The 72,089-nt window shown below is 47.6% G+C and overlaps 1 protein-coding gene across 1 annotated transcript; it reads right to left on the reverse strand.

Moving 5' to 3' along the window:
- Positions 1–19,933: 19,933 nt before the first annotated feature.
- On the reverse strand, positions 19,934–50,638 carry IRS2 (insulin receptor substrate 2). Its single transcript, XM_059902505.1, has 2 exons — positions 46,082–50,638; positions 19,934–22,403 (listed from the first exon to the last, which is right to left on the reverse strand). Exons 1-2 carry the CDS (start codon positions 50,124–50,126, stop codon positions 22,399–22,401), a joined length of 4,050 nt encoding a protein of 1,349 aa, XP_059758488.1. The 5' UTR covers positions 50,127–50,638; the 3' UTR covers positions 19,934–22,398.
- Positions 50,639–72,089: the final 21,451 nt, after the last annotated feature.

Raw genomic sequence — 72,089 nt, forward strand, 5'->3', positions numbered from 1 at the left:
TTTCTTGATCTGTGAAAATGGCAGAACGTCTCCCCTCTACCATGATGGGCAGCCTCTGCCTTGAACAGCAAACTTGCAGATTAATGAAGGTAGTAAAATACAGCACATCCTCCTGCCTCCAGGTATAATATTTTATTCATAGAAGAGCTGTGTGAGCCTTGATGTATATGGACTTCCATTAACAGGCAAAATTCAATCTGAAGGTGTCACCTCCAGGCTCCCTTAAATTCAACTCTCAGTCAGATGTGCTGGGAGTCCCCCCCTCCTCAGGTAATTCTTCCCAAAAAAGAAAAAGAAAAAACAGGGGAAAAGGAAAGACAAGCTGGTTAGAAAGGTAGTCCGGCGAAACAACTTGAGCGCCAGTATAACTCATGCGGGTCCAGGTAGAGCCCTGAATCTCCCAGTCACAGAGAGGACAGATCTAGGTTACAGTAGAGCCATTTTATTTTATTCTCTAAATTTGTACTCCCAAGTTTATTTATTTATTTTATAAATCGAAGTATAGTTGACTTACAATGTTGTGTTAGTCTCTGGTGTACAGCACAGTGATTTATATATATATATAAATACATATATGTATGTATATATACATATGTATATATTCTTTTCCATTATGGTTTATTACAAGATATTGAATATGGTTCCCTGTGCTATACAGTAGGTCCTTGTTGTTTATCTATTTTTTATATAGTAGTGTGTATCCATTTATCCCAAATTTCTAATTTATCCCTCCGCCTCTTCCCCTTTGGTAACTGTAAGTTTTGTTTTCTATGTCTGAGAGTCTGTTTCTGTTTTGTAAATAAAATTCACTTGTATCATTTTTTTAGATTCTACATATAAGTGGTGTCATATGATATTTGTCTTTCTCTGTCTGACTTACTTCACTTAGTACGATAATCTTCAGGTCCATCCATGTTGCCACAAATGGCATTATTTCATTCCTTTTTATGGCTGAGTAATATTCCATTGTATATATGTACCACATCTTCTTTATCCATTCATCTGTTGATGGGCATTTAGGTTGCTTCCATGTCTTGGCTATTGTAAACAGCACTGCAATGAACATTGGGGCGCGTCTAACCTTTCAAACCATGTTTTTCTCCAGATATATGCCCAGGAGTGGGATTGCTGGATCATATGGTAGCTCTATTTTAGGTGTTTTAAGGAACCTCCATACTGTTCTCCATAGTGACTGCACCAATTTACATTCCCACCAGCAGTGTAGGAGGGTTCCCTTTTCAGAAGAGCAATTTAAAATCTTCTCAGATAGGTAAGGTGTGGTGTCAGATACACCAAAATGTGTGATTTATTTTCTCCATAAATTGTGAATGTTTTCCAATTAGCCCCAAACCTTTAAGAAGCTCTAATTGACCTTAAATAGAAATTCAATTACACATTTATCATCATTTCTATTCTCAAGTGTTTGATTTCTTTAGGTTCAGAGCCTTCATTCATCCACTCATTCATTCATTCACTTGGTTCCGAGCCTGACATCAGACAAAAGCAGAATTGCAGGAAGTGTATAAAACCATGTAGGCACCCCCAAATTGATTATTTTTAACTTTCTTAAACCATTAAAATGTAACTCAAGTACGTAAATCTATCTGCCAAGAAAGGAAGTGGGGTGTTAAATTTTCTGATATATAGGACAGGACAGTAGGACTCCTTGGGATTTGAAGCCCAGTATTTTAAGCTTCCGGCCATTCTAAGTCCTTGCAACTTGCCCATGACATTGGTGCAGGACCCTCGACCCACCCCAAAACGGCTCCACTCTGGGGCGAGGGCAGGGACAAAGGCAGAGCTGCCCGCCCCACAAGCTCACTGCTGGCTGCCACTCCCAGAGAAAACAGAAAGGTCAGCCCTTCCTTATGCAACTCCTAAAATTAATTTGGTGCTTAGCCTCAGAGGTGGATCAAAGGGTGGATTACCTGAGGTTGCCTCTGTACTAACAAAGGCATCTCTTCAGCATGGTAAATCGGTGTGATGGCCCTGGGCCCAGAGTAGCGATTTGAGAAAATCACCCCTGGCAACAATTAGGCCATGAGCCTTCAGTGACTGCCAGGAACCTCACTGAATATTGGAGGGAGAGAGAATTTATATGTGATCCAATTGAGAACAACAACATCAACTGAACATTCCCTGTTCCGCGAGGGCGAAACACAGCCCAGGTCTGGAGGGACCCGATGGCTGTGCCTCCAGTGAGACATTTATCTTACAAAGCCTTGGCTTCCTCGTCTGTAAAATGGGATATCAACCTCACAGGCTCTGTGAGGCTTCAAGGCCGGCACAGAAGTGCTCAGCAAACAAGTTATTATTATTATGATCCTTCAGGCTGCTGTGATAGAAGGAAGTCCACACCAAGAAGCAAAGGCCTCCCAAACAAGGGAGTACCCTAATTGCCCTAATATAAGCCTCACAGAGATGCTCTCCGTGTGGAAGCTCAGAGGAGGGACCTGCAAGAAAGAGGTACAGAGCTGACATCATCAGCTCCAACAGGAGGGAAAATTCAACCTCACAGCCTTCTTCCAGACCTGTGAATATCCAAAGTCTTGGAGAAAAACTTCAACAAGGAAGAAATAGCAAAGCCACACAAAAATGAACTTTAGCAGCAGGAAGGAGCCCCTTTGGGCCTCAGCATCTCTGACCAAATGGAAGCAGATCTTGAAGGGTGCTAATTAGGTGAGTGCTTCTTAAACATACGCTTCATTTTCCAGTGGAGACCCTCAGCCCTCACATGAATGGATGGAGGGCTGCGGTCACTGGTCAAGGAGTAAGAGATGGGTGAGGACGAATGATGGGGGAGGTTATCCTCAATGGGGCTGCACTCTGTCAGTTCCCAGACATCTAAGGAGTCACCTTTACTGGGAGAGGTAGGGGTCCAGGACGAAGCAATCGCCCCTAATAACTAACTATCTTTTATTCCACATACTTTATGTGGCAGGCAATGTGCTGGCTATTTTAAGCAGGTGATAATCCCCGCAATGATCCTGGAATGTAGTATTATTGAATCAGTTAGCTGGATAAGTGAAATGAGGCTCTGTGAGACTGAGTACGTTGCCCAGCTCAATACACATCGATACATACAACATTTCGTCCACCCTAACGTCCTTCCTTTCACTAGGATTCTGAAGGCGGGTGGGCAGGAGAGCTGGCACATAGGGCGGACTCTGCAGAATCAGGCTACCCCACAGGGTCCCCCAGTGACTGGTCTGGGACTGAGCATGCAAACCATACAGAACCAGAATCATCTGGAGGAAACTTTGTACGATGTTGGGAAAATCTCTTCTTGAAATTGCTAACTCTGAAGGGAATGTAGGCCTGGGACCGCCGGGAGCTTACTGTGTCAGGACTTCAACCCAGAAGTTGGAATACAACATGGAGAGGTGAGGAGAGGAAATAGACTCCTAGGAATTTCATCCCTGGGATCCAGCAGTGATGGGATCTCAGGGCCACTGGTTCTCAGAGTGGGATACCCAGGGCAGCAGCAGTAACATCCCTTTGGACCTTGTTGGAAGTGCAAATTTCAGCCACCCCAGACTCAGTGAATTGGGAAGTCTGGAGGTGGGGTCCTCCAGGTGAGGCTGATGCAAGTTCCCCTTGAAAACCACGGCTCTAGGTCAACCATGGAGTCTTTACTTTCATGAGCTAATAAATGCCCTTTCTCTGCCTAGACTTTGATTAAAATGAAAGAAACAAAACCAAGATAGTTTTGAATTATTTTCATGAAAAAGTTAAAGTCTTTCTGTACATCGCAAGCAAACAGTTATTTTCTAATGAGAAGCTTTTCCCTACAGAGGTGACTTGGGGGGTGTTTTAGTTTTGTTTTGTGTTTGTTAGTATCTCCCTGATGCTTACAAGAAAGAGGAAATTTGAAGCTCCACAGACAGAAGTCGTATTTGACGCCGTGAGTGCTGAACAGTGGAAAGCACTGCTGGAGATATGGAATCTGAGTGGCCGCCATTTACACAGGAAGCAGTTAGCCATAGGAGTCCAGGCCACAGAGAAAGGAGGGGGCTGGAAGCGTAGATGTGGCCACTGGAGAACACCGCAATGAAAACAACACAAAACTCTAGTAAAGAAGAGGAAAATGACAGACGATGAACTCTTTGAAGAAAAATTTGAAGACTTGGACATGTCATGCATCCTCACCTTTGCTAAATGCATGGAGAAAGAATGGCCGAAAAAGATATCACAGGAGATCAGAGTAAGGAGAACAGTGGATGAGGGGACAGTTCTCATGGGCAGTGGCCCACTGCATACGGTGTTCCTAGAGAAGCAGGATGTGGCCAGTGGTTGAAAACTCCTCCCAGGGGTCCAGGGCTGTGGGCTTAGGAGCGTCCTTTGGATCTGCCCATGGAGAAGACGGGTGAGTTGTTTCAGCAGGGGATGGAGACGGGAGGGAAACTAAGCTGGAAAAGGAATGAGTAGATGCTGCAGGCGGTTGTCCTGGGGGTGGGGTGTACACCCCCGGATACAGGGTGTGGATGTCAGGTGGCTGGCGTGGAGCCTGGAGGGGGGCGTGTTCTAGGAGGATGGGTCGCCGCATGCTTATACACTGAGTGGAGGAGTGAGTACGAAGCAATGGAAAAGTGAGGAGGTGTGAGGTACCCTATGAGGCAACCCTCCTGTAAAAGCGGGGAGGCTCATGGCTGCAGAGGTGTGAGAGAGAGAGAGAGAGAGAGAGAGAGAGGCTCTCGGGCAGAGCTGGGCTGGAACCCCCACCTTCTGGCTCCTGGGTTCCGTGCTTTCCACCCATAGGTCTGCACTCTGTCCCTCCAGAGTCACCCATCTATTCATCCAACAAATGTTCAACGAGCACCTTCCACGCCAGGCAATGTGACCGTGCACAGAGACATAGCAACTCCCAAGGCGAGAGTCGTGTGACCAAGGCTGTCGCCCCAGAATCATACCCCTGCCCCGCCCTTGAATAGAAAACAATTACTGTTATCCAAGTTTCAGGAGGAAGCTACAAAGAGAAAAAAACAAGAACTGGTTCAAACCACCGTGACCCAAGATGGCGGAAGATTCGACTTCCAGTGGACCTTGAGCCCCATTACAGGCTCATTGCGACGCATTAGCTAAATGACACACCCACCGGCTCCTCGCAGTTGCCAGTTGCCATGACAACAACCGGAAAAGCCAAAACAAGGACTGAAAAGGAGGGTTGCATCAATTCTGGGCCCAAGCCACAACCCTGTTTCCAGATAACTCATGTATTCCTCCCACTCTTTTCCAAATCCCTCCCTTTTACCTCGACCTTCTTATATATTTGGTGTCTCCACCCTAACTGCGTTGAGAAGTTGATTTGCAAACTAGGTTCCCACTTCCCCATTCTCTGGCCACTGAATAAACCTGGTGCTGTTCCAGTCTCAGCATTAGTTTTGTTATTGGCTGCGTGAATCTGATCGGAAAAAGAACCTCCCCAACCGAGACAGGGGGTCTCCACCCGGGCTAGGACCCCAGCATGGGTCTGGTCAACCAATCTGGTAACAGTTGCAGGGTAGGGGTATGGGGCCTTAGCTCCTGCCCCGTGTCATCTCCAAGCCCTCAAGCCCCCTCAAATAGATACTGGATATAAGTTAGAAAATCGCATTTGCCATGAAATTCAGCTTCACAACAAGTGCCCTCCTCAGATCGCCACCTTCCCACAGGTCCTCCCTGTAGAAATCCGGGGCTGCCCCTGCCCTGGGAGGTTTAGAGATGAGGACACAGACGACAGAAACTGTGACTGCAGAAGCCCAAGGTCAAGGTAAGGAGGTAGTGACAATGCTGAACCCTGTAGAGCACAGAGGTCGACCCGGGGTGCCCCTGGGAGGCTCACGAGTCCATCGGAGCATGGAATTCCCAGAGGGAGTGAGAAGGGCCTGCGCCTTAGACAAATAGGAGCTGCCCAGTTGGAGAAGGCAACTCACAAAGAGGCAACAGGCTGTAGCAGAAGGAGAAGCAGGAGGGCAGAATGACCAAGTGCAGGAAAACCCGGGGCATTTGGCATCCCCAGAGCAAGGGAGGAACTCCTGGGACCGTGAGGCCAAGCTGGTGCTTGGGCTTTATCGTGAAGGCCATCGGGAAGCCCCGGGGCACACGGCAAGACACCTGCCAGCATCGCGGATGGAAAAGAAACCAGTGCCAACGCTGGGGGGTTGAGAGTAACAATCCAGGCGAGAGGCAGGTGGCGGGCGGAGTGCCAATGGCAGCAGTAACAGAGGACATGGGACAGCGGGGCAGAATCTGCAGGAGACGGCGTAACTGGGTTAGAAGGGGGCATGTGAAAAAATGTAAAAATGTGGGCAGATTTTGCATACGTGTGCAAGTCTGCCTTTCTTCCTGGGGAGAGTTTTCATTCTTAAAGATGTCCGTGACCCAAGAAGACATCCTTGTCTGATTTTGGAGATGCATGCTGTCCATTGGGCAGGACTGGGTGTTTTACTGGGTAATGAGAGGTAGGAATAGGACGTCACTCTTAACACTTGTGGCTTCTCTCCAGGGAGCCTAGGAGGAGGGCAGCCTGCAGACACGCCAGGGAGAGGGCAGAGTCAGAGGGCACATGCGTTCACAGGTCGGCAAGTCTTAGCTGCACATGTCCTTTTGTGTGTTTTTTGATGTCTTTATTTATTTATTTATTTTTAAACATCTTTTTTGGAGTATAATTGCTTTACAATGCTGTAAACATTTAATTACTGCTATTCGTATACATATATCCCCATATCCCTTCCCTCCCACATCTCCCCCCACCCTCCCTATCCCACCCCTCTAGATGTGGCACATGTATACAATGGAATATTACTCAGCCATAAAAAGGAATGAAATTGGGTCATCTGTAGAGATGTGGATGGATCGAGAGACTGTCATAAAGAGTGAAGTCAGTCGGAAAGAGAAAAACAAATACCGTGTGCTAACACATATATATGGAATCTAAAGAAAAAAAAAATGGTTCTGATGAATCTAGGGGCAGGACAGGAATAAAGACGCAGATGTAGGGAATGGACTTGAGGACACGGGGAGGGGGAAGGGTAAGCTGGGACGAAGTGAGAGAGTGGCATGGACTTATATACACTACCAAACGTAAAACAGGTAGCCAGTGGGAAGCAGCCGCATAGCACAGGGAGATCAGCTCCGTGCTTTGCCCGTGTTCTTTAATTGGGTTAATCGGTCCAGCACGGAAGGAAGCTGTTTCAGTTCAACCCAGGGAAGTCTCGTCAGCTCTGCTTCTTCACGCACCTCACCTTGGAGGGACCACGTGACGCTCAGCACAGTGGGATGTGATACACTCTGCCCAGGGTTGGAGACCTCAGCCCAGGAAAGAAGCTACAGTCTCACCCCAGGCAAGTAGGGTTTCCTGAGCCCAGAAAGACGACCTGCTTCACACGTTCCAAAGGTAGCCAGCAGCAGCGAAAAGGAAGCAGCAGGAAAGAGAAAGAAAGGCAGCCGCTCTCCCCCCCATCAACGCTGCTTTCAGGCTGGTCCCAAACAATTGCCCGTAGCCACTGGGAGGCCCTCTGATGGCCTCACCAAGGGGAGGGTGCATTGCAGATTAAAAACAACAGCCTGCCAGTCAAAGGCAATGCTGTTAAGCATAAGAAGAGGAATGCCACGGTGGGGAGCAGATCAAAGGGCTCTGAGCACCTCAGAAGCGGCTCACAGACTCACAAAAGCACCTCTGTGCCTTTAACAGCAGGCCCTGTAAGGGTCCCCGGGTCGCACAACCAGAATGCCGCCCAGAGTGGTGTGGTTTGGAAATTAACCTGGCTTTTCTTCCCACTGCTGTTTTACATATTAATTAAAGTGTTTTCCCCGGATCTGGAATGCCTGCAGGCTGGCTGGGTTCTGCAAAGGCCCTTCATTCCTCCGGCTCCGCCCTGGCCCCAGGCGCCGTCGTGCAGGGTTCCAGGATTGAATCTCTCCCGAGTCTGCACCGGACCCTGTCCTCCCTGGCTGGTACTGTGCTAGAGAACACACACTCCAATGTGGCCTTTAAAAAGTCACCCGTCACTTCCCCCAAAGATGACTGTGCAGTGCAATTTAAGGGAGCTGGGCTGCAGGAGAAATTGCTGGAAGGGCCTCCATCTCTTTCCTCCCCGCCAGCCATCCCTTTCTTTTCTTTTCACGAGCCTATTCCTTTCTTTTTCTTGTTTCCTATTCCAGCAGTGTTTGGAAAAACACTGCCTATTCACGAGCCTATTCCTTTCTTTTTCTTGTTTCCTATTCCAGCAGTGTTTGGAAAAACACTGCCTATTCACGAGCCTATTCCTTTCTTTTTCTTGTTTCCTATTCCAGCAGTGTTTGGAAAAACGTGCAAACAACTCACATTTTAAGAATAAGCTGACTTGTTTTAGATCATATATTTTGAGGGAATCACAGTGGCTTAAAGTTTAAAACCACGGAAACCTGAGCCCTCAGTTTGCAAAATTGTTCCACAGAGCTCAGCTTCCATCCGCCTGCTCCAATCTCAGGCTCTGTGTCCCGATGTGCATCTTCGAATATCATTTTTTTTTTAAATTGAAGATTCATAATGCTGCTTCAGATATACAATAATGCCAGGATTTTCTAGTTAGATACGTGTGGTTCATATATCTGTCACCGTAGTACTGCCTTAGGTTTTGGATAGTTCAGCCTAATACATCCTTTTCAGTTCTGAATTATAATTTGGACTGTATCCATGAACTTCTTGGATTATGTTAAGTTTACGTATTTCTTTGTGATTTTAGAGAACTTTGTTCCCTATAAAATCAAGCGTCAGGTGATTTAAACTCAACAATGCAAAATGTAGGGCTACTTGGTCATCTGTAAAAGGCAACTCAGTTTCTATACCAAAGAGAAGATTATTCCAAAATGTATGTAACACGTGGAAGTAGATAGCAGTATAAATAAGGAAATCCAGTTGATTTACTGAAAATAAAATAAAGCTACTCTATTTCCCTACTTAGCGTTCATTTATAAAATTCAAAAGAGATCAATGAAGGTCAGGATTCATTGTAATGAGGGTTTAGGGGTGCCATGGAAAGGCGACCTCCACACCAAACGTGAGCTGTAGCAGCAGAAATTCCACCACCGTTGACTTATTCCTTGGAAGTGTGTCTACAGTGTATACCACGCGCTCACCTCCAGCCCCGCCCCTGCATAGTGAGAGGGCATCAGTTAGGGTGGCGGAAGTCCTGTACCAAACTAGTTTAATTAAGAAGGAAATATAGCGGCTCCTCTGACCATCAGTCCAGAGGCAGGGCCTGCTTCAGGCCTGGAGGGGCCAGGAGTCCTGTGTTTCCCCCTCGCCTGCCATCAGCCTCAGGTCTCCATTCTTCTGCTTGTTCATCCCGCATTAGCTCCGTCCCGGGCTGGCACCTCTTGGAGTCCTGGGCTGATTGCCTGAGGACTTACCTACATTCACTGAGTGAGCTGCTTCCAGAAGGTTCTCAGCGGTGCTGGGGAAACCCTTCCATGAGCCCTAAGCCTCCCTCACATGCCATCCGGGACCCCGAACCACCCAGCAACGAGAAGACAGCTCCCCTGGAGCTTCAGGGGGACCAGCCTCCTTCCCGCATAAGGTCCGTCTGGGCCTCAGCGTTCTCTTAGAAACGTCTGTGGAATGGAACAGGGGATCTCTAGCAGAGGAACAGCGGTGCGAAGTTGCAAGTCCCCATCCCAAGAATAACTCAAGGGGACGGAAGTGATGGATTACCAGTCGGGAAGTTCATCCCAGGATTTCCATACTGAGAAGTAGGGCTCAAGCCCATCTGAGGCTTCTTCCAGCTCCAAGAGCCTGTAACGTTACACCTGTTTGAAATGTCCCACTTTGTCAGGACAGAAGATTCACAAAGGATTTATTGAATGCCTACTGTGTGGAGGGTACTCTTCTTCTAGGGTCTGGATAGCAGAAGTGGGCCAAGCAGACCTCACCGCCCAGGTCACTTACGTTCTGGCAGGAAAGACGGACAACACACAAGGTCAGTAAATGGAACGACAGAGGGACAAGCGTGGAAAAGCAACAGATGGGACAGCGGATAGGAAGTATTGAGGCAAAGCTGGAGTTTTCATTTTAAATAGTAGCCAGGGAAGTACTGACTGAGAAAATAACCAGCCCCCGCAAGGATGTGGGTTCAATTCCTTTATCTGGGAGGCAACTCCAGGAAGCCCAGCGGGGAAGTAGGAGGTGAGCAGGGAGCTTGGAGAGTGAGCTGCACTGGGGCAGCTGGGACTCAGGGCGGCTGAGGACCAGAGGGACCGTGAAGGACACAGCTCAGCACGTCCCTCAGACGGAGGACCGGGCCGGAGCAGGAGGTCCTGGAGGCCAGGGAGCTGCCCTTCGAGGTGAGCAGTGGGGAAAATAGCTGGGTACCACACCCTGCCTGGTGACTTGGGGAGATGTGGTGTGGGGCGGCCTAGGGCAGCGGAGCCGGGAACAGAGCCAGGAAGGTTTTCAGGACACAGTGAGACTTTTCCCCTGAGTCAAGTGGGGACATATCTGACCTATTTTCTTAACAGGGTCACAGTGCTTCCTAATAAAGAATGAACTGAAAGGCAGCGAGAGCGAAGCGGGGGCGGGCGGGGGGCCAGTCCGGGAGGAAACCAGGGTCCAGGTCGGGGAGTGGGCTCTTCTGAGGACCACGTGGAGAGGTGTCGGCAGGGGAAGAGTTGGGTCAGGGGGTCCCAGGCAGCATTAGGTCAAGTCTGCATGATTGGAACGTCTACAGGAGGAGAGAGAGCTGGAAACTGGAGCAGGAGAGAGGGAGAGAGAGAGAGAGAGAGAGGAGAGAGATGGAGAGAAAGATGGAGAGAGAGAGAGATGGGGCAAAAGTACAAGGAAGTCGGAGGGAGAGGAAGTGTGAACTAAAACAAATCTCCTTCAGTCGCCTTGTTTGTGTGTTTGCCTTTCTGACGCCAAGTCAGGATTTCAAACCTTAAACATAGCATAAGAGTGTGAAACATGCAACTCACTGGAGTAAGGAAATCTTTGTATTTGCTGCTGATGGGGCAAGAAATGTGGGTTTGGGGGATGATGTCCTTTTCCATTAAGATACCTTGGCCTCAGGGAGGGAAAGCTGGACTCCGCTACCCGCCCCCTCACACCCCCGCCACCCGCCCCCTCACACCCCGCCACGACTCAAATTGTTATTTTATTCCTCGTCATGTCTCCACATCTTAAAAAAATGACTGTGCATATTATGGGGTTTAACATAATTTTCAATGAATGAAAGAATTCAGGGAGAGTGTTTCTCAAAATGCCAATACCAATTGGTTAGATCTTCTAAAGATACAGCTAGGATTCTTCTATGAATAGATTTATTTAATCCGAGAGTCCACATAAAAGAAGTGATACACACTTAACGATATGTTTGTCCGAGTTACACATAATCCTATCATTCAAGAACAGACCTGCCAAAATATAGAGAGCAGAGCATAGCTGGCTGAGCTGAGCTGGCCGCAAAAGTCATTCATCAAAATCCAAAGGTAGCTCCCTACAGAACGGCATTTTCACACCAACCCACAAGTCCACAAATGATTTTGAAGACCCAAACTTTGACATTCTTTGAGATCCAGCAGCGCTGGTGCAAACACCTTGACCAGGGAGAGGCCAGCCCCTTGCTAGGGTTAATCTCCCATCAAGCTGGTCGCTCCTCAGCGCCCGCAGAGCTTACCTCCCCCGTCCACTCTTCTGGAGTATGTTCACATCTCTAAAAGGACCATCTCTGAGTTATAAGACCACAGTTACCACCATACTCTTATTTTGAGCCAGTTTTCTAAACATTTACATCCGTGAAAGTCCAGGTTCAGGGTGGGCTGGACATTCGTCCATCCCTACCCTCGAAGAACGTACGCTTTAGTAGAGGGGTGACCAGGTACCCCAATTCAGGGGCAAACGTGAGCCGCCACCTCCACCCTCGTGCTATGGGTCCGTCGTATGTTTGAGGGAATCAGGGAAGTCTTCCGGGAGGAGGCAACAGTGGAGAAAGGCCTTCGAGGATGGGTACGCTTTTACCAGGCCGACTTAGGGGACAGAAGGAAGCAGCATCCACAAAGACAGGGGGGCGTTAATGTGCAGGGAGGGCCCCTGATCCCTCCCCGCCGCCCCTGGACCACTCGGCACCGGGGATGCCCGGATGAGTCGCTGGAGATGGGGCTGAGTCGTAAGGGCCCGGAATCCTGAAGACCAGAGTTTAGACCTTGCTGGGTAACAAGAGGGATCTGTCGAGGTCTCGTGCGCTGAGCAGTGATGTAATCTGAGCTGAGCATCGGAACGATGAATCGGTGACGCCGCAGAGGTGGGCTGGACGGGAGTCAGGCTGGAACAGGGAGTCCGGAGAAGCGGGCGCAAGAAGCAGCGTCCTGTCAGCGGGGATGGCGAAAAAGGGGTGGAGCTGAGTGAGGCCCCGACAACAGAAGCTGGCTGGAGGTGGGGAGGGCCCAGGGGGCGGTCAGAGGTAAGTTTCAGCCTCACTGACTCAGAGAAAATGGCCAGGACGTGGAACTGGTTTTCGGGGAAGACCCTGATCCATTTTTGGACCTGCTGGGTTGAAGATGCCATCAGGGAAACCAGACGAAGGCACCCTGCAGGCCACTGTCAATGCGAGATCGCGGCTTCTGGGACTGAGAGATGGGAGCAGACACCAAGAAGGAGGTCGCGGAGGAAGGAAACGCAGAGCCGGGAGGTTACGGAAGGCAAGCTGGGGTTGATGAGGGTCAGAGGGCAGAGGACGCAGGAAGGGCTGGAGGAGGAGGAGGAGGACAGCTCGGGGACCAGAGCCCCGGGGGGAGTGTGGGCGCCGCCGTGCGAAGGCGTGGAACCAGAAAGACTCCGCGTCAGCCCTGGGCCCAGGCTCCTGAGGTCACAGTACGCGAGGCCCCCCCTGCCAGCATCCCCTCGTGTTCCAAGGGGAGTTGCTCTGAGGATGAAATGAGACCACAGGGTCTGGCCCACGACAGCCCCGCAGAAAAGGGGCTGTGACTTCATCACACAGCTGGGACAAGGGAGGCCACTCGGTGGAGCCCTGACTGACGGCTCTGGTGGCCGGGAGGCTGTCAGCACCCGTGTCACCTGCTGGCAGGGGGCGCCGGAGCCACTGCGCGTCGTCCCTTCTGTACCTGGAAAAAATGGAGACTGTCTCCGTGCCTTCCTTCCAAGCTATAACTGACAGTTTCTCTCTCGAACGCCTTCCTCAACTCTTCAAAGCAGAACTGGGGGCTCAGCGACGGGCGTCTGCTGGTCTTTGTTCTTCATATGAGGCCCAAGGGGGGGGGGGGGTCACTGACTTTCTCACAAGCCTGTCTGGCACCAGCCCGCCCATCCCGATTAGACAGAGAGAGACTCAAACAGGAATGATGTCCATGTCCATGTCCATGTCCTGCAGGATCGGATCAAGTGCTGGTTGTACAGTTGACTGAGGAGGATGAGGCAGAAGGAGGGGAGGCAGGGGCTGTGACGCGGGGGGAGGATTTGAAGGAGGAGGAGGGAGGGGGGCTTTGCGTGGTAGACACCCCGTCGTCCCCCGCCCCATGCAGAACCAGGACCCCTGGGCGTGGCTGGACGGGGAAGGGGCGGGAGGAACCCAGGCGGCCAGCATCCTGGAGAGCGGGAGGGGCGGGGAGCTGTCAATTACAGACCCGAACTGGGATGGGAAAGTGCAGATCTGACGTGGGGTGTCCTCGTGGCCCGAGGTCGGGAAGGCCCTGACCATAGGGTCCTCTGGGGCCAGGGAGGTGAAATCTGTCAGGCCTTTCTGGGCTGACCTCCTGACTCTATTTATGCTTGCCCACCTTTTCAGGATAAACGTGCACCTGAGACCACGGGGTGGCAGGGAGGATGGGCTGGGGACATAGAAAAAAGTGAGGGGCAGTGTCATAGAGAAAAATGAGGGGCAGTGTCGTAACCATGGACGGCACGGGGGGAAGGGGGGCAAGTTCAAGAGGAGAACTTCCTGTCACCGAACAAGCAGGGAAGCCCAGTGGCAGACAGACCTTCCCCTTTGCTCCGAAGGGCAGGCTGGGAGTCGTTGAGTCAGCTGGGTGACTTCTCGTCTAGCCTGGGCTTTTAGAAGGCTTTGGGACCACCGGCCTGATGGGTATCTGCTGTGTGTGGTCCCCTGTCAGCCAACACCACGGCGAGCCCCAGGTTCCAGGGGGGCAAGCGGAAGTTGCCAGCCTTGGGGACGACCAGGTTCGGTCCCTGTCACTTGTGCCGGCATCCTCCTGGACACAGCAGGTCACGGCCGGCCTGACGCAAGAGTGGAGAAACAGAATCCTTTTCCTGATGAGACGGGGGTCACATCTCAGGGGGGAGATGCAGGGTGGGGCCGGAGAGGGACACACGTGGGACCATTTTTGCAGTAAATCTATGCAGGAAACTTGGGGAAGAGGAAGGGGACAAAGAAAAATGGTGCTACGGTGGTGTCTGTCGTCAGGCAGGGAACTTCGGAGTGTGAAGTCTTGGCAATGGGTCATTTTCAACTCCTGATAAGGCCGAATAAGTTGCCAGTTGATACGATGGCCTGTCATGTAGAATGCCGTTTAGGGAATTGGGGGAAGGATCTTCAGAGTTTCTTATATGATTTATTTTTGTGCTTGTCACTTATTAAAAAATTAATGAACTTTTATGAAAGACCTGTGCCTGACACAAGGTAGGTGATTAGTAGAGGTATTTGCTGAATGAATCTAATTCAATCCCCTTTGAGATAATTCACGTGTAAGGAAAATGAGGCCCAGAGAGGCAGGAGAGTTGGCTCAGTGTCACACAGAAGAATCTTTTTCCCCGAATCCTAGTTGATCCCACCTCCTTTTCATTCTCTGTTAATTATGGTTTTTTTATAAGTGATAAGAAAAGAGAAAATGATCGAAGACACTGTAACATTAAGTCATATAATATGTTTTATCATTTTAAATTTATTTAACCTAGCTTCGCTCAAAAGTTTTGCGGCTACGGTGGTGTATTACACGATATGAAATAGATTATCCTGTAATATAAGGAACCAGTTTCTCTGCCAACTACCTAACACCACGCCTTGGGACATCAAACCCAAGAATGTTGTTCAATTATTTTATCAAACGGTACTTATTTTAGCCTCCGATTTTTCCAGGACTGCTGATTCCATATTCACTCCAGATCCTCTCTTTAGGTCTGGAGAAGTCGTTTCTTGAATAACTCAACAAAGACTTCAGTACAAGAGGATCCTCGGCTTTTTATGCTCAATCTACTGGTCAGTGTTTCCCTTTGTCAAAAGCAAGTGGGGATTCCATCCTCAAACTGCAGGAGGGCCCTTGGCTAAGAGCAGCCCTGGACCACAGAGCAATGATACTACGGAAGAAAGCCCAGGGGAAGGAGTCACAGACGAGGTTCCAGAAGAAGCACGCGCCACGGGCGGTTACTGGTGGACACGTGGTTTGTCTGGGAAACATCTGTAGCAGCAAAAAAGACATGATTAGCAAAGGATAGCTGTGTGTCCTGGGAGTGGATTTATAGGCATCACATTATGAAGGAAATCATGGGATCCTAGTTTTCCTATAGAGGATTCTATCCTTATCCACTGATTATATAAATCAAAGAAAAGTGGGATTATTTAAAATAGATAACCAACAAGGACCTACTGTATAACACAGGGAACTCTGCTCAACACTCTGTAATAACCTAAATAGGAAAATAATTTGAAAAAGGATAGATACATGTATATGTATAACTGAATCACTTTGCTGTACACCTGAAACTAACACAACATTGTTAATCAACTATACTCCAGTATAAAAGAAAAATTTTAAAAATACAAAAACAAAGCAAAGCAGGGCAGATGGCTGGTGTCACAGGAGTGGCCCATGTGGCTTTAACACCTCCTGACACGAGGTTTCACTCACTCTCTGGAGAACCTTCATGCTTGTTCACCATGCTGAGGGCACAGCAGGGCTGGGAGGTCTCCCCTCTACCCATGGCTGCCGAAGGGCTCCAAGCCATTCGTCCAATGCCGAGTGAGACTCGGACCCAGGCTTTGGTCTCTATCCTGGGCCCCTAGACAGCTCCCTGTGGTGTCCAAGTGCCAGAGACTAAGAAAAGCAAGCACATCATTCTTTGCCGTCTCCTGGCTTTGACTTTGAATTGTATATCATCATTTTAGCCATTTTCACATCCTAGGTGGGTGGGTACTTTACAAAAGCCTCAGTCCGTTTGGGCTACTATAACAAAATTACCGTACACTGAGCAGCTTAAACACAGGAGAAATCTATTGCTCACGGTTCTGGAAGCCGGCATTCCAAGATCCACGTGCCAGCCTGGGCAGGGTCTGGTGAGGGCCTCTTCTGGGTTCCAGACTCCTCATTGTACCCATGTGGTGGAAGGGGGCCACCTCAGGCCTCTTTCATAAGGGCCCTAATCCCACCCATGACCCCCTCACCTCCCAAAGGCCCCGCTTCCCAACACCATCACCCAGGGACGTAGGTTTCAACAAAGGAATCTGGAAGAGACACACACATTCCGTCTATAGCAACAAATAAAGATGAGAAGTTATTTTCTAGAAAATGACACAAAAACCAGTTCAACCTATATTTTCAGTTTCCTTACATGTTCATTTTGGTGCCTTTCCATCACTAAAAGTCTCACCTTCCTACCAGATCTTGAATGCAAAGGAATGTAATGAAAAGTCTTATTTTCTTCCCCAAGATACGAGCTTAGCGAGCAGGGTAATGAAACCGTGAAGTCCAGAAAGAATGAGGACGTGTGAAACCCTCTTTCCAGAGAACTTAGGCCATCAGCACACTGGCATCCTTTGCAACAAGCCGGCCACCTGGCCCCTGAATCCCTCCCGAGTCACCAGGTAAATAGCTCAGGTTACTGTGAGCACCGGTGCCCTGCCCAGCTGTCTTGCACGGCTGTTCACTGCCCTCAGGTGTAGATATTTACTCCGGGATTGAGCATATTTTCAGCCACACCTGTATGCCTCCAGGTAGTCAGGAGAAAACGTTTAGTGGAAGGGAAGCAACATCCCTTTGGCTGATGGGAATCTGTGTGCCGAGGAAGGTTAAGCGGAGGGAGGGGTTTACTCGCTGTCCTTGCAACGGAACAGCTTTGCTTCCTACTGGAAAAGTATGTGATGAAAAGCTTCCTGCCGTGTTCAGTTACCCTTTGGAGGAGGCCAGAAAGGGGCCGTTAGCAGCGCGACTCCAGAATTCAGGCAAGCACTGGAGGACCACCCCGGGGCGCTGCCGTCTGGCAAAATCAAGGCGGCTGAGGGCATGGCTGAGCTGGAGACAGATGTGTTATCAACTCTACATCCCGTGGCCCAAGTTGGATACACTCCCCTTCACGTGCGTCTTCAAAAGTCAGCTTAGTAAGTAACTCGGAGGGGAGCGAGAAGAAGAGGGTGCCCGGGCCTCTGTGGTTTTGCAGGACCCGTGGTCCTGCCCTTGGAGGGCTGCTCTGGCCACTGGCCGGACGTCCTTGGTCCGGGCCCAGCAGATGAAAGCCGGAAGCGATGTCTGTGAGCCAAGAGCTGAGTGTTTTCAAAAAATAGACGGGACGGGAGGAAGGAGCGCGGGTTTGCTTTGAGAGCAGTAAACAAAACCGTGGCTGCCTGCCAGGGAGGAGCTGACATCTCCAGCAGATCCTGGAAAGCTTGGCGGCTGCTGGGGTCTCTTTAGGGCTGGGAATGGGCAGCAGGAGGGTTGCTGGGTGGGGGGGGGGGGGGCTGGGGGGGGTCGTCCCTTCTCCTCCCTCCTTTCCCAGGGAGGGCCACGGTCCAGAGGAAGAGGAAGAGCCCAGGCTGGCTTTGGTGTTTGGGATAAACTCCACCAGGGCTCAGCTCCCTGATGGGAAGAGGATGGAGGGAAATGGCCAGGCGGCATCTCCCGAACTCTGCCAGCAGGTGCTTCTGGCGGGAGAGGAGCTCGTTCACGAGAGGGTTCTGTCACCACGGGGTCCTGCAGGGAGGGCCCGGCTGGGTCTTAGCCCAGGGCTGCCCTTCCTCCCTCCCAAGGAGTCTGAGAGGGGCATGACCACATCCGCCAGGATAAAAGAACTTGGCAAAGACAGACGCTTCCCTGGGGTTTGTCGTCCGGTGCCCTCGCAAATGAACTGGCCTCTCTCGCTTTTTCAGGGGAAAACCTGTTTCTGCACACCCCGCAGGACACAGTTATAAACCGAATCTCTAATCTTGCAAAGTCGCTGTGGGCGTGACCACTTCTGGGCATCCTCTGGCCTCGCTGGGTGGTGAAGGTAGGTGGCCTGTGAAAACACTGCGAGAGAGACGGCAACTTTATTAAAACCTTGTCTTCGATTATTGTAACGGGAGGTGCCAATCTCCACTCCTCAGCACACCCGAAAGTGTTCATTCCGTGTGAGGACAAGGGCCGTGCCTCTTGTGTGTTTTGCTTATTTTGGACAGCGTGGACATGTGCAGCAGACGTCACTGATGGTCATACCAACCAAGATCACAATCATGTGCTAACAACAATGGTATCAGTGGATGAAGAAAATACACAGCCTGGCAATTCTGGATCACCCTGACCCATCACGTGCACTATCTTAAATGTAGGGCAATGGAAACGGCATCACCAAGATCTAAAGAAGCAACGACCCCCTTTGTCTTTCAACAGGCGGCACTGAAGAGTGGAAATGACAAATAAGTCAAATACTGGTAGAGCTCAGGGTTGGACACACAAAAGGGAATGAACCGCCTGCCCAAGTAGCCTGCAAACTTGCCAAGTGATCTTTACCCTGGGACTCAGGGGCTTCAAGAGGGACTAGCTATGATCCTGCTGGACCCTTGAAGATGGTAACAGCATCACGAGATCACCAGGAGCCAATGTGCATCTTCCAAGCTGACCACTAATGGGTCAGAATCAAACTCTCCCAAAATAGTGCAGGGGGGGCCTTGAGCCTTCAGCGTGGGATGCCTTGGAAACTAGCATTCTCCTCCAAGTTTATAAATTGGTTTCTGGTGAATAGTTCCAGCATCTACAGGACTTTGAAATAACTCCTCACTTCTTTATTTACAATCAACTTTTCTGGGTAAATACACTCGCCAATTCCTGCCTTGTACGACTCCCTTAGAATGACAGCCCTCTCGTCACTAAAGTAGCAGATTTCAGGGATTTTAAACCCTGCAGATCATGCCTTCGTCCCGGTGCCTAACATGAGCCCCCAGGAACAATCAGTCTGGGCACCCACGGGCCGCACATCACCGACAAGTTCCCAGATGCCACACAATGCACGCCAGTCTTGTGACTTAAACTCCATCATTTAAAAACCACCTTTTCCCCATCGCTCTGATTTTATTTGCTCAAAAGAGACGACACCCATGTTATTGCATTACTATAATGCCCAGGTAAAGCGCAGGTACAGAAAAACGATTTCTAACAAGGAGGTGAAACCGTCCTTGATGAAAACCAACAGACACCATTTTCGTATCTTCCGCCTCCTGAATTGCACCTCTTGGCTCTGCTGACTTGACTGCCACATGCTCTGGATGTTATCTGTCCCACGCCTGTGTCTCGGGAGCAGGATGGCAGCAAGCACACGGGCACAGGTTCCGGGGCTGTGCTTCTGCGTCCGAGTCCTGGTTCTGCTGCTAATGAGCTCCGTGCCCTCCGGCAGGTCCTTTAACCATTTTGTGCCTCAGTCTCCTCATCTACAAAATGGGATGATTGCCACCACCGAAGGGTGTGAGGGACGATGAAGGAATGAGTACCTGTACAGCACTGAGAACAGCATCCAGCACACAGGCAATGATTCTACGTTTGGTGAAGTGAATAAAATATTCTTTTTTTTATTAACACATCGACTTTTCATAAATGTTGTGATGTGTGGGGTATTTTCTGGTTTCCAGAATACAAATATTAAATGAAGAGGTCACACGGTCACAAAGCGTTTTTAAAGAACCAAGTTATTTACTTAATGACTACAAACACCAGAAGAGTGGCTTGATGTCAAATTCATTATCCACACAGGAAAAAGCATTCTCCAGGCTTTCTTCATTTCATAAATAATGTATTTTATTGTATTGCATATGGCTATTAAGGAGAGCATCCATGATCATTACAGACTAAATACAATGCACTAGTCTAGTTCCATTGAGTCTGGTTTCCAGCAGTGCCATATAGGCCCTTATATACAGCAAGGACAGTGGAAGACAGCAAGAGAAGGTCAGTCTTTTGTCATATCACAATAGCAAGAAATATATTTAACATCTTGATCTCCAGAAACAATACGTACCCCAAAAGAAAACACTGTTTAATAACTGTTAAAGTTTATATAGCAAAAAATATTTTAAATTTAAGGTAAGTCAGGCAAAATGTACAAAGACCCAATATACATTGTGAAGTTTTAACAAACATAACATTTATACATTTTGGTTCCATTCTGTAAACTAAATTAAAAATGTAAATATTGCATATGCCATTTTTTTTTTGAAATGTACAGGATAGAAGAAAATTTAGTATATTATCAACTTTTTACTTCGCTTGTTTAAAGTTGCAGGAGGAACATGAACCATGGGAAGGGTGGCAGGACCACGCGAAGGATGGGGAGCTACTTAAATACGAGTCAGACACTGCAATCAGCAGCGCCCATGTTCAGTCCTATCTACGGGGGGGTGGGGGGTGGTTTCCATAGCAACTCCATCCATCCCGAGTCCCGAAACTAAACCAAAACTTTAGGACATTCTATACATTTCAATAAAGTCTCTCTATATTACACACTGAAAATGACCATCAAACTAACATTGTATAGTTTATGCACTGTTGTGCTGTGTGATTCTCTAGAAAAGTGAAACTTGGAAAATGCTCAGGGCGATCACTTTACATTCAACTTTGTCTTGCGGTACAATCCTCTGTTCTAAAAGGTCAGCATGGCAGGAGAAAGACTTTTGCATTGCGATTAAATATATGTTTAAGACATTGAATTTTTTGGTCTTCCTCTAGAAAAGCCTCATTTTATGAATGCATTATTCTATAGTGATATCTATCTATATATTTATATATATTTTTCTCCCCCCCCCCCAACAACAACAACAAAAAAACCCAACTCGTATCTCCAATGAATTCGTGTAACATCTACAGGACTCTCAAAGAGGCACTGGGGACCCAGCCACGGGAGGGAGACTCTAGAGCTCCCCCAAGGTGTCAAGGCAGCAGAGAGATGACGTGACATCCTGCAGGTCAAGGGCAGCAGTTTTCCCTGACACCCGCGATAACTGCCACCACACTGATATTTTCAGCACACTGAAAACATGTAAAATAGGGGTAGCCTTGTCGGGAATTTTTTTCACAAGTGACATGTACTGTAAGATTGTTTTTCTTCTTCTTTGTCTATTAATAACACAGGGGCCAGAATGCCTCTTTTATCAGTTCCTTTCCTTTTTTTTTGTTTTTTTTTTGTGTCTGTGTGTGTGTGTGGTGTTGTTGTTCAGGCCAGCCTCATTGCCAGACACGATATCATCATAGTAAAGATAATACATTTTAAAAGAAATCTGCCAAACCCTTGACCAGTCTTGAACCGCTAGCATGCCTACGTGAATTTTTGGTTAGAGAAATGCAAGCTCAAGATTAAGGATAGCAGAGACGTTTGAGCTTGTACATAGGATCAAAGGCGTTTGCAATTTGAAGTACCTACATAAACATCTACAGAGAGAAGATTAAACAAGTCTGTTAAAGGTAAAAAGAGATACTCACCCCCTTCCCAGACCCTGCCCCTCCCACCCGCCATCCCCCAATACAGTTGATGGTTTTCCAAAGTAGGTTGCTTCAGTTACATATAATAATTATTATTTATCCATCCATCTTCAAAGTCCAATCTCCAATTTCATCTCCGTTGGGAAACGTCGGTCCCACACTGGGCTCTGTCTGTGAGTAAACACGCAGGTACCTGGGTTGGAATCTGGCAAGCAGCTGTGTACCGGGCCTGTTTGATAAGGCAGGTGACCGCGCTGGGGACCCAGGGCAGAGGTACCCAGGGGTCCTGCCGGCCCCTGACCACGCCGATCTGGCTTCACCTGGAACTGAGGTAGGACGGTGGTAGTTTCGAGAGGATGCCAGTAAATACCAGATTTTACCACTTTAATGCGAATTGGTAGAATCTCCTAGCATGCCGAGGGATATATCTGCTTTGCCAAAATGAAAGTTAAGGAGAAATTAAGACACTGGCCACAACGGAAAAGGCCGATGAAAACGTCCAATTTTCTTGTGAATCACTCCTTCCGCTAATTTTGTCGAAAAACAAAACACAACACAACCAGCACAAGGATGAATGCCCCCCTGTGGGAACGAGGGATAGAGAGGTGGTTCCACGTCTAATCCAGATGCGTCCACACACGGTAATCGCTCAGATTCAAAAGGAAATTGTGAGCAGCTTCAGATTTAAAAAAAATGCGGAGCATCTTCTTTTCGTGTTTTTCTCTGATGTGTGTCGTCACGGGGATAAAGCCAGACAGATCTTCACTCTGAAAGAGGAAGGAAAGAAGTCAGCGGGACTGCTGGGCTCACAGAGCCATCCTATTGCGGGAGACAAGGTCCCTCTTAACCCACCTTTACCATCTGTGTCACTTTCAGGCAATGATCCACTTTGGGAAGCAAACTTTTACTCATTCCGTTTTCCAGAGACAAGTGCAATGGGTAAACTCCCCTTCGGTTTCCCCAGAAGCAGGGCGACTGGGTTTACAGTGAGTTGTGAGATCCGTAAAGTGAGGTTCACATTTTCAATGCAAGAAAACCATTCACGATTCTACCCTTGGGAGAGAGGCTGAGCGACCTGGCAACGGCCCCTTAAATGCCCAGGTCTCAGTTCTGCGTGTGGACAGAGTGGGGAGAAACCACTGCCTTCCTCACAGGGCTGCGGAGAGGATGAAAACCACGCCACGTGTCACCGCGTGTTCTCAGCTACACGGATAATGCAAATGGGGGTCACGGTAAGAAAGTGGGAGAAGGAATACGTTCACACTTCTGCCCTCGGAAAACCCTTCTCACTGGGTGCTCTATCCTGTTGCTGAAACGACCCAAGATTCAAAAATAAGCCCCCGTTACACACCCCCTTCCTCTGCCCTTGGGCGGAGCCAGGAGGACCCTCAACAGCTTCAACTGCTCCCCTCCTTCTGGGCTGGAAGATCAAACCTCCCTAACTTTTTCCCAGTGCCCAGTGTTTTCAGCATATTTTTACTGGATGTGTTTGTCCCTTTAGAGGACACACCAACTGGAGAGCCTGACATTTCACAGCACACTGCCTTTTTTTTCCTTTTAAACCTCTTGGCTTTTAAACAAAAATGCCAAGTTGTTCATCACTCCCCATGCTGGTGACTACTCGGTCACATGCGTGCCCGGTGGGTCACGCCCCACCGTAAACACCACAGTGTCTTCCTTTGCAGCTGTAGTTCCTTAACCTGCACCTCTGAATATTCCTCTAAAATCACTCAGAATTCTGTGCTCGGCTCTCACCACACTCCTGGATTTGCTTTTTTTTGCGTGTCTACTTCTTTTCTGTTCATCCTGAGTTCAGAGGACTAATCCCAGCAGGAGAGAAATTTCCAGTATCCCACAGCCAAGCGTGAGCACCTGCCAGGCAGTACCCAAACAAGAGCCTGTGTAGACACGTGCTGTCTACACACAACGTAAACGCTGTAGCTTTTCATGACTTTCTCCAAAGTTCCCTACAATGTGACATTTTGAGGCAGTGCCACTTTATTATTTTTCAAAAAGCTTACGTCCTTTAAGAAATTTAACAATAAACTGTTCAGCACATGAAACTTAATGGAGAACAGGGTCCCAAAGTTCCTCCGAAGGGAAAATGTGTCTACAGCTATTTTATTCATTATTGTGATTTCTGGTCCTAAGAGACTCCGGTGACAGCCTGAAGGTTCGTGTCCCTTAAATACAGGCATTTGCTAAAATCCACCTGCACCTGACTCTCACCCTAAATGAGTCTGCATTTTGTCACTCAGGCCCTGACTGTGAGAAGAATCTGACGGCCCCCCTAGAGGTAGTACTACCCTGTGGGTCCACTTTCAGAAGGTTTCTATTCAGAGTTCACTGTATTTTTACACTAACGATTAGCTAAATGTACCTAATTGTCTCCTGTTAACGCTAAAACCCCATTACCTTGAAAACAGCTAAGCAAGTAAATTCTTTAATCCCTCAAACTCAAACACACAGAGTTAATTATTGCTGAAAAACTTACATTCCTTTACTGCAAACTCACAGGGCCATGGACATTTTTGCTCTGTTTTTAAGGATGCTTTATTGCTATGAAATAACTATCATTAGACCGTCATGAGCTCTAATCAAGTTGAACGTGTAACTTCATTTTTTTGAAGTACAAACAACACAATTGTCAAAACCTTAATTTCTAAGCATTAGCATTGTGAAAGGAAAGAGCTGCTAAGAAGCAAGGAAATAATTCATGCATTTTTTCACACAATGACCTTTCAACATTATTTCCAATTCTGCTCCGGTGCAGGGCCTCTGTGAGGCACATGGGAGAATGATGAGGAAGAGAATGGGAGGAGTCACATGACAGCTGTTTTCTGGGCAGGGAAGGAAGCAACTCTTTCAAAGGTGCGCTGCCCTCTGCAAACGCCTGCTTGTGAAGGATGCCCGACTGCAGTTACCAGCAAAGGGAGAAGAAAGCTCTTCCAAGGGCACAAGAGAGAGTCAGGCTGTCGGCCACCCAGTGATGCAACTCGATGTGGGGACAGTAAGGAACGTGGTTTCCTAAGACGCTGAGCCGTGGGCCGGGCAGCCCCAGGCTTCCACGGAAGGGAAGGGCCAGGGATGTGGTCCCACACGTGGCCAGGGAGAGCCACGGATGACTGGGGAGGGAGGTTGACCACACACGCGCGTGCACGCGCACTCACACACACAGGTGCCATCACAGGGAGAGGGATTCGTTCACGGCACGTGGGAAGGACGTGAGCAGCCTTAGGCCAAGGAGACCAGAAAGAGGACGGCCAGCAGCTCAGAGACAGACGTCTGGGCGAGAGCTGTGCGGTGCTTCAAACACATATCTAAGTGTATAGATGTGCCCTGGAGCCAACATATCGACCCAACGTGGATGCAATCTGTCTCCTACTGGGTCAGGTAACAGTGGCCTTGCACGGACGCCTCAAGGCAGAGCGCCTCCGCACGGCCCCGGGAACTTCAGTCCATGCCACCCAAGTCACCTGCCACTGAAACCTCTGGCATTCACCCCCAGCTCACGGGGAGATCCTCCCGCACGCACCCCAGCAAGAATCCTGACCTAGCGTCATCAGGAGGGCACCACTCGGGGAAGGTGCCTGGGATACAGGGCTCAAGGGCGCCAAGCAAGCAGGCTCTCTGAGGCCAGGCGAGCAGCCAGCCAGCAAAGCCAGGCCAGCCAGCCATGAACCGCCTCTCACTGCTGTCACTCCATCCTGCATCCCGCATCCCGGGAAGAAGGGGATGGAGGCAGGAGCGGGGGCCTAGGAATGTGAGCCTACTTTTGCCTTTTATTTAGTTACTTTTCAAGTAAGTTAAATTACCCCTCCCCCTGAAAATTAGTCTGGTTCAGCCAACTAGAAAAAAAAAATCTTCCAACACTACTAGCCCATCACCCTCAACTGTTAAATATGTATGCTTCGTAACGACGAGATTCCAGCAAAATTTTATTTATTTTATGACCTGTGGTAATTCTACTAGAGGCAAAGAACCAATGATTAATTTCACAATTCCTCCACAGTGAATATCATTAAGATGGGAGACATTCTCTGAACTGTGAGGGTACAGGGGCGACACAAAGAAGAAATAAAGGCCAGAAACACGTGTTGCTGGTGAACACAGTTACAGAGTAACATACACCAGTTCTGAATCTGTTCCTAGACGAAATGCTTCAAAAATAATTTAAATTTATTGATACACATTGCATTTGTGGTATAATTACACACTGTACTGTCTGTAGCTTAGACACTGCTTCGTAAAGAAGCTCATTCATGGAAAGCATCAATCTAGAGTTACTTGATTAAAAGAAGAAAAAAACCTTTCAGCACAAAGATCGACGTTGTTCCATATGGCATGTCAATCCTCTTCCTTTTCGCTCTGCGACAAACGACAGATGACGCTCATATGAGGGGTGCAGTCCCTTATGCAGTTATCGTAACTCCCTGGGGACCAGCGCTAATTCCGCCCTTTCCCTTCCATTTAAAAGACCAATCAGAATGCAAACGAGCACGGGTGTTGTCAGCAAAGGCCCCACCTCCAATTTGCTCTATTTTACAAAAAAAAAAAAAGGAAAGAAAGAAAAAGAAAACAATCGCTGAAAAACTCTGTCCTTGAGACCAGTGGGGAAGCTCCCTAGCCACGGAAGGCTCGGACGTCAGAACACGGCCACATCACACCACCGCCGAGCTGGCCTCCAAGATTGCAAACACTTCAGTGGAAAATGCAGGGAGCATCGGGTCAAGAAGGTTTTAGAAATAAATCGGGTAAATGTGCTCTGGCAAATAAACTCAAGCAGCATTCTGGGAGCATGTTCTGACTCACGGCTCTTTTTTTTAACGATTTCTTATGATTATTTGGGTTTGGATGTAGACAGAGTCACGTGGGGCAGGAGGAAACGGGGCCTCGTCTCATGGGCCTTTGGTGAGCAGCAACGGACAAAACAGACAGCAAACCCATGGAGCAGGTACAGGTGACTTAATATTTTCAGGCAGATCTGAATGAGAAGCAGTGCAGACACTTATTTGCATGACAAAAATGAAACATTATACTTCCTAAGATTAAAATTTATATTGCTAGTAGCAACTATGATTGAAAAAAAAAATAAACCCTCTGGCAAGCCCAAACATGTCCTTCAGGTCCATTGAGACTTTTTATGTTAAAACACAGAATGACGGGAGAAAATAAACTTTTCTGTTACATGAGAAATTCCTAGAAAAGTCAACCTGATAATTCAGTATCTCCTCACTTTACTAGAAGCAAAAACACTCTTAGAATATACAAAAAAAAAAAAGTAAGGTTGGGTGTGATAACAAACAAGCCAGGGATTCTAAGAAAAACGGTTACTTGAACTTTGCAAGTGGAAAAAAAAAAATAACTTAAAAGGAAAATATGGAAGCACAGGGTCCCCAGGACAAACGGGCTCAGTAAGTGAGTGACTTCACCAACCCGACTTGTGAAAGATTTAGAAGCTTCTTGGAGTTGAGCTCGTCATTTCCACTGACAATTAAAATCATTTCATCCTGAATGCTTGTTATTAAAGACATTTCCCAGCATCAAGTTGCAACTTGATGTTAATGACACAACGTGAAACAGGATGAGACAACCAAGTTTTCAGGTGAGGCTGGGGTTAATGAAAGGCTTCTCTCCTTCTTTAGCTCTTGTTTAATCCTTCACATAAGACCTTGTCTTAATCACCAAAGACTAGAGCAATCAGGTGTCCTAGACTGTTACCGCACTTCAAATTTCCCCCCATTGTCCAAGTTTCACCCACAGCAACCAGCAGAAACTTTATAGTGAATAGCCTACACCAACTTTATGTCGTAATACTTAAGTATTCATTCCTTTTCTGTTTGTTATTGAAAAGCCTGGTGTGTGGATCCTATAAGCTACCCTTTTACGGCAAGAGTTTTCTAGCATCATCGGAGAAATATTATCATGCCCTAACGCAAACACCCGAGAGGCAAAAATGTCCCTAAATTGCTGGTGAACCCTTCTCTTAAATTATGAAACATTAGACCTTTTCTAAGTAAAAACCAGATGAGGGAGCCTCGGTGACTTGCCCGCTGCTTTGGAGCTGATCAGCAGGAAAAGCGGATCCTTAACTTCTCCCAGAACTTTCCTCACTGCTGCACTGGGGGCCGACAATGCAGCCCCCATTTTTGCAAATAAAAGACGGGAGGACTCGGGAAGGAGTGAGAGGAGGTCTGGAACTTCCATTTGGGTCCTGGAGTTTAAACCTTTACACGGTACCATCAGCTGTTTTATAAACTCCCCAAAGACACCGAACCCTGCAAACTGTGCGTTTCTGCTTCGTGCACCTATCTCTCCTGCTGGTCAAGGGGCTGGACCACCTCGGTCCCCAGCATACAGCACATGCCTGTTAGGTCCTTCACGAAGCTCTGACGAGCTAACCAGAAATAAAAACCCATGTGGTTTATGCCATTTCTCATAGGCAGAAAAGCAGAATAAAATCTTCTAAAGGAGCACAGAACTTTAGGACTGTCTGAGGCCCAGGAGAAAAGAAAACCTTTGTCATCTCACATGAGAGTGGCCTTCTAAGAGAAAGGTCAGCAAAGTACAGCCAAATCGGGTCCTTGCCTGTTTCTGGAAATAAAGTTTTATTGGAACACAGCCACGTTCACTCATTTGGACACGGCTGTGTCTCACTTTAACAGTGGAGCTGAGTGATGGTGGCAGAGACATTGTGTCCCAGGACACGAGGAAGACAAGGAGGGGAAAGAAGGGTAAATTTGTGAAAGTTACAACATATATTTCCATCTGCGTGTTACACCTGGAGACTAATTGATACCCGCTCTGAAAATTATCGGCAGGCTTACGTGCTTCAGAGATGCAATCCCATTGACTTAAAAGCCTGCTATCCTGTTACAGACCCTACTGAGAAGGAGGAAGCAAGTCATAAAATCATTTATGAAGCTAGCACACACTTTAGGAATTAGTTTTCCTTACTCTTCCATTTGATATTCCACGCATAATACCACAGTACCGAATAAAACTGATTATTACTAAATATATCCTATAGTACTACTCCTTCAACTTGAACATAAATAAAGTTATATACGTTAGATCTGCAATTCAGAAAGGGCCCAAATCTCTCCTCTTGCTTGAGTCATTTGAGAATGTGACTATAAGCATTATGTTCCTACCCTCTGAAACAATATTTGGACCAAGTGATGGAACTTGCATTAAAATTGCAAATATCCTATGAACGGTGTAATTCTCCCTCAGGTGTATATTTTTGTACACTATAAAAATGTTTATATTGTGTCTATCTGAGGTTCTCAAGCCTAAATATTATAGTTTTGCTATAAATTTAAGGGAATGTAGAATAACAGTTTGTTCAAAATATATCCATCCCCAAATATCCTGTTATGTATCATTTCAAATGAACCATACTTTCCTTCGAATATTTAAATACTTAAGAGTTGCTACTGGGTTTTCTTCGTTTTATAATTTGATACCTTTTTTGTTTTTATTATTGAAACTGAAATAAGCATTTTCTGGAAGTCTGAAATTATGCCAACTATAACTCAAATCACCTCTAGAATATCACTAATAGGAAACGTACTTATGAGTATAGTTAAAAAGGTTCCTCCAGGAATCTGAAATTTACTCTGGTTTATACATAATGATAATGCAATAATTTGGAAATGTATTGAAAACGGGATTTGTGAAGTGCTTGTCTGTTATTACAGAAAAAAAAAGAAAAAAGAAAGGATTAGAAAAAACGGGGGGAAACATATTGTGACCCACCGCCTGCCCAGCCAGTGACCTGAGCTGCCTTGCTGGGCACAGACCCACAGGGCCTGAGCAGCCTCAACCTCCAGACTGCGAGTAAATTCTCTCCCATGGATGCCACCTCCCTAATACGGATGCCAGAGTCCTGGCTCGGGGGAAAGAACACACCTTGTGCAGACGGGCACCTGGCCTTTACATTGAGATGCAGGATCTCCCAGCAAAGAGGAGGCCGAGGGCCGTGTCCTTTGCCCTGGCACAGGTGGACACCCATTCCTACCACCGGCCACCTCAGGAGCCTTCCTGGGAGCTCAGGAAGGACTCAGGGCAACCGTCCCCACGGCTCAAGGACATGCGAGTGTGGAGAGCCGCTGGTCTCACCAGAGTCGGGGTCCCCAGGCCCAGCAGGCAGCACCCACCAGGATGTTCCCTGTTAGGAAAATGGGGACATTATTCTTCTGCCCTAGATTTCTCCCTGGGCATGGGGAAACTACCAAAAGAGATTTTATGCATACAATATATAACTCAGTAGTACAAACAGAAAATATATATATACATACACACAAATTGTTTTTTCCACAAACAGTGAAGCATGTGGTGCTGGCAGGATGTGCACCTTGGGGCCCATCCTTCTGCCTTCTTCCCGCACCTTTCAATGATGTACACGTGTAACCACACGCTGTGCTGTGAATGACAAAGCCCTAGGCCGGGCAGCCCTGCGCACTGGGAATCTCTGAGCACACCCATCTGCCATCACGGCTTCTCCTCCATTCAAAACTGCACCCATGAATGACATCACCAGCAATTGCAACTTCAAGCAGTAAGTAAACAAACCATGAATGCACAAACACGAGGGCGAAGAGCTCTCGGAAAAAAATGAATAAACTTGTTTTCATTGGCTAGAAGCAGAACAGAAGCAGAATTGTTTTTTTGGGGGGGGGGTAACTCAGAGCCATTTAAAGCTAACGGTTCTCAGACGCTGCCCAGAGCACCCTGCCTGGGGGCTTTCTGCACGCCTCGTGCACGGGCCGCGCGTGTCTCTGCATCACCGAAGAACGCACACACCCCTCTCCGTATGCACGGCCCGCGAGCAAGATGCCGGAAGCCGGCGGGGCCCCAACTAGGCGGGGCCACGGGGCACAGGACCTCTATTCTCTCGGGCGTCACACGCGGCCGTGCCCCAAAATGCAGAGAGACATTTAAATTCCTCTGTAAATTCCTCTGTGGCCGATGAGAGCGATTTACATCCAAATGGCGTGCCCCTGATTGAAATTTCAGGAATGAAAAGTGGAACGTGCGAAGTTACAGACCATCTTTATCAAGTGCATTTGCTAAAAAATAAGGTAAGACAGCAGCAGCCGACAGCCACGCCTTCCCAGGGAAGCGGGGCCAGGGGGACCGAGGCCCCGGTGCCCCAGGCTGCAGACCACCCCCAGCTTCCCCGGCAGGCAGTGCCCGGGCCAGCCAGGTGAAGCCGCCCTGCACACTCGTTCAGCCCAAATGCTGAAACATTTTTAATGTCCTTCACAACTTGAGCCTCAGCTGGGGACGCCTGCTGAAGAGAACTTGTGCAGACTTGTCAGAGCCTAACCTAGACATTGTACTTGCTCATTCGCTGGGAGGGACCCTGCACACCAGGGGCCTCGGACCCGGGACTTTCAAAGTGCCGTCGGGAGATCCGCAGAAGCCTGTGGTTGGAAACTTTGGCCCCCAGCCCCTCCTGGAGGGCCCAGGGCCACCAGCTGTCAGACACGGAGCAGGGAAGTGCCTGCCGCTGCCCCCAGGTGGGAAGCCTTCATGCCCGGGGCTGGAGGGCACCGAGTCCCGTCCAGACGGTGACACACAGGGGGACGCTGCTGGGACACCCCTGATCACAAACCCGTCCCATCCTTCCCTCGTCTCCAGGGAGAAGGCAGAGGGCAGGACCAAAATACCCAGAGACACAAAGACAGCTTCCTAAACTGCTGAAGGCTTGGAAAGGTGGGAAACGATCCACTGGGTGTAAAGACGGCATTTCTTACTGATTGACACGAAAACCTTCCCAGGCTCCAAAAGCTGGGCAGGGTTTCTCTACGACTTTTAAGAATGGATTTAAAGAAGACATGCCTTCCCAACCACCTCTTTAGGAATCAAAAACACCAACTCCAGACTGAGCAGACGACCACTTGATAGACCACAATGACGCCCAATACATCACACACACAGGCCCCTCCCCTCCAGAGGAGCACCACGCAGACGGGGATGTCCTGTCCGGAGAGATCATTTCCGCCTTTTCACATTTAGCAGCTTTATGATTTTGGGACACTCGGTCTATATGAATTAACATAAAACAACTTATTTTCTCCATTCTCCTTAGAGGGCAGCTGGCCGTTTTGCAAAATCTACTCGTTGTATCGAACTGACCATGAATGGGGCGTAGGCTTCAAAGTGACCTAAACAGCGAGTGAAGAAGCAGAGTAAACTAGCCCATTCATTGTAACTTTTACTATATTTACAAATTGGTTGTTTCAGTATGCTCACATAAAGAAATATTAATATTTAGCCATTGTCATTCTTTGGAGATAAGCTTGAATTGGATCCTTATTTGACAGTATTAGTATTTTTTGGATTTTGTGGGGGGTTTTTTTGGGCAGAAGAGGGCAAGTGCTATTCACTAGTATTTTTGTCATTGATTTTATTCTCTTTCAACAACCAAAAACTTGAGGGAAACAACTGTAAAACTCAAGTGAAAGAAATCAAGTCTAATTCTAAAGTATGAGTGTACAGTATTTCTATGATTTTATTACTTATAATAAAAAGATTTGGAATGTGTAAAAAAAATTGGTTGTTTCAATATGCTTACATAAAGAAATACTAATATTTAGCCATTGTCATTCTTTGGAGATAAGCTTGAATTGGATCCTTATTTGACTTGCCCATACTTCACACATTTTGCACAGATCTGACAAGACTACGCGAGAATCAAGTTATTTACAAGTCTACGCTAGCAATCTGCTTGTAGGGCGAGGGTGGCAGACACAGAGGGGGAAGCACAGCGCCCCGGCCATGTGTCCCCGCTGAGACCTTGGGTGTTGGTCACAAACCTCCCCCCAACGCGAACACGCAGCCTCCCGCCATCCGCCCCTTCCTGCCCTGATTCCTTGCACATCAAATTCTGAAGAATGACTTTAAGAGACCCACGAGCATAAGCGTGTTTCCTAAAATATACACTGGACAGAGAAAATGCAAATTTCACACTTCCCGTCTGGACAAAGTAATAGCAACCCCTATGGGAAGGAATAACTACTAATACAGTCGAAATAAATAATTAGGATGAGATCGTCGTTTTTCTCTTGTTCGAATGGATGAGCTTCTTTAAGACACTTCACGCAGGCCATCCCTTCTTTACGTATCTCAGAAAACTTAAGTAAAACCGAGCCTACATTCTAAACGTAGACCTAAACCCATGTCAAGTCCTTAAAGTGACATAAGCTACAAATAGCCACAAAATCCACGTACTAAGGGTGCGGTTTCTCCACAGACAGGCTAGAAGGAGGGGAGGGTCTTTATACCACACGCGGTACTAGCTTTTCTGGACGCCTTACACCCCTTAACTCCAAGCTCACCCCCATCGGTGCTTTCACGTTGAGGCCCAATCTCCATGAAATACATGGAATAATGACTTTTCTATCATTTTAGTTTCCCAATCAGCTGAAGAAGGAAATCAATTTGTTGCAGAGCCTGAATTTCGGGCTCCTTACGGGCAAGCACACAGTGCGGATGGATGCCCTGGGGAGGGGGAGTTGGGAGTAACTGACCCAGGTTTTCAAAGGAAGCCACTGGGGGTGCTGAGAAGACACAGCACCAGGCGGCAGCGAGCGGACCAGAGCATCGTTCCCTACAGCCCGGCAGAAGCTCCCCTGAGGTCCACTGCTAGACCCCTTCACCCTCGGGTGGTTCCTTTAAAAAATACGGGTAAGAGCAAGAACGTTCCCTCCTTGGAGGTTCTGAGGATGAAACACCACCTAAACATGTTATAAGGTGCTTTACAAATACGTCTGTGTAACTGAGCATGTAATTCCACGACTAAACACTTGTGCTTTGATGGCACTGTTTATCTTGTGACAATTTCCCTCTGCCTTCCCCAGTGCAATGACATCTCAGCATCTTCCTTCCCCCCAGAAACTTTTAGGTCTTTTCACCTTTTATATAATATTTTTGAGAAAGAAAGTCAGGAGTTGACATATACCACACTAAGTGAAAAAAGATGCTATGGCGAAATGATATGAAAAGTTTTTAAACACTGCACATGCTGTTCCAAAGAAACTGTATTTTCCGTCTTCGCTGTTGAACATGAACAAAGTCTTTACAGTGGTTGACCGGGCTCTACACGTCACGGTTCATTGTTAGCTCCTTCTCATCACCTACTAGTCTCTCCCTGCTCCCTCTTGGTCAGCTACACGGGTCTCCTTCTGATCCTGGGACACACCAGCAACTTTCTGCCCCAGGGCCTTTGCACAGTTAGTCATTCCCTTTGCTCATACGGACTCTCCCCCTAAATACCTACAGGACTTGCTTCCTCTCCACCTTCTCCCTCTCTCTTCCCTGCTTTGTTTTCTGGAGCACTTGTTACCACCTACACCACTTCATGCTCCGAACACATGTCAACATTACATTTATTTCCTTGGTTTCAAAGGTAGGCTTGAAGATTCGGTACTTTTGGTTTTGGGTTGTTTGTTTTTTTAGCTTGGAAGCCAAACCTCTTTCTTTCTAGCCTGCACTGTAATATTTTTCAAATGGGTGAAATAGTTTTCAAGTATGCAACATGTCACAATTAGCATCTCTGTAATGAAAAGATAAGAAAATGTAACCATTTGGTTAAGTCTGAAAGCTGAAGGAAGATCTAACCTTTCCCGCCTCTGTGTCTCCTGCCCCACAGGTCACCTTTCTATCCTCCCAAGGAGCCCTTAAGGCAAGTTCCTGTCATTTCTTTGTTGGCTTTTTCGGGGAAAAACAGATAAAACACACACTTTTTAAAAAGGCTCAGAGCTGCCTGCACATGGTTTCAGGGGTGTCTTAAGAAAACAGAGCTCTACTAGGAAATTAGTAGGACGTCTGAAAATTAAGCAATTTTGAAGCCTACACTATAAATAGAACTGTGATCACATGACATGTCTGTGGATCATTTATGAGGGAAAAAACTAACCAAAATCGAAATGCTGACTTCTCACGGACGGGCAGCAGGCCCAGAACACATCTTACGTGTGAGTTTCCTCAGCTTTGCAGCTACGGATGCGCAGGGAAAGGTGAGGAGAGCAGGGCTGAGTTCTCGGGAAGCTTCCCATCGCACAGACCACAGGTGAGCATTCTTCTTCAGCAAGAGCTGAGGGTGAGCGGGGAAGACTCAGAAGGAACGGGAAAGGGAGTCCACTAACCTAGTGAAGCTTCTGGAATCCGAAGCCTAACAGCAAAGACAGCGCACACAGAGAAATACTGGGAGTTCTGAGGCGAGGCTACCCAGAGCTCAGAGAGGCTGACAGCTCGCAGCCGGGGCCCAGCAAGATCAAACCTGTGGTTTCTCAGAGAAGAAAACGGTGTGGAAATTCCACTTCATTGGATGGACCCCAAGTGTCTGTGGGGGGGCTGGGGGCACTGCACGTTTGAGTGGCTCCACCAGACTTTTCCAGCAAGGACACCTGCGGTCCCAGCAGGGACAGCCTATCCTGTGTCTTTGGCCAAGAACGGCTCAAGAATAAATTCAAAGATGAATTCTGAACATTCCAGCCGAACAGCATGGACTCCAGACTCGTGAAGATGCATGCTTATCACCCAGAGTTATTCTAGGAACTGAGTTAAACGCTCCACGCCGGGGAAACTTGGGTATTTTACTGCAGTGCTTATTTCATTGAGAACTAAGTCTACTCATAAACCAGCACTACCCACAAGCTACACTGCAAATAACAGTAAGAAGTAAAACGGAATTGGGCTTCCCTGGTGGCGCAGTGGTTGAGAGTCTGCCTGCCAATGCAGGGCATACGGGTTCGAGCCCTGGTCTGGGAAGATCCCACATGCCGCGGAGCAACTGGGCCCGTGAGGCACAACTACTGAGCCTGCGCGTCTGGAGCCTGTGCTCCGCAACAAGAGAGGCCGCGACAGTGAGAGGCCCGCGCACCGCGATGAAGAGTGGCCCCCGCTTGCCGCAACTAGAGAAAGCCCTCGCACAGAAACGAAGACCCAACACAGCCATAAATAAATAAATAAATAAATACTTAAAAAAAAAAAAACGGAATTAAGACCTGTCCGTGCTACCGCATCTTTACAATTTTTATTATGACCCTCAGCACCAAGTTGTCATTCTATCAATATTTGGAAGGTACTGTAAACTTTCAACTTGAAAAGAAAATGTTCATTTCAAAAATTTGTCAAAATAAATAAAATCGAAAGAATGTTTCAAAATCATGAATGTTTGTATTTATAGAAGTGGGTCAATATTTCATATCGATTATTTCCACACCGTTCATTATTAAAAGTTTAAATTTTTTTTGTTTATTCAACCAGCTAAAGTGAGTTTTCTGAAACTGACTGAGATAAATGTCCACTCCTGGCTTTATAATATTCTAGAGAAAGAAGAAATACAGATTTTGCAGTTTTGCAACTAAGATATTTTGCGAAAACGCACCTAAATATTTTCAGCTGAACTGTGCGTTTCTTAAAAGTCTAATTGGTGAAGTAAGAAGAGTTCTTTGTATTAGTGTCACCAAACTTATTTGATAAAGTATTTGTTTAAAAAATTTGATCTAAATATAACTGGAAGAGCTTATGAGTAGCTCATGCACGTGTTTTCTGTTTCATTTGCATAATTACCAAAAGTATTATTTTAGGTCCCTTTCATGCTGGAAAACACTTTTTAAATTACCTGCATCATATAAGAATAAAACACAAGCAGGACACCACCACAAATCACAGTAGCAAATTCTCTTTTAAAAAACTGCATCCAGGCTGTGGTATAAGAAACTGACCACTTTCCCCTTCTAGACATTCTTGTTGCCGAGTAGTTCAGGAGCTCTGGCTGTACGTGCATCTCTGATTTTCAAACAAAATCAATGTGCACAACAACCTCAAGTCCATGCCCTGTTTAATCCTGCTTACTGCCTGGAGTTTCTAAAGTACTATATGCACAGTTTTTAAACCTAGTAAGAACGTCCTGGCCTGTTTCCAAAACTTCTCCCCCACCTCACAATTCCCTCCATCCATCTGTCCATCCGTCTAGCCATCCATCCATTCACCCACCCACCTCGGGCTCCGGAAGCCCTACAGGAAGAAAGAAGCAGGGGACCACAGGGGGCCTGAGCTGGGCCTGGCAGGGCAGAAAACGGCTGTGTCACTCACATGATGGGTTGGGGCGGCTTCTACGACAGACCTGGGGATCCACGGGCATCAGATGGTCACTGACCTCAGCCTCTATTTTCAGTTGCTTTCCATCACCAGCACGGGGCCGGGCAGCCAGAGGTCCGTCCCCGGTCCTCCGAGGAAGACAAGTTTTCACAGAAGGGATCCAGACCTCATCCAGGGAAAGACTACCGGGTTTATTTACAAACACTCCTCATATAGCATATCAGCATCTTTATTTCCGTCGCTTTCCACCTAACTGGGTAAGTGCTCCACAGAGCCAACGCCCCAAGACAGGGTCCTCTGAACTTTGCTTTCTTCTTATCCTGAGAAGCAGTTTCATCACTCCATTCATTCCTGATAGGGGGACAAGCATTCCCATTTTGTTATCCTGCGCCGCTGGCCGACAGCGACGCCGGGTGGATTACTGGCGCGCGTGGCTTCTCATGGCAGGCGTGTGGCCCTGAGGCCGCCGTCTGCTAGGAAGGGAGTGCCCTCTCTGCGGATGCTGGAGAGGCCGGCAGCTCGTGCAAACACAGCCCTGAACCATTCCCCATAGCACAAGGCTATAGATTTCCCGACCACGTTTTTTCAAACATGGATAGCTGTTGTGTGAACTGTTATGTCTGTTTATGTCTTCTTTTATGCCTTTCAAAGGGGGGTTAGAATCACATCTTAGGAAGGCAGTGCCTTCTGAAAAACCATTTCTCATCCCATAACAATGAAGTTACAAGTTTTTTCTCGGAAAAAAATAAAAGATCTTAAAAACAAGAAGGGCACTGGTGAGATAATCCACTCCCCAGAAGATCACCACCTAGCAACCACTGATTATTCATGGGTCCTTAGGCAAATTCTAAAATTGTTCGTTTTCAAATAGACTCATGATCAAATAGAGTGATGTCTCATCATGAAACAGTTTCTTAGGAAACTGCTAATGGCCTTATTCATAATGACGAGTATAGGATATTTCACTTAGAGAAGAAATGCATCTTAAGGACCCCTCAAGGAATGACTGAAAACACAGCCCCATTAGATGTCAGATCAGTGGCCCAGGATGACCCACTGATAAAGAAAAAGGACTTACCTTTTCCCAGATCATAGAGGCCTTTCTATTTGAATTATCCCAAGAATTTTCTTTCTTCCTCTTCTCTGTTTTTGTTTTTGTTTTTTAACACAAGTAAGCATATGATCTTTAATGCTTGCCAGGGCTTCACCCTTCCGCCACATCGGAAAACACTGCCCACATGGGCATCAGTAGCCTATTTCTCTAACTTACAGCATTCTTCCTTATTCAAGTGTCTGCTTTTCTCTAGTTCTGTCCACCAGCATACCTTGTAGTATATGCATGAAGCAATTTCCTGCAAGGCTCCAAAATAAAAAGACAAATAGCACTTCTACAAACAATAAATCATTCTAGAGGGAACAGGCCATATCCTAGGAGAAAGGTATTCATCTCCACACAAAGGCCCACAGAGACAGAGCAAACCCTATTCTTTCCTGATAATATTTACAAACATCTCTACCCACTAATTAAATCAGTGACCTTGGAAAAGACGCCCGACCTCCCTCAGCCTCTGTTTTCACAACCTTAAAATGAGTTACATTAGAAGGATGGTTCTCAACTCCTCTCCCTCAAAACGACCTTGTATTTTTTTTTCCGTCACCACTCTGTGTGGAGAGAGTTTTCAAGTATTTGGTGTTGCAGGGGGTGGTATCTTATCAAGTACAATATACAGTTTGCTTTACTAAAACAAAGACAGCTGGAGGAATATAAGTTTTCCAACTCTGCAGACCACTGGAAGTCCAGGAAGAGAGCCTGGGAACCCCCAGAAGAGACGACCAACCAACATTTTGATTCAGCTCTAAAATTCACCAACATCACGAGAGCTTTGAAAACAACGTCGAATCCTGAACTCTTCAAACTGGCAGGTGTGGAAACCAGTTTGAAAAATGAGGGGGACTTCCCTGGTGGTCCAGTGGTTAAGATTTTGCCTTCCAATGCAGGGGGTGCGGGTACGATTCCTGGTCAGGGAGCTAAGATCCCACATGCCTCGCGGCGGGGCCAAAAAACCAACACATAAAACAGAAGCAATATTGTAACAAATTCAATGAAGACTTTAAAAACGGTCCATATCAAAAAAAACAGAAACAAAAAAAAGAGGGAGCTTTCTGAAACTAACATAACCTTGTAAATCAACTGTACAATAAAAATTTAAAAATAAAATAAAATAAATTTTTAAAAAATGAGGGAGCTTTCCTTTATTGTCCAGTCTTCCTGCTTAGCTCTCCCCATCTTACTCTGAATGAATAACGCGTGGAAGAAAAGAGAGGGAAATTGAGTAACTGCCACCAAGTGAAATAAAAACCCAACTGTTAACTTGAAAGCTGCCTAAGGCCGATCTACAGTAAAATCCCAAGGTCACTATTGTATATGAGCTTCCAAAGTAGACAGTGTGTAGGACTTGGATAAAATGGGATATAAAATAAAGAGCACTGGTAAAACAGCATCTTCGTGTGGTTCAACCCACCACTACCCTTTTCTGTCTCAGGGATTCCCGGGCAAGTCACTGGGACCCTCTAAGCTGCACGTTCCTCGTTCCAAAAATGGAGATCCAGGCGGCCCTCCTATGACACAGGGCTTTTGGAGTATTACGTGAGACTTTATGTATGAAAATGTCTTAACGCTATAAAGTGAAAAAAAAAAAATACTTTTTGGATTTTAAACACTTCTTTTGATTGAAAGGGGAGAGGGGCATGCAATTATCTTTCAATACTGATCAGAATAATGGTTACGTTTCCATCATCTCATCAACTTTAGTAGCATTCTTTCAAAATCATTCATGTCCACCAAGTTGTGGGGATTGCTAGTTACACTTATAATTTGGAGGCAAAAGATGGGTGGATTTAAGTAACTACTTTTGAATTTGCATAGAGAAAGCACTATGTTGCATTCATAACCATTAAAGATTATGCACTGATTCTATGCAAAAGTGTAAGTCATTCTTGATCTATACATATGGATTTTAAGGTAATCATTAAAATCACTAATATAACGAACTCTATCATAACACCTATTTTTTTCACGTTGGAAAGATTGTAATTTAGTACTATACCCTAATAACTCACTCAAGCAGTTGTACTAAGAATACCATATGGATAGATTAAAGTAACAGTAAAACTATAGTTATACTTAAGGTTATAAAGTTTTAACACGATCAGAGAACACATTATTATTCAGTATTGGAGCTTCAATTATGAACATAATATCCACATCCAGCCTCTTGGAGCACAAGTGGATGAGATATTATGAAACTACACACATGTACACACACACACACACATCACCCCAAAATAGTAATTATTTATTTCCCCCAAATTTGGTACTCTTTAAAATTGATACTAAAAAGCCCAGTATTTACAAAATGCTGTACATGTAATCATTCATCTTCAAGGTATATTAAGGATCACAATATTTGACCAAATATTCCAAATTTCAGTAAAAGCACCTAAGCAAATCTCGTCTCTGGACATAAATATCACGTATGGCATAAGAAAACTGGGCCAAGTCTGAAGACACTTTTGCCTGATCAACTTTTACAAAGTCTCTGGACAGGTAAAAGCAACTTGATACAAATTTAGTATTTCCTAGTCCAATAGAAAAGACATCCTGGGCCGCCAACTTAACCATTGTATCATTTGTAAAAGTGCAGCCTGTAAGTCCTAACCCAATTCCATCTCAGCAGAATGCAATGAACTCAGTTCTGATGCAATGAATTTCAATTAAATGAGACGGCCAAGCACAGAAGTTATCTTGTATTATTCGCACCCACAGAGCAAAATGCTAGTGTCCAACATAGACTCCAGCTCTCTCTATTCACACTTTCTTCTGTGCCCGTTATTTCAGTGCACAGTTAATGTAAGTCTCTGCAGCCATCTAGAAAGAAATGGAATAATCAGGAGCAATTATCAGCCTCAGCATTTCCTCGGTCTTGAGTGATGACTTCACCAGTTCTCTTCAGAAAAAATCTACCACTGAACTCTGTCTACAACAATCGACCTTGAGTGATTCAGAATAATCTCTGCCACCTTGAAGAATATGTTCAAACTAATGAAATTAACACAGAAAGAATCTTCCCATTGAAATGTGGCTATTCTCACAAAACCTACCACCTGATCGATAACATGTTTATAACCGCTGATCTTGGAGGTTCAGAAAATTCCGTTTGGCGGATGAGAATGCCAGCATTCAAAGGCCTTGCCCAACTTGTACGGAAACATGCATTCTGCTCATGTCTGCACTAGATAAAGTCTGCAGAGAATTCACCTATTACAGGCGCCCCAAGTGAAGACCGGGCTGTGGGGAAGGGCACAGAGGTCCCCTCCCCTCCGAGCTTCCCCAACTTGGTGTACTTGGCAAAGCAGATAAAGGAGTCAAGGTACATTTTCCCTTAAGTTTCTGAGGTGAAATGGGAACACCTGATTCTGTGCTACCCAAAAAAACAAAACAAAAAACCCTCTCCACTTGCCAAATCTGATACCAAAAGTTAACCGGCTCCTGGGACTCAGCTTCTACAGAAAACGCATTAGTGGGAATTTTAACAGAAAACCCATTATCCCTGTGCTGGTCCTGAAACTTTCGCAAGTTCTTTTCAGAACGAGATTCATTTTAATACTAAGAGTTCTAAAGAAAATAAAGCATTAATTACCTATGAAAATGCCTCTTCTGGGGGTTAGTGGGCCTGTGGAAGAACAAAAGAATCAAACGCTGGAGGTTTTCCTACCCAGTTTGACAACCAGACAAATCCAAACAGGGCAGGAGTGATCACCCTCATTAAATCAACCCTGAAGAGTGAAGCCCCAGGCCAAACAATGGCCAATTCAGCAACTAAAAGTTTAAGGGTTCTGTTTTTCTCATAAGGCATCCCATATTAAAAGCAACACTGTCAATTTTAAAAAGCCTATATTCCGGTTACACATTTTCATCTTGACACTATCTCTTATAACCACGTGGTAAAAAAGGTCATTAGAAAGTACGGTCCTGATACAGTTTCAGGATCAGAATGCTCTTTTCCTTAATTGTTGTTTTACTATGTAATTTAAAACACTACTTCATGACAATTGATAATTATCTATGAAAAGAAAAATCTCAAGTGAAACAAAGAGGGGAAAAAACAATGGTTCTTGGAGACTGGAGTAAAACCAGCCACCGAAACAGAAAAGGCCTGAATTTCTTAGGAAGGTACCGGCTCCACGTTCAGACAACTATAAGCATCCTGGGTTTTGTTTTTAATTTAAGAAAACCCGTTTACGAAAGTGTCTTTCCTGTACACGCTCATGGTTTCAAGGTAGGAAACATCAGTAGCATGGCTGGATTTATTAACACGTTTCTTTAGAGGAGCTGAACCGCTCCGGATGTTGACAACCTCCTGGGCCTCCCAGGGGCCCTGAGCACAGGAGGAGAGGGTTGTAAGGACCCCATTCTACAGACAGAGAAAGTGAGAAACAGGGATTAAATGGCTTTCCTCTCTCGCACATTGACTCACGAAGAACAGCAACTAGACACCTGGTTTCCTGATTCCTGGGTTAGTGTTCCACACACCCTGCTTCCTTCTCCGAAGTACTATTTTGGTAAAGGTTTCTCTTTCAATAAAGGAACTAGAACAAGTCATGTGACTTTCATTCAGGAAAGCCTGTGTGTGTTTTCATTAGCACCTTAGTTGTCTGTTCCTGGGAACGGGGTGGGAACAGGGCACGGACTACCTTATTATGACAAGAGCTAGCCAACCAAAGCGGAAAAGCATGCACGACAGGAAAAATAAAGCGTGTGTGGTTTTTGTCAAGTCATCTCCTTGGAGTTCTAAAAATATTCAAGTTCCTTGCTTTAAGACTTCAACAGACAATACTTTTAAACATGAATTGTGACTGTGTTGTCCCTTCAGAAACAATTGCGTTGCTCTCTCATCCCTTGATTCTTTCACTGTGGGAGGTGAATAAACAGTCCTTTTATGGAACAAATTTAAATACAGATGCTTTTGGGGTAATTCTTATCTAATCTGCCTTGAACCTACACATAAACCAATTTTAGAACAAAAACCCCACCAAAGAAGAATAGTAAAATAACACAGTTTATGGTATACACCGATCTATAACCCTAACAACCAAATATATAAAGTTCATTTTAAAGAGCGGTGTTAAAGCACAGTAAGTTCAGTAGCATACTTTCAGTTCCCAAACAATACTCTAAAGATTGGTTATATTTTTTCCCATACACACCCACAAAACACAGGGTAGGTAACCTTCTCCCTGCTCCCAAGTAAGATGCATAGTTTAGAGCTAAATTTGCATCTGCTCTGCAGGACCTACAAATACATACACACACATCTGTGTCAATCTCAGGCGTACTAACTTTTTAATTGGCTCCACCATTGAAACCCCACCGCCATCCCCAATGCTATTGGAAACAACCATCAAACACTGCTGGAACCTTACCTCTTTGTCACCACTTCTCCCAATACCAAACGCTACCCCCAAGGGACCCCGAATGGTCCCACTTCAGCGTAACTCGTGAAGTTTTTCCACGCGGAACCCAAGGAGCTGGATGTGGAAACACGGCCACTTCCGAGAGTCAGGGCAGCAAACCCAATGACTCAGGAAGTTCATTTTCCATTTTATCTTCAAAGAAATGCTTTGCAAGTCTTCCTTCCATAAATCATGCTCTCAAAGAACACTTATCTCCTGTGAACTTTTTATTTATGGGCATCACAAACAAATGTCTACGCGTAAACGTGAGTTCAGTAAAAGTGGATGTTCATTCTGGGTTTCTCGACGGTCCCTTTCTGGCTCCACAAAACGCAATTTAGTTTCCCCGTTAATTAAGATGAGATGCTCGTCTTCCCTAGCCTAAGGTTCTCTGTGCTCAAATTAGTTTACTAGAAATCCATTTAGCATGTAGTCCTTTTTTCAAAAACAAAATGTGGTTTGGGCACAATGGGTCAATTGTAGTTATCCATTTTGCTTAAAAATAGTCTTTTTTCCTTCTTAAGAGAGTGTTTACGTTAACGCCCACAGAGACTCTGGACAACCAGCAATCCAAAGCCATCTCTCATCTTGTTCAGCCACCGCCGAACATACAAACTGCTGTTTTGATTTCAGAATCCTGAATCCTATAGGTTGTAAGGAATTTTATACTGGTGGGAAATCTGAAACAAAACAGGCCAAATCAGGCCTCTCCTAAACTTATCTCTTGCGGTTTAACATTTTCCCTCATCTGAAAAGGGCATTATATTAGACGTGAATCACGTTTCTCAAAGTATCTACTTTATCGGAAAGGCCTTGAATCCTTCCAGGCCTGGAGGTGCACACTCCAGCTCATTCGCCCCGTGACTGCAAGAAACCCCTCCCAGGGCCCTCCTCAATCCAGTCCAGGTTTTTCCCGCCTACTCCACCAGCAGCAGTAAGAGGTGTTGTGTTCTCAGGCTGTTTTTCTGATTAGAATCAGATTTCAGCAAAATGTACTTTCGTGTTCACGATGGCCTATACCCATTCCTGTGCGTACGGATTTCTCCTCCACTCAGGTCTAGTTAACGCTGGTGTGTTTATCTGGTCTGCATCTTGGACGGCAGCTAATCATCCTTCAAGTCCCAGACACACGAGCAATTTTTCAGATGCACCTGTAGGGCTCAAGTTAACTCCAAGCAAAGTGACCTTCCGCTGAGCGCCATCGTTTATGGGACACGTCCTGACAACTTCCAGTGGGCTTCATCAGATGCTGAAGCACCACACTCCTGAGAGTTCTCCGTGACTCTTTTTATCTTGTGTTCCACAATTTTAATAAAAAAGCAGGTAGCGTTTCCTCTGTTATATTGGAATTCCAGGGTATCCACTCTACAGCTGTAACTTTAAATCCCACGGATACTAGAAAACACATGCTGGATTTAGATGGCATTAGAGGGCTCTGTTTACTTTTAGAAAAAAAGGTGTACGGATCCCCAAGCTACCTCAATCGTCACCCTGTAACCCTTGCAGACCGCTGACCTCAGGCCAGCATCTAAGCCGTGTTCACTGCTCTGTGCTTTGCGGTTCCCACAAAGCCTCTATCTTCCTGACAACCCTGCACAGAAGCGGCTACAAAATTAAAGAAGAAACTCTCTTGAACCCACCGGACCCCTCACTCCACCTCTCCTCCACCTCATCATTCAAAGTTTGAGACAGTCAGGACCTCTGAGACAGTCAGGACGCCCCTGCAGGTGCAAGGCAAGCACACCTCTCTCCTCTTGGATCTGTGATGAGACTGCAAAGGACAATTCTGGACACCATCCCATCCAATGGTTCCCGAGAAGACCAGCATGGCCATCTTTCACTGTCTCCTCTGAAGCCCAGATTCACATCGCCTGGGCGGCCGAAAAATCCTGGGGGCCTGGGCCCCGCCCACTGGTCGCTTCACGTCACTGCGCCTGGGCTGCCCCCATAGGCCATTTCTCAAGCACACTCAGGCGGTCTAACTGGGGCAGGTGCTCCCGGCCACGGTCCCCAAACCGGCAGCACCAGCACAACCTGGGGGCTTCTTAGGAAAGCACACTGGGAGCCACACCCCAGACCCACGGCACTGGAATCTCGGGGATTCACCTAGCCCGGCCGTCCGGGTCTCAGCAAACTCTCCACGTGACTCCCAGGTGGGCCCCAGTTGAAGAACCACTGCTTCTGAGCTGTGTTTAAGCAGCGTTACCATTTCAGCCCGTTCGGAGAAGAGGAACGTCTCTGGTGGAAAAGCTCCTACAGGCTGCGTGTAAACTTTAAATGGTTCGCTGTTCCCTGCAGCAGTCACCAAAATGGATGTTCGTTTCCTAAACAACTTTTGGGCCTGTTTTTTATAAGCTCTGAGGCTCGGCAAGAGCCAGCCGGGCCCGGCTCCAGGAAAACAAAGAGAAAGGTGAGGGCTGCGGCCTGGGAGCTGCTGGAACTTCAGGTCCCCTCCCGGCAGAAGTTTCCCACCTCTCAGATGGAGAAGACCCCCTCTCTGCCGCCTCCCCCCCGGGGGTGGCTGAACTGGGGGCACCCGCCAGGTGTGTTCATGGGAAGACGGGGAGGCTGGGCCCAAGAAAACAAATCAAAAGTCTCCCGAGTCCGAAGAGTCACATTCAACTCAAAGATGACCTGAGTGCTCTTGGCAAGGTCTCTGGGGTTCCAGAGCTGACATCGGGCCAAAAGTGAAACAGAACAGGAAACCTGCGCCCGTACTCGGGCATTTAGGTCGAGGTACCAAAGAAAGGAAGAGGCTTTAGCCACGGATGCCCTCGCGCGCCCACCCTTCTTCCACCAGCCGCAGGGGCCTCACCTTTCACGACCGTCGCCTCTTTCAGGTGATGCGTCAAGAAGTCGAGGCTGGCGTAGGTGCTGGCGGAGGGCAGGGCGCCAGGGCCGGGCCCCACACACACGCCGCCGGTGCTGCCGGCCCCTACCGCGCCGATGAGACCCCCGAGGCTCCGGGTCCGGCCCCAGGCGCCCTTGTCTCCCGTCTGAGGATGCTGCGGCGGCTGCGGCAACAGCCCCGGCTCGTCCCTCACGTCGATGGCGATGTAGTTGAGGCCGTTCTGGAAGCCGGCAGAGGTCTCCCGGCGCATCGGCGAGCCACTGCCCCCGGGGCAGCCGACCAAACCCCCGGGCTGGCTCGGCGTCCAGGGCCGCGCCTGCGGGGGGAGCGGCGGCGGCAACTGGCGGGGGGACGTGGAGGGCTCGTCGCCGCCACCCAGGACGCTGCCGCCGCCCCCTTCGCCGCTTTTCCTGAGAGACACGTTCTCCACCGAGGCCGAGTTGTGGCGCTTGGGGTTGTGGGCGAAGGACGGGGACACGGGGGTCACAGTGGTGGTCGAGGAGAAGGTCTCCGAGCTGTGGCGGCGGCGGCCCCCTTGCGGGTCCGCGCGGATGACCTTGGCGCCGCGGTGCGGGTCTGGGGGCTGGCTGGCCTGCAGGAAGGCCTCGACCCCCGACACCTGGTCCATGAGGCTCAGCCTCTTCAGGCCGGACACGAGGCTGCTCACGCGGGCCCCGTCGGGCTTCGGGGGCGCGGCGATCGGTTGCGGCGGCGTGGCAGCCACGCCGAAGGCCATCTCGGTGTAGTCGCCGCTGTCGCCCGCCCCCGAGGACGGAGAGGAGGCCGCGCCAGGGCCCTGGGAGGGCGGTGCCGGAGGCAGGCGGTACAGCTCTCCGGGCGGGGGCGGCGGCGGCGGCGGCGGCTGCAGGGCCGAGGAGGGGGCGGCGGGGCGCGGGGGCAGCGGCGGGTACGCGGAGGCCTCGGGGGACAGGAGGGCGTCCAGGGAGCCCACGGGGTCCCCGGCCTGGCCGCCCGGCTGGGGTGACTTGGGCGAGCTGAAGTCGAGGTTCATGTAGTCGGAGAGCGGGGAGCGCTGCCGGCTGTCGCCGCTGGTGCCCGGGGTGCCCGAGCCCAGCGACGAGGCCGGGCTGCCGGCGGACAGCAGCGACGACGACGAGGCGGCCGAGGCCAGCAGCGGGGGCGCGGGCGGCGACAGGCGCGCGCCCGCCTCGCCGAAGTCGATGTTGATGTACTCGCCCGGGCTCTTGGGCTCGGGCGGCAGCGGGTACTCGTGCATGCGGGGCAGGGTCTGCAGCCCCTCCAGGGACAGGCGCGTGGGCCGCGCGGCCCGGCAGCGCTGGCCCAGGAAGCCCTCCGGGCGGCCGCTGCCACCGCCACCGGGCCTCGCGGGCGAAGGCACCGCCGCGTGGGGTGGCTGCGGGTGGCCGCCGCCGCCCCCGGCCCCGGCCGCGTAGGCGCCGGCTGGCTGCGTGGACCCCGGGCCGGCCGTCGACTCCAGCCGCTCCTCCTCCAGGATGCGCCCCACGGGGGAGCTCATGAGCACGTACTGGTCGCCGTCGCCGTTGCAGGCGTAGGGGGCCTTGTAGGAGCGGGGCAGGGAGCTGTAGCAGTAGCCGGGGACGCCCCGGAGCATCTCCCCGCCGCCGCCGCCGCTGCCGCCGTGCAGGGCGGCCGAGAAGAAGTCGGGCGGGGTGCCCGAGGCGCCCGCGTCGCCGGGGGACATGTTGAGGTAGTCCCCGTTTGGAAGCAGCCTGCCGTCGGCGGCGCTCTCCACCGCCAGCTTGGAGCCGCCGCACCACATGCGCATGTACCCGCTGTCCTCGGGGGAGCTCTCGGCCGGGGAGCTGGTCTTGTAGCCGCCCCCGCTCCCCGGGAAGGCCCTGCTGGCGGCCGACGCGGGCGTGGGCCCCGCGGCTCCCGCGGGGGGCAAGGCCGCGACGGCGGCGCGCGGCTGCAGGATCTGCTTCGGGGCGGACACGCTGGTGGGGCTCATGGGCATGTAGTCGTCGCTCTTGCAGCTCCCGCCGCCGCCGCCCGTGAGGGCCACGCCGGGGGTCATGGGCATGTAGCCGTCGTCCGTGCCCAGGTTACTGCTGGAGCTCCTGTGCGACCCGATCTCGATGTCGCCGTAGTCCTCGGGGTAGGGGTGGTAGGCCACTTTGGGGGAGGACGCGGGGCACGACGGGCAGAGGCGGCCTGAGCTGCCGGAGAAGGTGGCCCGCATCAGGGTGTACTCATCCAGGGACGCGGAGGAGGGCTGGGGCACCGGCCGCTGCCGGGCAGGCGTGGTCAGGGAGTAGGTCCTCTTCCTCAGGCCCCTGTCCAAGTCCTGGGCCCCGTCCCCGGAGACTCTGCGGTAGGGTCGGCCGCAGTGGCTCAGGGGCCGGTCCATGGTCATGTACCCGTACAGCTCGCCCGCGCTGCCGTCCCTGGCCGGGGGCGTCTCGGCGATGGACTCGGGCGTGTTGCTCCTGAGACTGCAGAAGGCTCTCAGGTCCCCAGGGCTCGAGCCGTACTCGTCCAGGGACATGAAACCAGGGTCGCTGGGGGAGCCCGAGGCCGAGGCGCTGCCGCTGGAGGGTCGCTGGGGGTGCAGGGGGTGCTGCATGTGCGGGTGCGGGCCCGGGGGCGGCGGGTAGGAGCCCGAGCCGTGCCCGCTGCTGGACGACAGGCTGCCGGGGCTGGTGGCGGCCGCCGGGGGCGAGTGCGCCACAGGCATGGACATGGAGCGGCTGTGCTGCAGGGCGCCCCCTGCCGGCGCCAGCGTCACCTTGCTCGCGCGGCCGCCGCAGCCGCCGCTCAGGGTGTGCGAGCGGCTCAGGGGCGCGCGCACCGGCCCCGGGCTCAGGGGGCTCCCCGCCACCGACACCGGCCTGCCGCCCGCCGCCCCGGCCCCCGCCGCCACGCCGCCGTCGCCCTCGCTGGCCGTGCGCACCCGGCACGAGCTGCACTTGGCGGCCGGCGGTGTGGCGGCCAAGCTGTCGGTGCGCGAGCGGCGCACCAGGCCCGTCTGGCTGGGGGGCAGATTGACCAGGTGGTGGTGGCGACGCGCGCCGGGGACGCTGATGGGGTGCGTGGCCGACGAGCCGGACGACTGGCTCTTGCTGCGCGGCCGGAACTCGAAGAGCTCCTTGAGCGCCTTCATGGCCTCCAGGATGGTCTCGTGGATGTTCTGCGCCACCACCGAGTCGTCTGCCTGCATCCACAGCTCACCGGGGCCCGTGACGGCCGAGCGGCCCACCTCGATGAAGAAGAAGCTGTCCGAGTGGCCGCAGCGGCGGATGTTCATGAGCTGCAGCGTCACCGACGGCTGCTCGCAGTTGAGCTTCACGAAGCCGATGGTGCGCGCCGACAGGCACAGGCGGTACACGCCCGTCAGGTTCTTGCTCTGGCCCAGGCCCTTGGGCTTCAGGTTCACCTGCCACACCTCACGGTAGGCGGCCGTGGCAGGCGCCACCAGCCCGTAGCTGTCATCGGCCGCGGCGGCGGCGGCGGCGCCGGCCGAGCCGCCCAGGGCGCCGGGCAGGGAGGCGCTGCAGGACGCGGAGGGGGCGGCGGCGGCGGCGGGGGGCGCGTCGCCGGCGCTCGCTCGGCCCTCGCTGACCAGGTCGGTGAGCGCGCGGTACCAGCCCTCCTGCTCCTGCTCGTTCTCGGCCGCCACTGCAAAGTACTCGTCCTTGGTGTAGAGGGCGATCAGGTACTTGTGCTTGGCGTCGGCGCGCTTGTTGATGTTCAGGCAGCAGTCGAGCGCGATGACCCGCTTCGGGGCGCCCGCTTTGCTCCGCCACTTCTTCTCGCTCTCGTAGTACTCGAGCCGCGGCGGCTGCGGCGCCGGCCCCCCGCCCGCTGTCGCCGCCGCCGCCGCCTCGTCGCCGCCCGCGCCGGGTCCGCGCAGCACGAAGAAGCGCTTGTGGCCGTGCTTCTGCTTGCGCAGGTAGCCGCACTTGCGCACGCCGCTGTTGTTGTTGTTGTTATTGTGGTTGAGGTTGAGGTTGGGGCCGTCGCCGCCCGCCGGCCCGGGGCGCCCGTGCATCGGCGGGCTCGCCATCACCGGCGCTTCAGGCCGCGCCGCTCGGCCCGGCGTGGAGGGGCCGGGGGGAGCGGAGGGGGCGCGGGCGGCTCCCTCCCCCCCTGCTCGCCCGCCGGAGCCCGCGTCCCTCGGGCCCAGGAGGTGGGGAAGGTTCGGGGAGGCCCGCCGCGGGGAGGGCGGGGGGCCGGCACCGCGCGGTGGCGCAGCGCCCTCCGCGATCCGGGGCCCCAGAGGATGCCCGGCGCGGGCGGCGGCGGCGGCCGCTGCCTCCCGGGCTCTCGGGCGGCGCCTGGGGGCTCGCGGGCTGGGCCGAGAGTCGGGGGTCCCCGAGCCGCGGGGCCGAGCCTAAGGCGCGCCCGGCCGCAAGGGTCCCGCCGCCGCGCCGCGCTCCGGGGTGCCGGGGTGTGCCCCGGTACTCGGGGTCCGCGCCGCCGCCGCCGCCGCCGGGGCTGCTGCTGCTGGTGCTGCCAACGGCGACCCGGGCTCGTCGCGGTCCCCGCCGCACAGTGAGTAACACATCGCGCACCGAGTGACTGAACTAAGAAGAGCAAAACAACATGTGACTCGGCGTTACGCAGGCACACACGGCGCGGCCCGCCCCGCCCCGCCGCCCGCATTGGCGCCGCGCTCCCCGACAGACGGCTGGCGCGGCCAATAGGCTCGGGGCGCGGGGGGGGCGGGGCGGGCCGCGCGGCCCGCCCCGCCCCCCTTTCTCCCGGGGCCGCGTTTCCCGCCGTCCCCTCCCCCTCCCGCGGAGGCCAGGGCCCGGGTCGGGTGGGGGCCGGCCCGGGCCTCATTAATCAGGGGCTCGTTGTGGATGCCGGCGGAGGAGATGCCACCCAGGGCGGGAAAAGGGGCGCGCGGGAGGGGCGGGGGCCGGCGGCCGCCGCGCGGAGGGCCCTGCCCTCCCGCCTTTGACTCAATTAATTGGGCTGGGAGCTTCCGCCGGGGAGGGGACTGGGGTGGGCGGGGTGGTGGGGGGAGGAATTGGGACTGCAGGGGGCGGGGGCCGGCGGAGATCAAGGGCCGACACCGCCCGCCGGTGTTCGGTGCGTGGGAGGGGACGGTGGCACCGCACTCGGGCCCCGCATCGCCTCGCCGCCGCCCCACTAGCGGGGGCCAAGATAGGGGCAGTGAACTTGGCCGCCCTCTCGGAACCCCCCTCCCCGCAGCACACACTTTGGCTTGCGGATCCGGCGCCCCGGCTTGGGGTGGACGCGCGCCCGCCCGGCTGGGCGGGTTTGCGCCTGGGTGGTTCCCGGGTGCCCGGCCCGCGGCTTGTTTACGAGCATCACGTTAGGCACCAGTGAGCTCTGGATCCGTAGCAGTTTCGTGCCCCTTCCTGGAAGGAGAACCGGGGTGCTCCCGGGGTCCCACCCGCTCAGGGGCGCCCTTCCCTCGCACCGGGTCGTGGGCTCTTTCCGGGGCGTCATCAGCGCCATTCACTTGTCAGGATCTCGGGAAGTTGAAATCGTCTGTTGGATGTAATAGGAGAAAGAGAGGAGGACGAGCAGGCGTAGAGAACTGCAGTTTCCTGAGTGCCGGGAAGAGGGCGCGCTCCAGCGAGCACACAGCCCTGGGAGCCGGGTCCCCGCGGCGGGTGCCCTCCTCCTGCCAGACCCTCCGCCCGACGCGCGGAGGCGCGGGAGTGGGCGGTTCCAGACCCGCGCGCCCTTAGCCGGCAGCGGCCGGCGCGTGGAAGGCGCCCATGGATGCCTCGAATTTTTACATCTGTGTGCCTTCTGTGACTTTCCAAGTCGATCACAAATAAGGACCCACCATACAATCGCGTCTCCTAAATGACAGTGAGGGCTACTGGTGAGGGTGGGAGTCCCCGAGTTCAGATCAGAGCAGGCTCCGGATCCTGCAGAAACCAAGAAGGCTAAAAGCAAGCCCTTGTCTTTGTTTTTTCGTTTTTTTGGTTTTTTCAATTGTGTGTCTTCACGAAATGATTTGGAACAATAATGTTGGTTATTTTTTTATTAAGTCCTGGAAGTTTGCCTTTGAATGTCCTCTGTACTTTATAAAAGTCTTTATTTTAAATGTAATAAAGTCTTAAATTTAAGAAAAATAACAAGATTGTAATATTTGAAAGGGTGATATATTTTTTAACATGTTTGTAAAACTGTGACCTAAAAATTCTGCTAGTTAATTTTATGGGCCAAGAGATCCCTACTTACAGAAAGATCTTAGTAGTTTTGTTTGTTGTGTATACACTTTATGATTATTGATGAGTAACAAACATAAGAATAATCAATGACACAAAAATCATCATAGAATTTGCCTCAAAGAGCTGTATGTAAAGTTGATCCGTCATTTTAAACCATGCTTTAAAAAGTAATACCTCTGGGAGTGCCCTTTTAAGTGTGCATGTGTATTTCTATGTGTGGGCATGGGTGTGTAGATACATTTGTGTGTGTGTGTGTGTGTGTGTGTGTGTGTGTATGACTGTGTATGTGTTGGGGGCACCACCCTTATGGACATTATGCTTCGGTTTTTTATTCTTTTTAGATCTTGCTGCCCCTTTTATGGTAACATGTTGCCTAGCGATCAGTTAAGTAGTTAATATCCATTCATGTTTTCTTCTTCCTTGACCCTTTGAAAAATAAAACTCTTAGGAACTCAAAAAAAAAAACAAAAAAAGAGAGAGATGAAGGGGTTCTTATCTGGGAGCTTGAAGAAAATGTGGCCCAATTTTATTGGCTTTGTGATGATTTACAGCAAGCAGCACCGCCTGTATGTTCAGTAACCCTAACGAGCATAGTATGATTGTGGGGCAACCTGTTTTCAGCATCATGCCATAATAATTTCTTCTGAGAAAGTACCTTTTCTTTTTGATTTTGACTTTTCATACAAAATTAAGTTTTCAAATATTCATTGAATACTTCTTTGCTGTGCCCTTCAGATGTTAACAAGTCCATCTTGGATTTGTTTGTTTTTTCCCCTTAGAGCGATTCCGATGTTCAATGCCAGTTTCAAGTAAAGGTGTCAGAAGCTCTCCTTTGGCAGTTGACACTTTCCCCATGTAGTACTGCCTCAGTCACTGATTAGGGGCAGACAAGGCAGGGTGAAGAATGACCTCCTCTCTCAGTGGCGTTCTCATACTGTAAGATCACAAAGCTACAGCAAAACTACTTGTCATTCTGAAGTCCTAGAACCTCTCACTACAAGTGTGGGAGCACAGTTTCCATTCTCATTAAGAAGTCAGTCCATGAAACCAGCAGAAAGGAACTCTGTAATTAGAAGAATCCCAGTCTTCTTCCTCAACGAAGGAACTGGTTGTGTTTCTCCCTTTCCATTGCCAAATAAGCTATTTATTTATTTAAAGCTTGTGTGACACCTTGTGATTTTCCAACTGCTCTCCCATACTTTTCCAGCAAAAGTCAGCTAATAACATCTGCCAACCTGCTCTCCACGCAGGGCTGGGTGCTGCTGTGTGGCCTGTTGCCAGCAAGAGCCTGGATGAAATTTTTTCTCATGGTCCGAAAGCTTTCATCGGAAATTCTCTTTCCTTTCATGGATAACAAAATGGCCATATCTTTAAACAAGGAGGGATTTTTGTTTGGTTGGTTTTGTTGTTTTGTTTTGTTTTTTAACATAGAATCTTACACAAGGATTCTTTTACTAAAACCAAAAGTCCTTTCTGGAATAATTTAATTACCTTTCATAAAGTAGTCAATTTCACAAAAGTGTAGACATTAAAAACGTATCATAAATCCGTAACACAAATAACAGTAACAATAATACTGACCATCATTAATTTTCTTCTCTGTTTCATATAAGGAAGCATCTGTAGCAGGAGAAAAGTAGATAACATGAGAGGGTTTTTTTTTGTTTTTTTGGTTTTTTAAATTCTTAACCCTGTAGCTGTTTGACAGTATTTTCGGTCTGGATGAACTCTTATCTAACTGAGTAAGCAGATCACTAAGTGGAATATTATATGACCAGTTTTAAAATGTATTTTAACCACATAGCACAGGGAGATCAGCTCGGTGCTATGTGACCACCTAGAGGGGTGGGATAGGGAGGGTGGGAGGGAGACGCAAGAGGGAGGGGATATGGGGATATATGTATATGTACAGCCGATTCACTTTGTTATAAAGCAGGAACTAACACACCATTGTAAAGCAATTATACTCCAATAAAGATGTTAAAAAGAAAAAATTAAGATATACAGTGTAAAAATAAATAAATAAATAAATAAATTTAAAAATGTATTTTAGGAATAGAGATTTTAACATCAGAGGTTTACATTGTAGCCTTTAAAAAGAGTGGCAACATTTCATCAGTTTTGCTGTGTTAAATAATGTATGACAGTTGCTCATTTAATACATTTCCCTTTCTGTGATGAATGAACCCTGAGGGCAGACTTTTCCTCATCTAAGATTCATATGGGGACTTCCTACACTTTAGCAGCTAGTTTTTTTCTCTCACAAATATATTTGCTAATATGTTTCAACTGAAATTTCACAAGAATTTTGTAACATTCCAGTGCTGTGCAACAGAATGATTTACATGAAGTAATGTAACTGCTGTTTGGATCATTCACTGTCAACGGGTGGCTTTGCAAATGTTTGAAAAAGCAGGATTTGTTCATAGATTGTATTGGTTTCTCGGAAGTTGTAAAGGCTTTACACTTCAGTATCTCTTTCGCTCATTAAAAATCCTGATATATTTTAAATAGTCCTTTCCTTAAATACTCATTTGGGGAAGAGGGATTTTCTAAAATAAATGATTTCTCATGCACATATATGCTAGAGCAAACTAACACTTAAGAATTATTCTGAAAAGTGTATGAATTGAATTAATACTGTTTAGAAAAATGCTCATTTATGTAGTAGGCACCAGGATAGCTAATCCAATATTAAAAACATTTTCATTTTAAATAGAATTGTGTTGAAGAAATATTAACACATAAACAACCAATTACATAGTGACTGCTGTCAGTGACTTAAAATTCTTATTCATTAACCCCTGAATTTTGTTGTGTTTAAATTTCGAGAATGTATTTCTAAATTAAAAACAAAACCAAACAGAACTTTTTTTTTCCCTAAAGACTTTCCGTGATTGAAATAAAAATTTCACATTAATGGCTATATAAAATTACTGAATCATTAAAAAAACAAACAAAAAACCTGTTCCTTCTTAAAACATCCCTCTCCCTTGGAATTCTTGGCCCTGAAATACAATATACTCACATTTTGCTTGACTAAATTGATGCTTTGCAATGTTCTGGCTGCAGAGTTAAAATGTTGTTTATTGTGTTTGTTTGTTTTTTCCTGTCAGAGCAGAACAAAAGTGTCTGCTTCTCAATGTGTAGTTCATGAGCAGATGACATTAAAAAAAAGGCGGGGGGGCTTTAAAATGACACAGCTATATTTTCTGGGAAGGGAGGGGGGATGAGCAGTGAGGCCCACTGGGAGTGCCCTTGAACAGAGCGCAAATGTTAAGGAAGGGGAAAGATCAACCCAAGTTCATTGATCCCACTGTTAGTTCTGGGAACAAGCTTTCGCCCTGTTTTTGCAAACTGCTCAGGACACAAATAGGACACGGCTGCCCCGCTTTTCGCCAAATGCTCTGGTGTTTTGGGCTGTAGTCAGAAACCTTCCACTTTTCTGCAGTCGTTCACGTGCTGTTTCTAGCCTTGCCTTTCAGTCTGTTTTCTAGAGTTGTTTTGAAATCCAACCTAAAGATAAGAGAGGAAATGTGACCCGCTCTTGTGAATGCTGCCACCAACTGGCAACGCTTCTTCCCAAGGCAGGACCAGCTCCCAAGCGAGTTGTCACAGCCAGAGTGGTGCCTGCTTTTGTAGAAAGCTGGTTGCAACCTCACCTACACTTGCTCTGCACAAATCTTTAAATAAATCAATAGAAACTATTTGAGATAAAACAAAGAAACATCAACAAGTGAACTAAGGGCAAGGTCAGATGACAAATGGGGATGAGTATATTAGTAAGTTTAAGAATTTTTTTTTTTTTGGATTGGGTAGCAAGCTAGCATGGTCACATTTTCTAATATTCTTTAAATCTCAATTTGCATCTTTAGTTACCAAGAACAGCTATTGTATAAAAAATGTATACCAATGTCCATTTAAGATTTTAGAAAACTACTTAGCCAACAATTTAAAAACAAGAATCTAAACAAGATTATTTTGGAACATTTCCTGGAGCAAACCTAAGGGTTACAATAGGGATACAAACTTTTGGTTGTTTTTCTCCACTAAACTGACCTATCAGTCTCAATTTTTTTTTTTTTTTTAGAATAAGCCAAAGTCATCTTGAGAGATAGTGAAAAGTAAAATTTGAAAAAGTATGGAGGAAAGAAAATATATTTTAAAAACTATAAATAACAACATTTTAAAAGCTATAAATGACAAATGGCAGTGAAGTATCAACCGTGGCTATCTTTTTGATTAATTTGAACTTATGAACTCATGGCTTATTTATCAAAGCTAAATGTATAAATTATACCATCTTTCATAATTGCTCTAGTCTCAGTTTTTAGGCAATGCCAATGACAGAGATAGTCAAGTTAGTGATGGTATTTGAGCTAAGTTACCCAAATAAGGTGAAGGGATCAGAAGATGGGATTTATTTGCTACCAAATTTGTTCTTTTTTTTTTGTCTACATTGGGTCTTCATTGCTGTGTGCGGGCTTTCTCTAGTTGCGGTGAGCAGGGGCTACTCTTCGTTGCTGTGCGCGGGCGTCTCATTGCGGTGGCTTCTCTTGTTGCGGAGCATGGGCTCTAGGTGCACTGGCTTCGGTAGTTCTGGCACACGGGCTCAGTAGTTGTGGCACGTGGGCTCTAGAGCACAGGCTCAGTAGTGGTGGCGCATGGGCTTAGTTGCTCGGCGGCATGTGGGATCTTCCTGGACCGGGGATCGAACCCGTGTCCCCTGAAGTGGCAAGTGGATTCTTAACCACTGCGCCACCAGGGAAGTCCCCAAATTTGTTCTTCAGGTACCTTTATCCTGGATGAAAGGGAAAAAAAAACCCAATAGCAATAATAATAATAATAACAACTAATTAGAGTGGTTTATCAGTGTATTTACATGTTACAGCATTTGATTCCCACCACTCTGTGAGTATCAAATCAAATAATGTAATATATATTATTATATTATTAATATATTATTATAATTATTATAGTTATAGCTATATTATAATAATAACATATTAATATATTATTATAATAGGTATCAATGTAATATAATAAAAAACATCATTCTCCCATAATGCCAATATTATAAACATATGATTCTGACACAAGTGAGCATCGAGCTAGGTCTTTAATTCCCGTTCTGGGTTACCTTTAGTAACCTGAACTATGAGCCCACGTACAATGTTTAAGAATGATGTGCTATTTATATGTGTATGATACTTTTTGCCTTGTTTAACACACTTAGAACACAAATGATATTAACTAAACTGAAGTAACTTGAGGCAAGAGGGATTCCTGAGGTTCACAAGAAAATAATTAGAGCAACAACTTGTGAAATTAAAGCAGATGCCACTATCGCCATTCCCCGCTGACTGTTAAATGTTAAATGGAGATTTCAGTTCAGATAAACACATTCTAAGAATCCCTGCTGGGAGTGCACACATCAGCCTGCATTTTCACGTTTGCTAGTTCTTCGTTAAAAAGTCAGCCTATCGTCTTGCTAGAAGAGAGAAAAAAATTAGAATTACATATTGAAAATTTCTTGAAATGACATTTGATACTATAAGAATGTCTTTTTAGGTAGTTAGTAGTAAGGATTAAAAAGCCATATTTTTCACTGCTGTTAAACAGCACACAGAAAATGAAATATATTGGTATTTTGAGACTTTGTTATTCTCTTTTTATTTTGGCAAGTGTGTCCCTGATTTTAAAACTTCTACACACTAAAAGTGGATTCCAGTTTCAAAATGGTAACTGTATCCCTCATGGTATCAGTTTAAAAGGAAATTAATATGCAGATTGTCAATGAGCAACATTGTTTAAAGTTACATTATTTTTCAGTTATAGAATGATAGAAAAGTAGGATTATCCTTTATTATGCAGGTGAATTTATATCTTTCTCAATTTAAAATATGAAAATCAGGAAATATCAAATTATTAAACATATGTTAAGTATTCGTTAAAGCATCAAACATTTTAGGAATTATCTAGAACATAGGTTTTTGCCCCTTTGGTTTTCTATCTAAATAGTAAATGATTTACGTTTGAGAAATTTCTTTCGTTACAATATTGTCACATATAATTCGGAAACAAAAATTGTTATATGTTATTACAACCGTCATCTGGCATTTTTCTTAATTTTCTTAATGCTGTATTTTGGTTCCTAATGTTGCTATTTTAACCTCTTCTAATTAATAATATATGGTAGAGAAAGTGATTTTCATCTTTAAGCCCAGGAAGTTTCACGAAGTATCTCATATCACATTAGATAACATTTAGGAAAATTCCAGGGAAAGGTGATATGAAGATATAATAAGAAAACAAAAACTGAACTTCATCTTGGTTACATGGAACTATCTTCTGGTTAAAATTCTGTTTGCAATTAGAAGAAAGAAAGAGGATACATGAGAACAAGTAAAAGGTAAATTGAGGCAACTTTAACATTAATCTCTGTTTTAAATGGCTTTTTATTTTATTTTATTTTATTTTCTTGATGTGAGGTGTTGAGCAGTTCACATTTAAATCGATTTGCAGGTGATCCTGAGCCATCAAAGACCTTCCACCTGGTCTCACAGGAGCATGTCCGTGGCTCATTTGTCCTCATTCCATGTTCAGTTAGAGTAACAACCCCATTTTTAATGGTATTGAAGTTCCTGTCATTCATTTCAAAATGCTTCCTAACTGTAATTAAGCTGTTTGCTACTGTGTCTCACTGCTGTTTCCCACTGGTTCTTTTTCTTTTTGTTTTTTTTCCCCTTTAGATTCTTAAGCAAGTTCACTTTACTCTCTTCTCAGTGCTGTTTGCAATCTCCAGCTAATTTCTATAGGAGGGGAAAACCCGTGTTGTCTTCCCAAGTTTGCTTTCTGGATGCTGTTCCCAGTCGTGATTGGACTACAATTTCCAACATAACCATGCATAATTAAAACATTTTAGTGATAATAACAAAGTGCCCATTTTACAAACAAGGCACATCCATTTAAAAGAGATTAAGTGTGCTTAAACCCTGTGCTTGCTTCCCAAGCTGAAAACTCTGCAGGGAATGAAAATTGTTTAAAAAAAAAAAAAAAAAGTCTCTGACTTTCATTTCATGGAAATTAGTTTTAACTAGCCAAACATTAGTAATTGTATTTAGACTATTTTTAGGTTAAATTTTTTTAAAGCTAATATTTTAGACAACCAATCCTGAAGGTCTACAGTAGGAGGAACTCTCTGCTTCGTGGGGAATACTAATAGATGGTTCGCAGTTACGTTATCTGATGATAAGCTCATACTAACCCAATAAAATATTTGATTCTATCAAATGTATCAATGTCTTAAGCATCTACTTAGAGCTAAAGTCTGTGTGGTCCTGTTGGCACCAAAATGCAAACCCACAGCAGCCCCCCAGCTGTGCCTGTCGGGAGGGACAGCCTTCCACAGGTGTCTCTGGTCCCCATACCTCTTGCTGGGTAAGTGAGATGTGCAGGTCCCTGGCTCCCCTTTACTCAAGCCATTTCCAGGGACTGCATTTGCAGCAGTCACCCTAAGAGATAAGGTGATAGATGGCTTCCTCCAGGACAAAGAGCAGGCTTGCTTATTTCCTGCTACAAAAGAGGTGGATTTCCCAAGCCCGGTGAACCAGCTGTGACAGCCTAGCCCCCGCTGCAGGGACTTCCACTGGGACTCTCCATATCACCCCCATGATGCTTGAGGGGGTGTGAGGGACAGAAGCAGGTCTCGCTCTTTTCTGTGGCACAAGTCTCTGACCCCAGAAGCCCACGTCCTCTGCCAGTGAGCACGTCACAGTGACAGGCTAAGTGCTCAGCTCACAAGGAAAGCACAATGAAATCTCAGCCTGAGATCCTGCCTTTCGGGGGGCTCCGTCTGGGGGGACAGAGAGCCTGTATGTACATAGCCAAAGCCAAGAGCCAGAGGCATTCAGTACAGAAATGCATCCAGCTTCACAGGGGAAGTTGGTGTATTCTCAAGTTGGCATTTTATTTCGTTTCTGGAGAAGATAGACTATTTGATAAACGATGTTGGCATAACCGGAAAATATATCTGAAGACACGTTACAGTTGCATCCCTGTCTCCTTCCACTAAAATGTCGGGTGAGTCAAAGATCTGCATCTTAAAACATGAAACCATAAAACTTAGGAGAAAAGGAAAGAAATATTGATAAATTTAACTTTCTGAAACAGAATTCTGAGGAGGAAAATACAGTAAAAACAAAATCAAAGTACAGACAGCAAACTGGGAAGAAATCACAGCCAATATCACAGATGAAGTGCTAATTTTGTGTTCATTTCATACCTTCAAGTCTCCTGTAAGGCAATAATAAAGAGACCACAAACACAATATAAAAATGGATGAAAGATCTGAACACAAATCTCACAATGATGAAAATAAATGCAAGAAAGTCTTAATCCAATAAAAGCTGGCTTAACCTTTCTCATAATAAGATAAATGCAAATTAAAACCACAGAGTGGTACAATCATTCACCTATCAGATTGGCACCAATCGAGAAGTTTGATAACACAGTGTGTTTGCCAGAATGCCAGGAAAGGTTCCCATACAAGGCTGCTGGCGGTATAGACTGAAGCAGCATCCATGCAAGGCAATTTGACTGAATCTATCAAAGCGACAAATGCCCACACTCCTTGAATGACAATTTCACTTCTGAGAATCACTTGTACATTTTGGAAATGATTGCTTTACAAGAGTATTTATTGCATTATTGCTGAGAATAGAACCTGATATGCATGTGTGAGATAATATGTATTGGAAGACCTTCATTCCAGTCTTGTCTGGAATAGCAAAAATTTGGAAGCAAGTTGAATGCCAACAATTTGGAACTGGTCAAATCATGTATGGATGCAATACTCTGCAACTGAGGCATAAATGAGGCAGCTTTATTCGTACGGACCATAATATCTGAAGATGCAGTATAAGGAGAGAAAATATAACACAAGAATCTGTTAAATATTCAAAGGTGTAAAAGTAATGTATTTTAATGGTTAGTGGCTCGGTAGACCTTGCTGATGGTATGTCTGTGAGGGAGGAAGGGAAGGAGCAAGAATAGCTCCTGAGAGAAGGGACCTCCTGCACTGCTGGCGAGAATGCAAACTGGTGCAGCCGCTATGGAGAATAGCATGGAGGGTCCTCAAAAAGCTAACGGTAGAGCTACCGTATAATCCGGCAATCCCACTCCTGGGCATATATTCAGAGAAAACTCTAATTCGAAAGGATACATGTGCCCCAATGTTCACTGTAGCACTATTTACAATAGTCAGGACATGGCAGCAACCTAAGTGTCCATCAACAGAGGAGTGGATAAAGAAGATGCAGCACATATATACAATGGAATATTACGCAGTGATAAAAAAGAATGAAGTAGTGCCATTTGCAGCAACATGGATGAACCTGGAGATGATCATACAAAGTGAAGTAAGACAGACAAAGACAGACAAATATCATATGATATCACTTATATGTAGAATCTAAAAAAAAAAAAGACACAAATGAACTTACTTACAAAACAGAAACAGACTTCGAAAACAAACTTAATGGTTACCAAATGGGAAAGGTGGGGGGAGGGATATATCAGAGGTTTGAGATTAACAAATACACTCTACTCTATATAAAATAGATAATCAACAAGGACCTACTGTATAGCACAGAGAGCTCTACTCAATATTCTGCAATAACCTATATGGGAAAAGAATCTGAAGAAGAATGGATATACGTACCTGTATAGCTGAATCATTTTGCTGTACCCCTGAAACTAACACAACTTTGTAAATCAACTGTACTCTAATATAAAATAAAAATCAAATTAAAACAACAACAACAACAAAGAATGGCTCCTGGAACGTCTTGCATGGGAACTTGGTGTTTGGTAGCGTCCTTTCCTGCGGTGGGGAGACTGGCCATGGAGAGAGGGCTGGGGACGGAGGTTGACTTGAGATGCCGGGGGGTTTGGACCTCCCGTCAGGATCCAAGGGAAGATGCTGGGTAGACCGTCACAGAAGTTTGGACCGGAGCTATCTGTTTGGGAGTCACAGGCATAGAGTGGCATTTAAATCTGTGGGACGGGCTAAAATCGTCGTGAGAGAGATGAGAGCAGGAAGAGCACCCAGGACACTGTCACATTTCAAAGTCAATGACAGGAAGAGGAGCCCTCAGAGCACGCTCAGAAGAAGCAGCCTTTGAAGCAGGAGAAAACAGCAGGCGAGGAACCACAAGTGTGAGCGGAGGAGAGCCTTGCAGGATAAGGATGCTGGGTGACCCAGGGAGGTGGGTCTGCTGACTCGGAAGCCGCTGTGGATCTGGACAGGAGCAGTTTCCTCATGGGGGGTGTTTGTGGAGATGAGGAGGTTGGAAGGAAGCCCAGAGAAGGCATGAAAGATGAGCAGGGTCCCTGAGGATGAAATTGAACAAGGGAAGTACTTCCATTATGGGTTGAAAGTACTGTCCTGGCAGGAGCAGTGGGGACCAAGCAGGACACAGCACTCCGAGGGAAGCTGAGGTGGAGAAAAAGCAGCATCCTCGGGGAGCACAGGGCAGCGGGCGTCCTCAGGATGGAAGGAGGGTTCAGATAAGACAGACTCAGGTTTAGAGCCAAACGGAAACTTGAAAGCACCTACGGAGGAGTTTGGGAGATGAGGGAGGAAAACCGGGCTGGTTGGAAGGTGGTTTGGCAACGTCTTACAAAACGAAACATAATCTTACCATGCAATCCAGGAATCATGCTTCCTGGTATTTTTTCAAAGCAGTTGAAAACTCATGTCCATATAAAATGTGAACACAAATGGCTACAGCAGCTTTAGTCCTAACTGCCAAAACTGGAAGCAACCAAGATTCACAGTCATAGGTAAATGGATAAACAAACTGTGGTATACTCACCAGTTCTTTTAAAAACTGAGCTATCAAGTCATGAAAGATATAAAAGCACATTAGATGCATGTTACTGAGTGAAGAAAGGCAATCTGAAAAAGCTATTTACTGTATGATTCCAACTCTATGACATCCTGGAAAAGGCAAAACTATGGAGACAATAAAAATAAATAAATCAGTGGTTTCTGGGGGAAGGGGAGAGATGAGTAAGCAGAGGAGAGAGGGTTTTTAGGTCAGTGAAAATAAACACTCTGTATGATGTAATGATTGTTCTGTGTCATTACATCTTTATCCAAGCCCATAGAATAGAGAGCACCCAGAGTTAACCTAAGGTAATCTATGGACTTTGGGTGATTATGATCTGTCAATATATGTTCATTGGTGGTGAAAAATGCCTCATTCTGGTGAGTGAGGTGATAATGAGGAAGGCTGTGAATGGGTGGAGGGGGGCAGGAGAAAATCTCTAAACCTTCCTCTCAATTTTGTCGTAAACCTAAAACTGCTCTAAATAATAAAGTCTTTAATTTTGTTTCAAAAAAATCTCCCTTGAGAAAGTACTAAATGTCACTGAATTATGTATTTTAACATAGTTATTTTTTGTTATGTGAATTTCACCTAAAAGAATCCTCCGTGATTAAAGAAAAGCATTTCACCTCTACTGAGAGGGTTCAAGTAACGCCATGGTTATCCTACTGCAATAAACAAACAAACCAAAGCATAATCTTTCTTCCAAAAGATGTTCTTATTTCAAAAACAAGAAACAGAAGGAGAGCAGAAATGGATAGAGAAAATTAAGAAAAAAGGGAAGGCAAGGCTAAAATGCAAAATGCTGACATTCCCAAATTAAGGAGAAGAGAACCAGGTAGTGCCCTAATCCAACCAGATCAAAAGAAAAAAAGTTTCTGATAAACTGACAAGCTTCTCTTAGGGGTTTGTGCTGGAGGTGCTGGGCCCTGACCTTGAATCACCTGGGATGCACTCGAACAGAAGGCATTACCATCCACGATCCTGCATTAACAGTGTCTGAGGGAATGCTCTAATTTGATTGCCCAAAGAGACTTTTAACCTTCAACCACATAATTATTGCATAACAAACATACATCCCTCTTCCCCGTTGATTTCCCACAGCACACGCACGGTTTCACGTGCCACCCATCTACCCTCAGTGTTGTAACATGGGTTTGAAGAGGTTGGCAACGATTTCAGTTGCCGTGTAAAATGCTACATCTATATTCTGATTATTGAAGGAATAATTGCTTAGCATAGAAAAATTTTTGACTATAGAGAAGTGAATAGAGGAGAATTAAAATGAGCCATAAGCGTGCACCCGGAGACAGCCATTGTTAACACTTTAAGGACATTCTGGCCGTCTTTTTATATGCAGATACGTTATTATGCACAATGGAAACCACACTGCTTTAAAATGTTTAAATGCCACCAATTTCTTAAAACATGATTTTTTTTTATGGCTACGTACCATTCCATTTCCTCACTGCAATTACCTGGTCCCTTCAGCCACTTGCACTCCTTGCCCACGGGCTGCCAAGCTCAGAGCGTTTGGAAGAGCCAGATACGGCCTGTGAGTATCGCCACCACTGTCTGATGGTCACTATCCCCGAGGGGCTGCAGACGCAGCAGATGCTGACAGCGGACGCAGACCGCGGTCCGTTCGGTTCACTGAGCATTTGTTATGTTTCTGCACGCAGGAGCCCTGGCTACTGAGGACCCAAAGAGAAAGGACACAAAACGGAGTCAGGGAAATAGAAGATACAGCAAGAATGGTCCTAAATACTGCAGGTGTCATTATTCCCATTTTATAGATGATGAAACTGAGGCACAGAGTGGTGCTTAACCTAAAATCACGTGGCTAGTGAGGGGCAGAGCCGAGATTCAGGGCTGGCAGCCGAGCTCTGCGGGCCACGCCACCCCACCCCCCCCCCCCCCCCGAAGCTGTGTGATGCCTGAGGCCGCAGTTGGGCTCACCACCCACACGGCCAGCTGGTGAGGAGCGAGGAGCGTTACCAGTAACTTACTTTTTCGCATTCCCACCATTAGCTAAGCAGAAAGGTCACTGGGGACCTGCTGTGCGCGGTGCACTGAGCTGTGTGTCAGGAGGGACGGTGAAGCAGCCCCATGGGTCCTGCCCTCAGGATAGGAAACAGCCGTAATAGTAACGGTACAGCGATTGAGCGATTGAGCTTTGCTTATGTACCACGAACCCAGGTTAGGGTCCCGGGTTCCCCCCCCCCTCCTTCCTGGTGGAGAAGCTTTGGGTGAGGAAGATCAGGAGGGAGACGGTAAGGAAAGGAACAGTGGCCGGCCAGCCTGAGACCACCTCTAGCCCTCAGATTCTTTAAGGAACTGAGTTTGGTTTGAAGAATGCTCCGAGTTGCAGAGAGTGACCTGTACACCCTTCAGCCAGCAGAGTGACACGCAGAAGCCCCAGGGGACCCCGGAACTTAGCCAGCCTCTCAGAACCTCCGATCCACAGGCCGTTTGCTGTTTGGATATGTCCAAGCAGCCCCTGGCGAGAGGCGCTCCAGGGAAGCCTGTCTGGTGTCTTGAGTCCAAATGCAAACCTGGACGTGAACAATCCCACAATGCATCCCCGAATGTGCCCTGGCCCCGAGCCCTGGGCTCAGCGTGGTGCTTCCAGCGTGACGCTAAGAGGGTTCCTGGAAGTAACTGGCTGCAAATTTATGAAAACTTGGCCCAGGTATAAATGTTTGTAAGCTATTGTTCTTTGTCTGTAAATCTTTGGAACTGTTGTTATGTATTTTTCCTCCGACAATTTGGCAGAATTGGAAAAAGTTACCATGAGATCCAGGTAGAGCCCCAAAGGAGTTCTGGCCAAGAGGGGAGGAGGGTACTCAACCAGACAGAAAGTTGGGCTGAACGGAGAAAAGCAAGGACACCAGCTCCTTTGCACTGAAACCACATCAGCTAAAGAAAAGAAAGGGAACCCAGCAGCGCTGACACCTTGGCCCTCCCGTGGGTGGTCCCTGCCTTAGCATGACTGTTCCGGCTGCCCTTCCCAAGCCCTCCACGAGGCGTCTCTGCCGGCTGCTGGGTTGCTCCTGTTTGCTGCCATCGTTCCTTCCCAGACTTCCTTCCAGAGTAGGTCCTGACATCTGCGTCGGGATGTGCGTTCTCCCGTTCTGCTTCCTTTCATGGAGAGCTTGGGGAAGCACAAGACCACCAGCTGAGCACGCTAAGAGCTTCCCCCTCTCCTCTGGAGCCCGACGTGCGTGACTCACGGAGTTCCAGCTGCTGGGACATGATGGGTGATATATTCTGGATGTGTCCTCCCAGGGAGTGGGCATGTGCTTCTTAGCTTCTGCACTTCCGGAACCACTTTGGACCCAGAGGTAAAAGACGTGTGTTGACGATGGCAGAGCTGCCTCACCAATTCTGCACCACCTACTTCTGGATTGATGCTGAGCCCAGGCCAGGCCCCTGTTTTGGATGCATCTGTGCAAAGCCTCCCATCCTTCCAGGCTCCTCTCTGATTCTGGCCACAGTGTTGGCTGGCAGTTCAGTGAGGCTGCAGCTTGCCTCATGCTGATGGCACCTCAACTCAAATGCATGCCGCTCCTCTCTTGCTCTTTCCTTGGGCTTTTGTGATACTAAAGACACAAGGAAATGTCTTCTCAGCACTCAGGCTTACGCTCCATGAAAGTCCCGGGACATTAGCATCCCACGCGGCAACCCTCAGACAATGGAGAGTGAGAGCAGATGAACATGTGTATCTCCCTTTTATAACACAGCCTAGGTGATGGTGGAATAGGTGGGCTAATCCAATAGGCCTTGTGTCCTTAGAGAAGAGAAGAGACACAGAGACGGACACATGCAGAGGGAGGATGGTGTGAAGACACACAGGGAGAAACCACCTGACGACAGAGGCAGAGACTGGAGTGTCAGGTCTGCTACCAGCCAGAAGAGCAAGGATCGCCAGCAACAGAAACCAAGAGGAAGGTGTGGAACAGATTTCCCCTAGTGCTTTCGTTAAGAGCACGTCCCTACTAATACCTCGATTTCAGACTTCTGGTCTCCAGAACTGGAAGAATATCTTTCTGTTGCTTTATACAATCAGTTTATGGTACTTTGCTACGGAGCCCTAAGAAACTACTACAATTAGCCTAAAACACGTTGTAATTCCAGATAATTACTAAGCAATAAAAGACTACTAGGCTTATTTCAAAAGAACTTGGGAGCCAGCTTGACAAATTTCCCCCTGGTCAAAAGGGTACAATTTGAGTTTTAATAAGGGTAGAAATGGCAAAGATTGACATGTATCACACTGGCTTAAATCCTTGTGATTATAATGATATTTTACAAAACCAAATTGGTCACTTCTTGAGAGGCATGAATAATGAGCCCATTATTTTGAAACCCCAGTAAATAAAAAGAAAGGATTAAGCACTTTTTATGCTTGTCCTCCATCAACTATAGACGTTTAACTAAAGATTAGATGAGGGGAAAGCTCTTCTTATAAACTTATTCTAGCTAATAAATGAAAACAAAATGATAAAATTTGAATGCAACTATTTACCAATCTCCAGTGAATCTATGGATCGAGGCATTGAAAAGGGCAAAGAAACAGACATAAAGTACCTTCTGAGGATACATCCCAGTGTGGTCTTGCCAAAGGAATTGAACCCAGATCTGAACGAACCTCTGAATCCAGCCACACACAGCAGGTACAGGATAACTGGCCCTAGGGAGTAGGGGACCTTTCTTTTGTCAAAAAGATGAAAGAGTCTTCTAAGCAAAGAGGCAAGCTCTAAGCTAAGGAAACATGGAAGTGTCCTTTGTCCCGAAATGCCTTAACATCTCAACAATGCACTTCTGTACTTTACAGGTAAGTGTGGAAAACTCATATTCTGATTTTTAATGTTATCAATTACATCTTTGCAAAAGCTATTCCTGAAATAAATGCATTTTTTAACATCTTTATTGGAGTATAATTGCTTTACAATGGTGTGTTAGTTTCTGCTTTATAACAAAGTGAATCAGCTATACATATACATATATCCCCATATCTCCTCCCTCTTGTGTATCATGATCTCCCAAAAGGATTTAATATTTAATTGTAAAAGTAGGCAGTACATCTAAATTGTGGCATCATTATGATTTTTAGAACAAAAATACACAAAGAATCATTTTTGGTGGCAAATATAATACTTTTAGATCAGTAAAGCTTTATGTAATTATTGCTGTGTGGTTTGTTCATGATATATGGCAATCAGCAAGATCTAGTCCTTGGGAAACACAACAGGACAAATGGTCCACATTCTTCAACAGATGAACAGTAAGAAAAAGAATTGGTTGGTGGGAGTTGATGTGTGGACTTAAAACTTAATCAAGTTTAAGTACAGCAATAAAGAAGTGTAAAGGAGCGATTAGTGTCAAAACCAGGAGAGTGGTGATTTGGAAGGGGTGAGAGCCCATGATGGGAATGAGGACACAGCCAGGGCTTCTGGGGAGGCTGGCATCTTTCAGCCTATTGACCTTGGTGCTGTAACAAATTCACTGGCTTTTAGCAGTTGACTAAGCCCCGCCTTCGTTTTGTGCATCGTGGTACCCATGTTCCACGGGCTTGCCCAGGCGGTGCACCTGTTGCCTTCTCGTTGTTTGCAAGCTGATGGCAACTCACTGCCCTTTCTTTGAGAGTCTTCATTGTCTTTTATAGCAATTGGTAGCGTTTACCTCTCTAGGTTGAACATGTCTCTACAGAGACAGATGCACATTGTTCGGTGTAGGGGTGGAAAACGGTCTGACTATTGGCAGTAGCGAACATTGGTCATGAACTTTCACATGGAAAGTTACTGACCTGACACATCAGGATGATGGCAGTGCATCGATCTCTATACTGACTCGTCTATTTATGCCTTCATCCAACACTTGTTGCCAAGGAGTGAGAAAGAGAATATTTGGGACCTCTATATAAGCAGAGGGGATTTCCTAGGGGATGCCAGCTGGATGACAGGGAATTGAAACAGCAGTAATAAACCTGACATTTATAGGGGCCTTCCAGGGGAGAAGCGAGTTTCTATAAACAGGAGACCCCAAGGCCTCAAGAATGAATGAGAAATAGGAGGTGTGCAGGTCAGGACTCCTTTGCTTGCAATAAAGTCAACCTAAGTTGAAATCACTGTCATGGGATACTACATTAAACTCTCCTCGTGCCTCAGAGGTTCAGGACAGTGGGACAGGATTGTCCTCATTATTAATGGGAAAAGCCACAGCACCTGCAGAAGGTCCTTCTGAGATCCTTTGCCCATCACCCACTGCCAGCCAAGGTGAAAGAAGAGGAGAGAGTCAAGGAGACTGATGGCCGAGCTTGCTCTCCTTGACGGGACTTGTTGGTCTAGTTTGGATTTTATGGCATTGGTGCTCCCGAGTCAACTGAGGGAAGCCCAGGAGAATCTTTGAGCAACAAGGATGTACTTTCAAGAAGAGGAGACAGCCTCTAGAACCTCACAAGACCTGCACTGGATCAAGAAGGGATCAAGAAGTGCACCTCCAGGAGCCCCCAGGGGGCTGACAGGCACCCCTGGAATTGGTGGGCATATTTGAAGGAAGAGACTGTTGACCTAATCTTACTTGGAGAAGCAGGAAGGCTGAAGTAGCCCCCAGTGACAAGACAAAAAGCCAGGCAGCAGGGGGAGAAACGAGCTCTTCCCGAATTGGGGAGTGGGGAGGGGCAAGGGTGCCAGGTTTTCCCAGGGACCAGCTGGGGACCAGGAAATGTCACCGAGCTGGATGGAGCCCAGCTCAAAGACTTCTCCCAAGAAGATGGCGGGGAAAAGACAGGGTCAGGGTGGGGCTCCTGACTCCAGAATATAGAAACGCCCAACGTCTAGACATTTGCAAACGAGGATTAAACACTCAGACCATGACACTGTTCAAGCAGGACGCTCTCCCTTCCCTTCTGCAGAAGTCATCGTACCAAGGGGAAAGTCACGACACCAAGAGTTGAAGGACAAATGCCAGCTTTCCTCTCTCACAGCTGGTCCCTGCATTTCAGGGAATCCCTGAGCTGGAAAGAAGAGCTCTTTGACCAGGAAGAAAGAGTACGGTTTTGATTTGTATGGGAGTGGCATTTGTAATGTCTGAGAAAATGAGGGTGCCGATGACTGAGGGTGACAGAAAAGTCATGGGACCGGCTTGAGTATTTTTGGAGGCAGAAAGAGGAAAAGATGTAGAAGATGTTTGAAGTTCCTGGTGCCCACTGGTTGCACTGACTTAATTAGAAAAGGCTTCCTGACCTACAGCACGCAATCTGGATGGAATGCACATTTGGACCTGGAGCTTAAAGCTTAGATGGTATAATATAACCTGACCTCTCTCTCTCTGTCTCTCCCTCCCCTCTCCCTTCTCGACTTATTTCTAATATTTAATTTTCCTTGTTGACTCCGTTGTCCCCACCAGCAAGCAGACTCTCTCCCCATGGTTGGAGAGATGGCCATTTCTTTACAGCTAGTGCTCCGAAGGCAGAAAGAACCCCTCTCTCCCAGCATCTAGTATCAGTTGTCACAGAAGGACTCAGACTTGTCCTACCTGGGAGTTGCCTCTATGCCTTGAACCCATCACTGCGAAGGGCAAATGGGACACCAGGGTCACCAGGCTCAGCCAGGTGCCAATTTTGTGGTCGGAGACGGGAGTCTCAGAGTTAACCCTCTAGCTGGAGTCACGTGGGATGGGCGAGGGAATGTTCTCAGTGGAAAGAGAAGTGTTGGGGCCGATAGAATAAGGAACTGGAGAGGTCAGGAACAGCAGAGGTAGCCCAGGAGCAATCGTGGGAGAACAGACCACAGGGCTCTTGACTCTCCTTCAGAAGTGATGGAAGGACTTCTACGTTTCAGTCTCCACTTGGCTGGCATCCTTAGTGGAGCAGAAATGAGGTTCCACCTCCTCTCTAGTCTTTGTTCCTTGGTGTCTGTAGCTTTGAGATGCTGAGTGGAAGGAAAAGAAACTACTGAGGTTGCATGAACATTTTCAAAACACATAAATTGCTGAGAAAGCAGTGGACTGAAGGCCAATAACAGACACAGTCAGTCATGATGGAAATTACACCCCACTCCATCCAAGGAGCTTTACTGAAACACAAAAGCGTGCATTCGAGTGGCCAGTAGTGCCGATTTTCCCACATATGACTAATATTTTCTTTCAATGTATGACAACCAAGGGAATACGAGGGAATGCATCGTCTGTAAATTCTCACCCAGCATCTAGCATACATTTTAATGCAAATTGCTACCCAGGCTACAGTTCCTTTTCCCGATACCCATCGCCCCTCCGAGTAATCGCCAGGTGACTGCATTTGCTTAGGTTGCTAAAAGACACAAAAATAATTGTAGGGTTTTTTTAAAAATAGTGTAATTTAGTGGGAAAAGCAAGTAAGTTAAAATAGAACAGATATAATAATACAGTTACTTTTTATTCTAATATTGTTTGATTCTTAAAATGTGTTCCGTAAAGCAAACTGTTCTAAATAACCATTAATAGACACATTAACAGACGCATTAAAAAAATGTATTTCAAAGTCGTTTCCAGCATGCCAGAGTTGATGGACATTTATGTCAAGTAAGTTGTAGTTGCGGTCGCAGCACTAAGACCGACCAACCACCTCAATTCTGCTCCTGCTTCTACGATTTAATAGCTATGTAATTACGGGCAGAGCACTTACCCTAAGTATTTCCCATCTAAAAACATGTGGGTGTCTGGTTAGATGCTTGCTGAGGCTCCTTCCTGTTCTAAAAAATTACGTTCTTCAACCATGTTTAAACCCTGAGCCCTGATTTTGTAAGCAATACAAACTTAGGGCTGTATTATTTCAGTTTGTCAATTCATTGGACAGGAATTATATATGAATTAACTACTCCAGCAATTGGAAAATGAAAACCAACTTTAGTGGGAGCCAGAATTCAGTGCTTTCCC

Source organism: Balaenoptera ricei, chromosome 18 (assembly GCF_028023285.1).
Source record: "Balaenoptera ricei isolate mBalRic1 chromosome 18, mBalRic1.hap2, whole genome shotgun sequence".
In the NCBI taxonomy this organism is placed as follows: domain Eukaryota; kingdom Metazoa; phylum Chordata; class Mammalia; order Artiodactyla; family Balaenopteridae; genus Balaenoptera; species Balaenoptera ricei.

Coding starts and splice junctions, on each gene's coding strand:
- IRS2 (XM_059902505.1), bottom strand. CDS start 50,126: ATGGCGAGCCCGCCGATGCACGGGCGCCCCGGGCCGGCGGGCGGCGAC.